Raw genomic sequence first — 61889 nt, forward strand, 5'->3', positions numbered from 1 at the left:
AGGATTTTCAGTGTGCCTTATAGTGTGGAAAATACATTATACAGAAGAAAAGAATATATCGCGATATATATCGTTACTGCACGTGCTTCAAATTACCGTACTTTCTGGACTATAAGCCGCTGCTCTTTTCCTAGGTTTTGAGCCATGAGGCTTATACAAAGGTGCGGCTATTCTGTGGATTTTTCTTCCACCACTAGGGGGACTCTAACCAGAATTAGAATAAAAAACAAGATAGATGAAAAATCAATGCAAAGAAGAATACCCTACTTTTTCTTTAGCAGATAGAACACGCACAACAAATTACCAACTGGTAACCATTTTCAAATCCTCGCCCCTTCATCATGGAAACCACACGAAGAAGTTCGTATGATGCAAGTTTTAAGTTGAAGGCCATCGATCTTGCTATCCAGGAGGGAAACCGCGCTGCTGCACGCAAGCTTAGCGTCAATGAGTCTATGGTGAGACGTTGGAGGCGACAGCGGGAAGAGCTCATGCAATGCTAAAAGTCGAGAAAAGCTTTCAGAGGACATAAAAGCAGGTGGACTGAACTTGAAAATGTCCTGGAGGAATGGGTGAACACACAGAGAGCAGGTGGCCGAGGTGTATCCACTGTACAGATCTGACTGAAAGCCAAAACAATCGCCCGCGAAATGAATATTAAAGATTTCAAAGGTGGGCCGTCATGGTGTTTCAGATTTATGAAACGTAAAAACCTGTCCATCAGGGCACGGACCACTCTCTGTCAGCAACTCCCCCCGGACTATCAGGAAAAAGTAGAAAACTTCCACAAATTCATTGAAAAAAAGATACAAGAAAACTCCATCGGACCAGACGATATAATCTGCCTCTGACTAGGACCGTTAACAAGACAGGTGCATCATCCATGTTGTTGAAAACAACAGGCCATGAGAGGACGCACTTCACCTGCGCTCTGGCATGCACGGCATCCGGACAAAAACTTCCACCAATGGTGATTTTTAAGCGCATAACTATGCCGAAAGAACAACTCCTGAAAGGCATAGTGGTCAAAGTTAACACCAAAGGGTGGATGATAGAAGGTCTAATGAAGGAATGGTTAACGGAGTGCTATGGGAAGCGCCCGGGAGGATTTTTTCACTGGAAAAAAAGCACTGCTTGTTTTGGATAGCATGAGGGCCCACATCACAGATTCTGTGAAAGCAGCGATCAAGAAAACAAACTCCATTCCAGCTGTGATTCCTGGAGGTACAACAAAGTTTTTGCAGCCACTTGACATCAGTGTAAATCGGGCATTTAAAGCTGCACTACGGGTTGAGTGGGAGACTTGGATGACAAGCGGTGAAAAGTCATTCACAAAAACTGGCCGCATGCGAAAAGTATCCTTTTCTGATGTCTGTCAGTGGATTCTAACAGCGTGGAGTGCTGTGAAAGAATCCACCATCACCAATGGGTTCCGAAAGGCTGGACTGCTGCGCGAAGAGAGCGGCGCACCTTCAGAGCCAACTTCACCGGAGGATGACAGTGACACGGAGAGCGAGACTGATGGAGACAGATGTGATGAAGCGCTTCTGAGCCTGTTCAACTCCGACACTGAAGAAGACGACTTCATGGGTTTCAGCGAAGATGATTAAAGTGACTTGTGGTTTCAAATACAGGAAAAATGGAGGTAAATAAATAGCGGTTATTTTCTCTTGGTTCTGTTCCGTTTTAATAAGCAAAGTTGCTGCCGTGTTAAAAGGCATTGTTCGGAAAGAATCTGTTCAGGTACATACTAGAGATGGCACGATACCACTTTTTTATGTCCGATACCGATATCATAAATTTGGATATCTGCCGATACCGATATGAATCCGATATAGTGTTTTTTAATCAACAAAACTGGTTTTTTTTTTTAAATATCTTGCTGCATTTTGTATAAGTTCATACTCAAGCTTAAAACAACAACTACACTAAAGCTATTCTGTTATACCTATATGCAAAAAAAAAAAAATTTCATAGTTCAGCAATACTGATCAATCTAATAAACTTAAACCTACACCATCCTCCCTATTCTGGTATTTTAAAGAGTACTTAGCGTAAATATTAAGCAACCTAACTAATAGGGTTCCAACTCCCAGCAACAACAAAAATAAATAAATAAAAAATAGGGAACCACCCCTCACACTCCACCTCATGATGCTTAATCAACGTAATCAACCTTAATTTGATGCAGCGTGAAAAAAAAATGCACAGAAATCAATTATTTTTCAAGAAATATTAAATAGATTCAACATCTTTCTTCAACAAAATTGCAGACTGCACAGATGGTACCTTCCCAAAGGAAAAAGTACTATAGCTTACTAGGGTATATATATTAGACTTAATAGTCACTATATACCGAAATTGACTTCTATTCATTTTACATCAGATTAAAACTTTGGGTGTAAGATTCGGATAATTATTTATTAAAAGCTAGACATTTTAAATGAGAATAAGAAAGAAAAGTATGTCTTTGTGCCCCCTTTTCCTTGTTAATGCCCTATCGGCCCCCCTGGCTAAACTTTGCTAGATCCGCCCCTGCACAGTTACCAGCGTCAGCTACGTAGAAAAAGATCCTCGAGTAGAAAGTAATAATAAATAAATTCTAACAACAGCTGATCAAGCTTAAACGTGCTGCTGTTGTTCAGCCCCTGGTTTCCTCTTTCTGGTGCAAAGTGGGCCAAAAACAAACCAGAGAGACGGACTCGCGACAGAAAAGCCGATCAGCTGATCATTAAGCAGTTTCATGATTGAAGTAGCAGCCAGAAGAGGCAGTCGCTCCATATATCGTTTGGTAAGCTTAACGCAGGAATGCTTTACAAACATTCAGAGATGGACTTACACACTTGCTTTACTTCTCTCGGGATAACTTTGTCGGAGATGAAATGCTGGGTTGCTAGCGAAGCTCCACATGCTATCCAGACCACCGACAGGTCCCGCATGCCACAGCCGCTCTATCACGTGATGCATACTGCTCCGACGTGCTAACGTTCTGAGGTGAGTTACGGCGTGTTGCAAGTTTTGTGAGGTGCTTTCGTGATATTTAATGGATCGGATTACATTTTTTATTTTTCTCCGATCCAGTAATTTAGGTCAGTATCGGACCGATACCGATACGTAATATCGGATCGGTCCATCTCTAGTACATACATGTACATTTGCAGTGCAAGATTGTTCTGTACATGCAGTAGATATCTATTTTTTCATCATAGATATCTGCGGCTTATAGCCGGGTGCGGCTTGTATATCTTTTTTTTTTTTAATTTTTAAAAATAGAGCGGATGCGGCTTATATACAGGTGCGCTCTATTGTGCAGAAAAAATTAGGGCCAAAAAGAAACAAGCCCTTCAGGCAGACGCTGCCAAATGTGTAAAAATAACTGAAGTGTTTGGCGGTAGCTATGGCATAGCTTCCACAGATTTAGCAACATCAGCAAGTGGTGGAGGCCAGCAGGTGGATAAGGGAAAGGGGAGGCAAGAGGAGGAGAGACCCGAGGCGGCCGCCGGTCATAGTGGCAGAGGAACTGAAGTTATGACCTGCTGTCTATCTGTGTCAGATATAAATAGAGCAGGGCGATATGGCCAAAAATATTTATCACGATATATATTTGAAAATTTGCGATAACGATATAACCGACGATATAATTGATGTGAGACAAAATACAACTCCACAACATTACTAGCGCAAAAAGACAACCTTCCATTTATTTTCACTTAAACAGGAAGCTGGTTTTTATGTACATTAAAGCTTTATAAAAATGTAACAGTGCAAATGCAAATTCCTTGCTGAAAGTTTAACCAAAAGGCATTTCCAGTAGAAATGGGCTGACATATCCTGAGCATAACCATGTATAATATCCACTGAAGTTAAAAAGAGGTGCTTTGCAACATTAAACTGCAGTGTGCAGTACGTATTTTTCGGACCATAAGGTGCACGGGATTATAAGGCACATTAAGCGAAACAAAGCAGTCAGATAAATCAAACTTTATTAAACTCATTCTTCTTGCTTCCTCCACTTCTGTACCATTGATTCATTAATGTTGAATTCTCTGGCAGCTGTTCTATTCCCATGTTGTTGCAGTATAGTAATGACTAACCTTGTATTGTTGATGGATTATCTCAGTTGTTCTCCTGACTGAAGTTTGGTCCGTTTACAGCATCCTGCCATGCGATTGCATTTGTCTCTAACCATGAGGAGCCTTCACGTTAACTTTTATAAGTGGAAAAGTGTTAGTGTTCGTCCTCCAGCTTCACTGTTTATGTTATGCTAACATAGCTGTGTCGCTAGCAATCACGTAGCACATCATTATATACCAACTAGCCCAACTTCAGTAACCCTACAAACGTCACTGCTGTTTAGTTTCCTGTCTTCATTTATGTTGGAAGTGATAGCAGAGCTGTACGTTTGAACTTTTTCAGAAATCTCTCAGTCAGAACATGCTTTATCATGTTTAGGTAACTAGCGAAACTAGCGAGCTAACTTCCGCTAGCTTCCTGCTAACTTCTAACTCCGTTAAATGTAATAAATTTTGTTTTCATGGATGCCTGGATGTTAAACTTCATAGTTACACCTGGTTAAGCAGCAATGCTGATCGTTTTATTAAAGATGAAAGAATTTAGACAGTTTTTAACTCTCAGTGATGCTGCAGTGTTTGTTTGACCTGAAGGATACGGAGTTTAGGACCCAGATTACTCCCAGATTTAAGAGCATTTTAGTCTGACAAATACGATGGCCGCTTGCATGTTCTGCAAAAAAATGTTCTTTGTCGTGTATCTGACGGACAAACACCAAACCAGTTCCACATCACTGAAGTTGCACCATTTTTACAAACCAATTCTGGTTCATTTGTTTCACTCAACAATCGGCCATGTGCGTATGAAAACAAAGGCACTGCGCATGAGCGTTTTACTCATATTCTATCGCGATATTTCATTTTCCTATCGTTGCCTAACATTATACCGGTATTACCGTGAACGGTATAATATGGCCCAGCCCTAGATATACACCAAGTTTAGTTGTAGTTTGTTTTCGTTGTGCTGACTTTTTACAGTCGCTTAGAATAACTGGTACTGCGTACTAGCTAGCATGACGGAGTTTATATACTGCTGGGTGGGTGCTATGAAGTTACTGATAGTAAATTTTATTTTATGCTTAAGGTTAGTTTCTCAAACTCCTCAAAATCTTAACAAATTGTGCCAATCCTTACATGTTGCACCAGGCTGATTTATCATCAAAAGTGGAGAAGTCTGTGACAGAGGAGACAGAAGAGCAGCAGAGAGAGATGGAGCCAGAGAAAAGAGCAGGAGAGAGAGATGGAGAGATGACTTTATGTCATCCATGAGGGATGCATTTGACATATGTTTCACATATTATAGCCCAACAGTTTACTTATAGCAATTTAAATCCGAGCAATCAGTTTTTGGCAAATACCGTAAATCACTTTTTGGCAGACAATCACTTTTTGGCACAACACCGGCTATTGCAGTTAATAATACAACAGCTTCTTGCCATTTTTTGTGTTTCTTTTTATCGCTGTGTAACTGAGTTCAATTGAAAGCCTGCATGCGCTAGTACCTCTTGCCACAAGTTCCCAGAATCCTTTGCGGTTTTACCCCTGAATGACGTCACATTTTTGGTGGGCCGGTCTCTAGTCAAAATGCCTGGGCCGATTTTTTGTCCCAGTCCAGCCCTGACCACGTTGATGTTAAATTGGGGTGTAACGTCATCATAGCGGCTTTGACTGGCAGCTGCAGTCACGGAGAAACTTGCGTATCTCTGTTTGGGAATAGCAGTTAGAGCGTAGGCTCTGAGAGGAGGGCCAGCGTTCATGCTACGAAAATACGATCGACTGTTTTAACCTGACAGCCTGAGGTGTTCTTCAGTAAACTGGACTACCCGACAGAAGGACCTGAGGCCCCGCTGCACTTTTTCGGTAAGTTAAACGTGTTTATAAGCTAATCCGTTACTACCGTCCTTAGCTAGGTCCTGAGACCTAGTCTGCAATTACCGTTACTGTACTTTTATTACAAGTATTATACTGTAAAAGCAACAGGCTGCACTCTGCTTCAGCTCCTATGAAGAGCTGATTATTAAATATGTGTAAACAGCAGCATGTTTTCTTTCTCTTGCCACATCTGTAAAGACAGTAACACCAAATTTTAAAAAAGAAGAAGCTTGTACTTCAGTAACTCCTCATTAATCAGTAACGATGGATTAAACAGTGGAACTGAAAAAATGTAAGACAAGAACTTCAGATCCTGAGTGTGTGGGACAGAGAAGGATCAGCTTTATTTCAGATTTGAGAAATAAACTTTATATTTCAGTTTGTGATGATTCTGTTCTCTTTGACTTAATTTTGACTTATTAACTCAACATTTTGAGAAAAGTAATATGCACATTATTTTTCCTTTCTGTTGGTAAAAGACAAGAATATTGTGGTGAACTGTACTCTTTGTGGAGGTTCTATAACTCTTTCAACATCAAAGACCAAGTTAGTTGAAAAAGAACCTGAAGGTAACGTCGGTGACTCTAGCTCTGCTGAGCTATTCCAGCAAAACAACGAAAGCTTGATTTCACACAGCCTGCTGCACAGTCCATCACCCAGCCACAGCTACACAGGCTGATTGGCAGGTATGTTGTGGAAGACATGAAACCCGTCTCAATGGTTGAGTCCCATGCTTTCAGACAACTAATTAGTCATATACCTGGGCGAGGGAGAGGTGGGAAGGCACCATGCAGAAAGTCATTTTCCAGTTACCTAGACCAAGAATATGCCAACATGGAGTCAGAGCTCAAAAATACACTTGACAAGGTAGACTATATCCCCACATCAGCAGACATGTGGACTGTGCATAATACTTTTTTTTTCTTGGTGTGACCACGCATTGGATAAATGCACAAAACATGAAAAGTGAGAAAGCAGCGCTGGCATGCAGGCGAGTCATAAGTATGACAGTATTGCATCTGAGCTGAACAACATTAATTCATCTCATGGCCTATCATTTAAAATCACATCAACTGTAACGAATAATGGCTCCAATTTTGTCAAGGCTTTTAAAGTGTACCAGCCACCACCTGAGTCGAATGACTCTGAAAATGAGGAGGATGAGGTGACTTCTGTTTCCATTGGGGATGTGCTGCAGAATGGTGCAGATGGTGCAATTTTTTTACCGCCACATCAGAGATGGATATCGCACACAATGAATCTTATCTCTTGCACTGATGTGGAGAAGTGGCTATTGTCTGAAGCTGCAACAAACACGATCTACAGAAGTGCCACCACATAATGTGTAGGGCTGTGGAACAAGGCCAGTCGTTTCACAGTGGCTGCTGAGATTGTGGAAGACATTATTGCAAAGAAGCTACTAGTACCTTGCACAACAATGTGGAACTCGTTCTATTATGCTCTGGAGAGAATTTCAAAGATACCTTTGGTGGAGCTGAACACAATCTCATCCACACTACATTTGAAATGTTTCAATGAGAGGGAGCATCAGTGAGTACAGTGCGGTCATGAAACCACTTACTGTAGCACTGGACATTCTTCAGGGAGAAGACCATTGTTTTTATGGCACACTCCCACCCCCACTGGAATTGCTGATGACCAAGACTCTGGCTATAAAAAATGGTCTGCAAATCCTTGTTGGGCTACCAGATGCAGTTGTCCAGGTAATTGATATTTTCATTTTTTTTTTTTATCTTTAATGAAATGTATTACTCAATTGCTTTTTATATTGTTGTTGACTTGGCTGTCTCTGACCACTACTGTGTGTTTTTTAACATCACCGGTTTTATTCAGCGGGAGACCTCGGTGCGAACTGTGAGGAGGCGCTATCTAACCTCTGAAGTGGCTGCAAATTTTACCAGGGTTTTAGACGAATGCCCCCCTGTGATTTTACCTGCACCCTGCGATTTGATTTTTAATCATTTCAACAGCAAACTGAAGAAAAGCCTTGACTCCGTTGCTCCACTCACCACCAAAAAGATTAACGTAAAACATGCATCACCCTGGAGAAACGAAGAAGTCAAAAAACTCAAAAGAAATTGCAGGGCAGCAGAAAGGAGATGGAGGAAAAATAAAAATACTATCAACCATCAAATATTTTGCGAGCAACTTAAAATGTACAATAATACATTAAGGAACTCAAGAAATTCATACTTCGCCAAAATAATCAGTAATAACAAAAATAATCCCAAGGTCCTCTTTTCCACTATAGATCATTTATTTAACCCTGATTTTAACAGCTCCCAAAGAACCCCCACAGACTCACTCTGTGAGCAGTTTGCAGACCACTTCAGGGGAAAGATCAGCGCCATCAGATCAGATATTTTATCTAATCGCGATATGTTTGTAAACACATCTGAGGGCTCGATTGTACCTGAGGAGACACTGGACAGCTTTGTCCTGGTTAATGCTGAGAACCTTCAGAAAGTTTTCTCCACAGTGAGACCCACCACATGTCTTTTAGATCCAATCCCTTCTTCACTCTTTAAAACACTTTATGGATTTTTTGAGGCTGAGCTTTTATGCATGATGATTGCTCTCTTCAGTTGGGTGTCTTCCCTGCTGCCTTTAAAACGGCGGTGGTGAGGCCCCTTCTGAAGAAGAGCAATTTGGATTGTAATGATTTTAATAACTACAGACCTGTATCCAACTTACCATTTTTAAGTAAAATCTTAGAAAAACTTGTTTTTACTCAGATTAATGACTTTTTGAATGATAGACAGATCCTGGAGATATTCCAGTCTGGATTTAGGGTGAACCACAGCACAGAGACTGCTCTCCTAAAGGTTTTAAATGATCTTAGATGTAACTGGGACGCCCAAAAGCTCTCAGTCCTGGTGCTACTGGATCTAAGCGCAGCCTTTGATACAGTAGACCACGCTATTCTTTTAAACAGACTGAAACACATGGTGGGCCTCTCTGGTGCTGTACATAACTGGTTCACTTCCTATCTCTCTGACAGAACTTTTATGGTGAGTATGGATACATGCTCCTCTAAGATCCATAAAACGACATGTGGTGTGCCTCAAGGGTCGTTTCTAGGCCCTGTACTTTTTAATTTGTATATGCTCCCTCTCGGCAGTGTCATCAGGAGGCATGGAGTGAACTTCCACAGTTACGCTGATGACACGCAGCTGTACATCTCCGTGTCTCCTGATGACACCAGACCAGAGGTGGGACCAAGTCATTGTTTTGTAAGTCTCAAGTCAAGTCTCAAGTAATGTCAGGCAAGTCAGAGTCGAGTCTCAAGTCACTGGTGTAAAAGTCCGAGTCAAGTCACAAGTCTTAAACTTTGAATTTCAAGTCCTTTCGAGTCTTTAAAAAAAAAAATGAAAAAAGAATGTTGCAGTTATGCTAAATGTAAATATTAGACCATGTAATTTTTAAATCTGTGTTTTTCTCAACACATGACAAAATAGTGAACTTAGAAAATATACACAAATTGTGAAATTGCACCTCCAAAACAACTGAATGTGAAACTGCAGAACAGATTTGCTCCACTATCAAAGGACCCTGGATCTATATCGGACAACCATCCATCTAAAAGCAGCGAAATAAGGTCTGAAAATCTGTTGAAAAGTGAAAGGCCACAGGGAAAGCTAAAGGCTAGGCCTGAAACTCTGATTGTGGGTGACTCTGCCGTAAAGGATGTACAAAGGATGTGCGGTAAGAACACTAAAGTCCTCTGCTTTCCTAACGATATGGTCAACAACCTGAAGGAGAGAATTCTTCAAATTGCAGATGAATATCCAACTGTGACAAACATTGTTCTGCATACAGGGTCAAACGATGTGTCCAAACAACAGTCGGAGGTTCTGAAACGGGACTTTACTGGATTATTAAATACTGTAAACTCTCTGAATGCAGCTGTATTCATCAGTGGACCTGTACCGCCGGTCAGAGGAGGAGACGAGAGATTCAGCAGGTTGTTTACACTGAATAAATGGCTTATATCAGCATGTGCTGACCACTCAGTGCACTTTATCGACAACTTTAATATTTTTTGGGAACGCAGGCATCTGTTCAAAGCAAATGGATTTAATTTTAACAAGTCAGGGGTGAAACTGTTCACCTCCAACTTGTTTTATTCCATACGTCATCCATCCGTGCTTGGTGCCAAGGCTGAGATAAACGAGGAGTTATCTCATAAAGAGGAACAAACAGTACTCCAAGAACAGACAAAGCCCAGCAGAAACCTTGAGGAGGAGCTCCATTTGCCCCCACCCGGGAAGAGCCTCAGAAAGGAGAGACATCCATGGCATCTGAGGAAGAGCCTCAGAAAGGAGAGACATCTAAGGCAAGAAGAGGGGTCCCTATTTGCCTCCAACTCTCTCAACAACACCAACGACCAGGACAAGGGACCACGACCTTCCCCAGTCCCCCAAACCCCTGACAGGCCATCACCCTCCTCCCCCTCCCTTTCTCCCTCCTCCCCACACCTGAAATTCACTGAGGAGATGATGGAGCGGGTCAATGCTGGGCTCAGATCTACCCCCCGTCCCAATCCCTTTTTGTCCCCCATAAACCCCCCACCAGAGCGGCCAAAGGTTCGCCATCGAGCCCCACCCTCAACAGAGCAATCGAAGTCACATTGCCCAGCCTCGCCCCCCTTAGTTCCTCTTCATGCCCTGTCTCCGCAGTCTGATGTGTGAAGGGTCCGGGCTGTGAGGATTATGGCAGTGATGACTTTTCCCAGGAGAAGCTGGGACCCTGTTTACTAGAAGGTTTTAAAATTTCTGTACTTTTAGGTGACAGGAGACATGTGGCCTGGTCAAAACACAGAGAGCTGCACTCTAAAAGATCTTTAAACATAGTAAACATACCTTGTGTGCCACAGACTGCTCCCAAACACGAGGGGACAAGTAATACCTCTAAAACACTTAAGTTGGCTTTATTAAACATTAGATCTCTAGCTGGGAAAACATTTTTAATTAATGATTTAATCACTGAGCACAGCCTTGATTTTATGTTTTTAACTGAAACTTGGTTGGACCAAAGTAACAGTGGAGCTGTTCTCATCGAGACGACCCCTCCTAACTACAGTTATATCAGTGAGGTCAGGGCGAGCAGGAGAGGAGGAGGGGTTGCTGTCTTATTTAATGAATCATTTCAATGTAAGCAGCTATCTCCTGGAAGTTTTCAGTCTTTTGAATATGTGGCTTTACAGCTGAAGGCCCCATCCAAAGTTGTGTTTCTTAATGTTTACAGGCCTCCCAAATACTGCACAGACTTTTTTAATGACCTCAGTGAACTGCTGTCTGTGATCTGTGTTGATTTTGACTGTGTAATTATTGCTGGGGATTTTAACATTCATGTGGACAACCCTCAGTACAAAGGGACTAAAGACCTGAGTAACACTCTGGGCAACTTTGGGCTGACTCAGCATGTAACAGAGGCCACACATAATAGAGGACACACTCTTGACCTACTGATCTCCAAAGGCCTGAGCATTTCAAAGGTTACTGTGTCTGATGTGGGCCTGTCTGATCATTACTGTGTTTTCTTTGAAAGTAAAATCTCAGCCCACACAAATATATCAACAACAGTGATCACAAAACGGTGTATAACTGAAGACAGTAGTGCAATTTTTAACCAGGTCTTCCCATTAACACCTGACCTGCCCAGAGGGTCAGTCAATGAGCTCGTCAATAGCTTCAATGCTAACATGTTAAATGTAATGGACACTATTGCTCCCATTAAGGTGAAGGTTATCTCTGGAAGGAAAAAGTCTCCATGGAGAAACTCCACACTGGTGAAAAATGAAAAAAGAGAGTGTAGGAAAGCTGAGCGCAGATGGAGAAAAACAAACCTCCAGGTTCATTATGACATTTATAAAGAGAAACTTCACAATTATAATTTACAACTGAGGAGTGCAAGGAGGTCCTACTTCTCTGACATCATCACTAAAAACAGCCATAATGCTCGGGTCTTATTTTCTACAGTTGACAGGCTAACAAACCCTCCTGTGTCAGTGGCAGCTGAACTTCATTCGACCATGGCCTGCAATGACTTTGCCAAATTCTTCACTGAAAAAATCCAAAAAATTAGACAAGCAATTGGTACATCAACAGCAGATCCAGGATATGTACTGTGTCCACCAAAAAACTGTTTAAACACCATGAAACAGTTTCAACCTATTAACAGCAAAGACCTGGAGGACATCTTAGGTCAACTGAACTCCTCCTCCTGCTGTTTAGATGTCCTGCCAACAAGTTTTTTCAAAAAGGTCTCAAAGACTTTAGAGTCAGACCTGTTGCAGATCGTCAACTTTTCTTTATTATCAGGTGTGTTTCCAGAATCACTAAAAACTGCTGTAATCAAACCTATACTGAAAAAGGACAATCTTGACAAGACACAAATGAACAACTACAGGCCGATCTCAAATCTCCCGTTTTTAAGTAAGATCATTGAAAAAGCAGTTTCTCAACAGCTCAGTTACTTCTTAAAACAGAATAATTGCTACGATGCCTTCCAGTCAGGTTTTAGACAGAACCACAGCACTGAAACCGCTCTGACCAAAGTGTTTAATGACATATGTCTGAATACAGACAGTGGAAAAATGTCAGTCCTAGTTTTACTGGATCTCAGTGCAGCATTTGATACAGTTGACCACAACATATTACTCAAACGACTGGAGAACTGGACAGGTCTTTCAGGAACTGTACTAAACTGGTTCAAAACATACGTAGAAAACAGGAAATACTTTGTATCAATAGGTAACTTCACATCCGAGCAGACAAGTATCACATGTGGAGTTCCCCAAGGTTCCATCTTGGGACCCCCTCTGTTTAACATTTACATGCTCCCACTGGCACAGATTATAAACAACAACAAAATAAACTATCACAGCTATGCAGATGACACACAAATATATATCACAATGTCACCAGGAGACCGAGGCCCTGTACAGGCTCTTGGTAAATGCATTGAGGAAATCAATGACTGGTTGTGCCACAATTTTCTCCAGCTAAACAAAAACAAAACTGAGGTAATAGTCTTTGGCGCCAAAGAAAAACGATTACAGGTCACCAGAGAACTTCAATCTATACATCTAAAAACCACAAACCAGGCGAGAAATTTGGGTGTAGTGATGGATGCAGACCTAAACTTAGAAAAACACATTAAGACAATAACAAAGTCAGCTTACTATCACCTCAAGAATATATCAAGGATAAAAGATCTGATGTCTCAACAGGACCTGGAAAAACTAGTCCATGCATTCATCTTTAGTAGGCTTGATTACTGTAACAGCATCTTTACAGGTCTACCTAAAAAAATCAGTCAGACAACTACAGCTCATTCAGAACTCTGCTGCTCGAGTCCTCACTAAGACCAAAAAAGTGGACCACATCAGTCCAGCTCTGAGGTCCTTACACTGGCTGCCTGTCCGTCAGAGGATAGACTTTAAAGTTCTGATGCTGGCCTATAAAGCTCTGAATGGTTTAGGACCAAAATACATCAATGACCTCCTGACCCAGTATGAACCATCCAGATCCCTCAGGTCATCTGGATCCGGTCTTTTATCAGTTCCCAGAGTCAGAACCAGACACGGAGAAGCTGCATTCAGCTTTTATGCTCCTTATATCTGGAACAAACTCCCAGAAAGCCTCAGATCAGCTGAAACACTCAGTTTATTTAAATCCAGGTTGAAGACTCACCTGTTCTCAGCTGCATTTGAATAAAGCACCAAATCCACACTTTAAGCTTAAATTTCAAAACTTACATTTAACTACTGATTTTATCTACTGTTCTGATTTTATCTGTTTTGATTTTATATACTGTTGTTTGTTTGTTTGTTTGTTAACTAGTTAGTTAGTTTATTTGCTTGTTTTATTCAATTTTAAATCATGCTTTTTATTTGTTCTTGTTTCTAATGTCTCTGTAAAGCACTTTGAATCACCTTGTTGTTGAATTGTGCTATACAAATAAACTTGCCTTGCCTTGCCTTGCCTATAAAATGCAGCTCAATTAAACCTAGCTCCAAGAATAATTTTCACCGACAGTTCTGAGATAAGCTGCATGTTATTCTTGGATGCGCTTGTAGGACCAGCTTTAAAATCGCATGACAAAAATATCATACATATTAAAAAAAACTGCATCACCAACGTAGCCTGGACAACATTTGCTAGTTAGATGAAGTCAGCTATCTCATCGTAGCATATTTATATGCATATTTATAATTATACGGTTCTTGGAGTGAGTGCATACACTCATGAAGTTTAGTAACTTCAGGTCACTGCAACAAGCCCAGGTACAGTTTACCGACGGATGGGTGCAGGACCTTGAAATGCACCGTGTAGAACGAAAGACCATCGTACGTATCATAAGTTTACCAGTCTCACAAATCGTCGTCATAAATACACATTCCTTAACCGTTTATTAATAGGACCTTTGAGCTCAACGGTAATTAATTAGTAGTGGAAATAATTTCTGGTAGCATCACAGAAATGTAGCAGTGACAATAATACTGTATGCTGTAATCGTACTGGGCAATTAGTGATACAAAACAACTGTTTTATCCTGTGAATAAAAGTATATGTTTTTGTCAATGTACCATAATAACAGAGGCGAAACGCAATATTGTGTCAGGACAATTTACTATTTATGCACAATAAATAAAGGAGCATAGCGCGACAATTTCTGTTCAGCGCCAGACTTGCTTGTAACCTATATCACCAATTGTGTTATGAAAATGACGTATTAACTACTAAAAAACACTGACCTTCGTGTAAATGCTTGGAGCAGACTAACCTGTGAGCTGGAGTGTTCTGGGACGTTATATTTGGTCTTTGAATGGCTGCAATCCAGGCCATCCGTCGCGTCTTTGTTACTTCGGAAACATGGCTCGAACAATTTCTCTTCAACGACGTAATCCGATAACAACCGATCTCTTTACCCGTCGGCTTCCCGTGGCTGTCATGCGACCGGCTATTGCAGTTAATAATACAACAGCTTCTTGACATTTTTGTGTTTCTTTTTATCGCTGTGTGAGTGATTTCAATTGAAAGCCTGCGTGCGCTAGTACCTCTTGCCACGAGTTCCCAGAATCCTTTGCGGTTTTACCCCTGAATGACGTCACATTTTCAATCTCTATATAATATGCATGTTAAATTTTATATTTGGGGTGAAATATCAAGTCTTTTCAAGTAAACCGGTTCAAGTCCCAGGTCATTGGTGTAAAAGTCCAAGTCAAGTCACAAGTCTTAGAACATTTTTTCAAGTCAAGTCTAAAGTCATAAAATTAATGACTCGAGTCTGACTCGAGTCCAAGTCATGTGACTCGAGTCCACACCTCTGCACCAGACCAATGGATGCCCTTTTTAACTGTGTCTTAGATATACGATCTTGGATGGCAGAAAACTTTTTACAGCTTAACCAGGACAAAACTGAAGTTTTAATCGTCGGTCCTGAGGCTCAGAGAGAGAAACTCTTGTCTAAATTAGAGGCATTTTCACTATGTCCTTCGCTACAAGTGAAAAACCTGGGTGTTAATTTTGACTCTGAGCTTGGTTTTATCCCACATGTTAAACATGTAACCAAAATTGGATTTTATCATCTAAAAAATATAGCCAGAGTCCGCCCTATTCTCTCTCGGGCCAACACGGAGATGCTGATGCATGCTTTTATTACCAGTCGCATTGATTACTGTAATGCCCTGCTCTCTGGTCTTCCTAAGAAGAATATTTCAACTTTACAACTTTTGCAAAACTCGGCAGCTCGTGTGCTGACGAAGACCAGAGGGCGGGCCCACATTACACCGGTTTTAGAATCGCTGCACTGGCTCCCCGTGTGTTTCAGGATCGATTTTAAAGTTCTTTTATTGGTTTTTAAATGTCTTAATGGTCTTGGGCCTTCTTATCTCTCAGATCTGCTTTTACCATACGAACCCTCGCGGACCCTGAGGTCCTCTGGTACTGGCCTTTTGATTGTCCCTAAAGTCAGGACACATACTCACGGAGAGGCAGCTTTTCAGTGGTATGGTCCTCGTCTGTGGAACAGCCTGCCGGAGGAGCTCAGGGCCGCAGAGAACGTACATGTTTTTAAGAACAGGCTCAAGACCCACCTTTTTAATTTAGCTTTCACCTAACGTTTATTTATTTTATGCTTATTTATTCTATCCTGTTATTCTATTATTAATTTAGACTTTACCTAATATTTATTGATTTTATTCTTATTCATTTTTTAATCTTCTTACTCTATTTATATTTATATTGTATCCTGTTCTTATTTATTTTATCATTTTACCCTGTATATATCCTATTGTGTCATATCTCCAGTGTTTCCTTGGAGGGTGCTCTCTGCACCGGGGCTGTGATCGACCGTGGCTGCTGGGTTTCTGGGGGTCCTCTCAGCCTGGCTGGGGGGCTCCTTGGCCTCCCTCCTGCTGTGTGCCCAGCCTGGAGGCTGCGGTCTGTGACCGGCTCCCGGTGCAGACGGCTCCCTGTTATAGTGTTTCCTCACTTGGCTCATGCGAGCCCAGCCCAATTTTTACTCTTTAAGTGTGCGCGTGTGTGTGTATGTGTGTGTGTGTGGGGGGGGGGAATATGTGTATTCACATCATTTATGTTAATGAGAGTGTGGGGAGTGAGTTGGAGGGTGGGGTGGGCTGCTTTTAACTATGTAAAGCACTTTGTGCTACATTTTTTTTGTATGAAAAGTGCTTTATAAATAAAGATTGATTGATTGTGCTATGCTGTTGTGTCACATGCAAGTGAATGCTGTTACAGTTTGAGATTCTTAATCCCAATAACAAAATAAATAAAATAAATAAATACAACATAGTAAAATGCACACTATTTACAAATTAAAATACTTGCTGTGTCATTATTACAGGCAGTCAAAACAAGGTTTGCACATGTCCTTGGAAGTGAAGATGCTTTGCTGACTGCTGTTACACTACCAAAATTCAAGCTTCATTGGTTACATGACCAGGCGCGGACGGACCTCACAAAGGCCGTCCGCGCCTTTGTGAGGCGCTCTACCAGCACATCTGCTGGTAGAGTGTCGAAATTTTTCCCCGAGCAAGATCAGCTACAACCATGTTCCAGTGCCACCAAGACAACACAGCACCCGAGTTGTTCTCCTTTGAAGAGAATTAGGACATATATGCCACTGCTGAAGCTGAGGTAGCCGAGTACCTCAAATCAGAAGCAACAGGGTTGGACTCTCTGAAGCATTTCCCGATGATAAAGAAACTCTCTCTTAAACTTAATGCAGCCACTCCTTCAAGTGCCCCAGTTGAAAATACTTTTTATTTTATTTATATATTATTTATTTTATTTCTCTTTGTCAGGCTGAGGCTGTAGCCCTCTGGGAGGCACTACAGGAGCCTCTGGACTAGACCACCAGGTACCGGAACAGCTTCTTCCCTACAGCTGTCAGATTTCTGAACTCTGCCTCCTGATATCTGACCCACATTAAACTCACAGACTTAACATACACACACCCACAACCACCTATAACTGAACACACAATGGACAAAAACAAACAAATGGACAACTGTACCCTCATACACACAATAATAACATGGACTGAACCACTGCTCACGACCACTAGCACAAATTATCCACATATCTCACTGGTCTAAACTGCACCACTGTAGATGCTGTATAGACAATCATTCTGTACAATACGACAATAACAATTCCACAACTGTTTACAACTGTTTATAACTTGCATAGTTCATATTTCTGTATAGTTTTCATATTTATATCCTGTTCATAGCTTGTACACTCACTACAGCCTGTACATACTTATAGTTATAGCATATTCATAACATACCTTCATACGTGTACATTGCAACATACCAATAATAGACCCATATATTGTACCCACATGCCTATATCAGACCCATTTTTGTGATATATCTATATTATTGCTAATATATATTTTGTAATAATCTCTATTATGGCTAAAGCACTTTCTAAATGGATGCAAACTGCATTTCGTCACCTTGTATTTGTGACATGTGCAATGACAATAAAATTGAATTCTATTCTGTTCTATTCTAAAATACTTTAAGTTTACTCGTCATTACTGAACATGAGGTCTCCAGTTGGTGCAGTTCAGCAGTTAAGTTTACAAAGAATGGACAAACCTCACTGTGTTTATGTTGAACCATTTTTGCACTATTCTGATACCTACAGCTCCTAAATGGTCTGAGGCACAGTTTAATGTTGGCACTGCTAAAAGTATACTTTCTACTCATTTCAGTGGCAAAAATGAATATATCTTTCAAAAGTTTCAACACACTGTAAGTTGTCTTTTGTGATCCAATGCTTCTTCCTAGTAATACTACGTACAATGATTAGATTTATAACACTGCTGCACCAGCCCCAAAATGATGTGTTTGCATTTGTAGAGGGTTGAAATAGATTAAAACAGACAGATAAAAAAGTGACACATAAAAAAAAACATTGTTAATTTCTAATTTAGTTTCTATCATTTCATCATTAACTTGCACTCACACTACGACACTGCCATTTTAACCATTTTTGGTTCAGGCCATTAGGGGGCAGAGTGCACTTGTGGCAGGTTAGTGCTAACATGTAAGCAAGCTAGAAGACTGGCATCCTTGCTGGGTATCCAGTTAGGGAAACAACACATTAATAAGAGAATTATGGGTAAAACCAAAGTTACTTTCCCTAGTAACTAGTTGCTTTGAAAGTAACGAGTAACTTGAAGCAACTGAGTTACTTTTGATAGAAGTAACTAGTAATGTAACTAAGTTACTAATTTAAAGTAACTTACCCAACACTGGTCATAAGGGCAGTTCTTCAAGAGCCATGTATTCAATGAGGTGGTAGTTATTGTGAAAAGTTTGAGAACCACTGCTATAGACTATAGTGTACACTGTACACCCTACTTACTGGTTTTTGATGTGTCAGTCTGCATCTTTCAATTGTGCGTTTCCGTAACAGCTCCGCACCACCCAGGCGGCAAAAAATTTGAGTGCAGTCCAGTCTTAGGAGCACCTAACATACTGCACAGGACCCTCAAGCTTCCAGGCATGTGGTAGACAACCCAAGCTTAAAGGATAAACCACCCGCAGTGGCGAGAGGAAACATGACATGTATGATTGTTATTTATGTGTAATATATCTGTACCTTCATGTCTTTCCTTGACTCTTTCACTTTACAGGTACATGAAAAAATTGTAAATTGAGAGTTATTTGTTTGTGTATGGTTTGTGTGTATTTTAATGCCTCATCTTCTGCCATTAAAACTCTGTATACATAAAATATAAAAATTAAGTTTTCTGTAATACCTTAATAGAGTTTTGATTTCCATTTTAATTTTTTTCCCTGTTATTCTCATGTTTGTGTCTAATCATTCTAGTAATGACAAGTCAGTAAGGGCATAACAAAGTTTTAGTTGCTGTTTAGTACTTATGAAATTTTGGATCCCTATCATGTTATAGGTGGGTCCATGGTCTTAATTCAACATCAGTATATACAGTACAGGGAGTGCAGAATTATTAGGCAAGTTGTATTTTTGAGGAATAATTTTATTACTGAACAACAACCATGTTCTCAATGAACCCAACAAACTCATTAATATATCAAAGCTGAATGTTTTTGGAAGTAGTTTTTAGTTTGTTTTTAGTTTTAGCTATTTTAGGGGGATATCTGTGTGTCCAGGTGACTATTACTGTGCATAATTATTAGGCAACTTAACAAAAAACAAATATATACCCATTTCAATTATTTATTTTTACCAGTGAAACCAATATAACATCTCCACATTCACAAATATACATTTCTGACATTCAAAAACAAAAAAAACAAAACAAATCAGCGACCAATATAGCCACCTTTCTTTGCAAGGACACTCAAAAGCCTGCCATCCATGGATTCTGTCAGTGTTTTGATCTGTTCACCATCAACATTGCGTGCAGCAGCAACCACAGCCTCCCAGACACTGTTCAGAGAGGTGTACTGTTTTCCCTCCTTGTAAATCTCACATTTGATGATGGACCACAGGTTCTCAATGGGGTTCAGATCAGGTGAACAAGGTGGCCATGTCATTAGTTTTTCTTCTTTTATACCCTTTCTTGCCAGCCACGCTGTGGAGTACTTGGACGCGTGTGATGGAGCATTGTCCTGCATGAAAATCATGTTTTTCTTGAAGGATGCAGACTTCTTCCTGTACCACTACTTGAAGAAGGTGTCTTCCAGAAACTGGCAGTAGGACTGGGAGTTGAGCTTGACTCCACCCTCAACCCGAAAAGGCCCCACAAGCTCATCTTTGATGGTACCAGCCCAAACCAGTACTCCACCTCCACCTTGCTGGCGTCTGACTCGGACTGGAGCTCTCTGCCCTTTACCAATCCAGCCATGGGCCCATCCATCTGGCCCATCAAGACTCACTCTCATTTCATCAGTCCATAAAACCTTAGAAAAATCAGTCTTGAGATATTTCTTGGCCCAGTCTTGACGTTTCAGCTTGTGTGTCTTGTTCAGTGGTGGTCGTCTTTCAGCCTTTCTTACCTTGGCCATGTCTCTGAGTATTGCACACCTTGTGCTTTTGGGCACTCCAGTAATGTTGCAGCTCTGAAATATGGCCAAACTGGTGGCAAGTGGCATCTTGGCAGCTGCACACTTGACTTTTCTCAGTTCATGGGCAGTTATTTTGCGCCTTGGTTTTTCCACACACTTCTTGCGACCCTGTTGACTATTTTGAATGAAACGCTTGATTGTTCGATGATCACGCTTCAGAAGCTTTGCAATTTTGAGACTGCTGCATCCCTCTGCAAGATATCTCACTATTTTTGACTTTTCTGGGCCTGTCAAGTCCTCCTTTTGACCCATTTTACCAAAGGAAAGGACGTTGCCTAATAATTATGCACACCTGATATAGGGTGTTGATGTCATTAGACCACACCCCTTCTCATTACAGAGATGCACATCACCTAATATGCTTAATTGGTAGTAGGCTTTCGAGCCTATACAGCTTGGAGTAAGACAACATACATGAAGAGGATGATGTGGACAAAATACTCATTTGCCTAATAATTCTGCACTCCCTGTACGTTTTGAGCGCCTGTCATCTCCTCTTTCAGCCTGTTCTCACTCCCGAGGCATAACATCCTGATGATTTGTCCTAAGGAACGCGGAAGGTGACCTTCAGCGTTCTTATGGTACGCGCCGGGTTATGGGTGAAATACAGTAGAATGATGGTCTCGCGGTAAAACACGTTCCAGCCATGTATTCCAGCCCTAACCCTAACCTTATCCTTAACCAGCACTTCAATGATGTTAAATAGCATTTTCCAAAGTGATCTGAGGAAAATGAACGAACATGTGTGGATTGATTTCAAACGGTTCTCATGCTTCCTCATGTATCCGATCTCATCATTCAGGAACGTTTTGGGTGCCCGGAAGCGTAACATGTTGACGATTTGTCACCTAGCATAAAACATTACGCCTCGGATGTGAGAATGGGTTGCCTCTCCATCTTGTCTTTCTGCCACTTTCCCCCACTGTTGACCTTGTCTCTGGCTATGTCTACACTAGCACGGATAAATTTTAAAACAGCGTATACGCCAGACCACGCTCTGCGTCAACACTATCGTTTTCAGAGTTGTTCATCCACATTGATACGGCCGAAAATGCTTGTGTTCCAGTACTGCACATGTGTGAAACTCGAGACAATTTGACCTGCGTCATTTCTGCCTGCCGATTATTTACTCTGAAACATCACGGCAGAATTTTGAGGAAAAGCACCAAGTTTTTTAAAAATGGACTAACAATGAGGTGGAGTTGTTGCTGCGAGTAACACAAAAGTACAAAGTTGCAGAAGCGAGTGAGAATTAAAGAATTTGAACAAAAGCTATCTGGAGTATGTACAGATAGTAATCTGTAATAGGGCTGTCAAAATTGAGAGCAAACAAAACAACTGCTGTATAATGCCCTTCACTATCTGCATCACATGACAAAATTGTGTCTCCGGGCTTGCTGTCCACACTGCGACACGAAAACAGCGTTTTCAAAATGCTGCGTTTTCCCTTGACCAAAAACACCATCTCAGTGTGGACGGAAGGCCAAAATAGAGAGAAAAAGATGCTAATACATTTTCAAACGAAAACTTATTAGTGTGGACATGGCCTTTGTCTTCATGTTTAGTTTCTGTTCACAGTGAACATTCATTTTGTTTTCCTGCAATGAGGTTGTAGTTAATGTTCTCACCTGATTACTGTAATTACTTACTTAATACGTCTTTAATATATCCTGCGGTTTTACCATTCTCTACTTAGCCCTAAATGCTATTATCTTCTTCTCAGTCCCCCCACAACACTCTGCATTGGGTTTTTGTCTCTCTGACCCTTGCATTTAAGCTTAACCTTGACTGGATTTCATCGGCATGTCTTGAGTTTGACACATGCTTTATATTGTCATTTTAAAGAAGCAAAAGGCAAATCTCAAAGTGTTAAGCGCTTGTACAGCACCAGATGCTTCTCCACTGCTCTCATCAGCATAGAAACCACACACATATAATGTAATTTCAAAAGTTCTATCCAGTAAATGAGTATAATGTTTTTTACTATGTGGCCCTTTTTCTAAAAGATTGCTCTTTCCTCATAATACAACAACCACATAGTGTAAAAATTACTTTAAATAATACACGGATTTCTAATACCAAAACCTTTCTTTCTAAATATTTATTATATGTAGTATTTCCAAATATTACAACATGTGCCAAGTTTTGGAATTTATCAGCAATACATTTTTACATATGCATACTTTTGTCTTTTGGCATTGCCACCAGGTTCACTGTGTATTTAGAAAAGATATGAAAAGTTTGAAATATGACAAAAATAAACAGATTTGAAAGTCAAAAATAAGACTGCAGTCATGTTTCACAGACACTGTATATTACATGTCAAGTAATTTTGAGCTGTCTGACCATGTAACACTTAAAACTTCTACACCAGTGTGGACAAAAATAAGAAAAGATTTAAACATACCACGAGTTCTTTAATCCATTCACATTGATATCTTTAATGTAGGCGCCACACTGGTGAGTTGCTACAAATGTAAATGTCAGTGCAGCTCATGCTGTTGGGCTAACATCCATGCTCTTTCTCCTCCAAACTTGAGCTGGAAGTGTGGTGGCTGTCGATGTTGCTGGAAATATCTGGGGACATCGAGGACAGCAGGGGATCACTGGGGGAAATTGGCCCTAGGGTGTTGTCCCTTACCAGCTCCTTCATTTTACACGCACTAGAGCTGCCGTAAGGGCCAGGTTCCCCCGCATCTGCTGGTATATGGTCAAAGGTGATGGTGCCGTTGTTGAGGTCTAATGTGGTTGGAGGGGACATGTCAGGGGCAGAACTATGCTGGTAGAGCTCTGATGGGCAGTCACCAAGGACGGGCTCCTGCTTAATGGCACGAGCCATTAGCTCTGACGTACAGACAGTTGGGGATGACACCACTGTAAGACCATGAGCACGGGCTTGGATTTCCAACTCCTAGATAGAGATAGAAACGGTGGAAATGTTGCAATGTTTTAACACTGGAACAAAAAGTACATCTACGCTAATCAACTTCAAAATCATGTTTTGTGCAAATTTGCTAAGCCAGCATAAGACCTGGAACATAGAGCAAAGAAGAAAATCCAACTAAAGGCATCTTTTGAAACTCACTAATGGTTGTGCTGCATCTTGTTTGTAAAGTGCAAAACAATTGGTGAAAAGTGGGAGGATGCAAATACACTGCCTGGCCAAAAAGTCGCCACCTGGACTTAACTAAGCAAATAGGTATGAGCCTCCTATTGGACAATTACTGCATGGGCGATTATCGTTCAGCTGGCAACAAGTTATTTAACCCCAACTGGGCTCAGTGCTCAGGGTAAGAAGAGAGGCAGATGAAGTGATGGAGAGACAGTAACTGCCTGTGTATATGTACGTGTGTAAAAACTTCAAGTAGTCAGATTAACAGCAACAGTATTTTGTCTATATCCGCCATTGTAGAAATAATCACATATAAACAATAACGTGGCGCACAGCATCACGTCAAAAAAGGGGCACACCTTTGACGTTGCATCTCCGTTTTCCTCGTCCACACGTAAATGCAAAAACTGAGTTTTCAAAAGTCTCCACCCTGGCAGGAATTTTAAAAAAATCTCAGTTTTCAGTGATCGAAAACACTGTTTACGTGTGGATGAAAGGTGCAAATGCATAGAAAAATCTGCGTTTTCAAAAATACCCATGTACATGTGGACGTCGCCATAGACTGGCCACCACAGAGTCCAGACCCCATTGAGAATCTGGATGGAAATAAATCTTGTGACATTGCAGAAACACCCCCGTTCTCTGCTGCCTGTTGGAGCAGGGGGGCTAGGAGGAGGAGTTGGCCGTCCGATTAGGGTCTGGAATGTGGGGCCTGCTGCTGCCGAGTCGGGGCAGTCTGCTTCTCTCCACCCCAGGGAAGAGGGTAACACTACCTGGGTCTGGGTACCTAGACCTGGGGCTTAGAGTACACTTGGGGAGTGTGATTGTGTGTACAGCGTCTCTTTATGTCTGTCTCCACGTTGGGTGAGTGTTGAGTAATTGCATATGAGAGCATGAGGGTGGGAATGGATGTTTGTATCTGTGTGTGCCTGTATGTCTGTGTCTATATGTCAGGTTGGGTATCAGACGCCACCCCTCTAGGGACATCTAAGGCCCTCCAAGGTATGGAGGCCTATCTCCTCCGTGCTGCACAATGATGTTTAATATTTAGTATTTTCTGTTACATTCCCATAGATCATCGTGATGTTGTTTATTATATTGCGCTTTTTTTCCTTCTGATTGTTCTCTCTTTTTTCTTTCTCAACAGGTGATCCAGGTGATTGATACATGTATTTTTTGTCTGCTTATTTTGTTGGTTTTTGTTGTTTGCCCTTTATTACCTTTCCTCTTCTCTGCTGTTTTTCTTTCCCTCTTTCTTTCTCCGCTTTCTTTTCCCCAGTTAAGTCTGTCCCGTATTTAGCAAAGTGAAAATAAAATAAAATAAACAATAAAAGGTGAACCAAATAGACCAATACGGCAAGGCTGGGATGGTCCATTTGGTAAAGTAAATCCGTTGGGCATCTTTCTTTGCCTTTAGACACTAATTCTGATGGCAAAAGAGGCAAGAGGAAAAAAAAAGACATTGCAGAAACTTATCGAAACAATGCCAGAGCGAATGCATGCCGTAAAGGCAGTCCAACAAAATGTTAGAGTGTGTGACCCTTTTATTTTGGTGGCAACTTTTTTTTTTGGTCAGGCAGTGTATGACCCCAAATTACTCAAAATTGGCTGAAACATCTGTTGAATAGAACAATTTTTTTCCAGATAAAACATTCTCTGGTTTTGCACACAGGTTCTTTTGCCACCCTTCATGCTATAGCTGCCAAGCTATACTGGCTGCTGGCTGGACAGGATAATTCCCTTATATATAAGAATGTCAAACACAAGTAGCTTTCTACATATTACCTGTAATTGATGCATTAAAAGAACAAGCATTTGTTAATTTTGTGTTAAATACTGTACATCTGGGATCAAGTAGATTTTTGCTGTACTAATTTTGTGGTTTTACGTAAAAAAAAAAAAAAAAAACAAAACATGACCATAATAATTTAAAAAAACCTACATAACGTCTGCAAAGCCTTAGAGTGACCCACCTGTATACGCAACATGAGATGCCGATTTGCGTGCTCCAGCTTCCTCTGTCTGCACTCAAGCTCCTTGGCTCTCTGCTGCTCGCGCTGTAATTTCCGAATATAGTCCACCGAGGCTTTCAGAATAGTGCCCTTATTCCAGCGCATGTCTCTGGGGTATACATGAGACAAATATCTACAGTCAGACTCAGCTGACCAGAACACCTCAGGGTTCTTTACATCCTGCTGAGCAAAACGGCAATTGCATTTTAAAGAGACTTTGACACATTAGGATGTTGAAACACGGTTAATGCATGAATCACTACAGTAGGCAGACAAGTAGATGGCTGGGCACATGCATCCATTAGCTTAAATACATGCAAAAACACTTACGGATCATTTGACTTGGGTATTAAGGTTCCCAGCTCTTTAATGCGATCATTGATGTTGAATCTCCGTCTTCGTTCAACTAGAATGCAAAGTAAGGACATGAACTGTGAACACGGATTATATAATATAGATTATATATATATATTATAGATTTACGAAAAAACTAGCAGTAGAAAATTAAGTATAAAAATAAAAAAACTATTTGCTTTTTAGGATATTTAGGCGATTGTGTAAACCACTACACAATGAAGCTACTAAAATTAAACATAAAAAATTGAAATTCAGTAATATTTTGATTGCCTTACTTAAGTTGTGGTTGTCCTTCTTCTGTCTCTCTTTTGCCAGAGCACGAACTTCAGCCTCTGTGAAGCAAAAGAAGGCTGAATAGCAATACTTTAGACAAAAGCATTTGATTACAATGTGATTTAATCCAGAGTAAATGATTTCATTTTATAGGTTTGTATTTCACATGCTTTGAGGTTTGTTTAGCATATTTGAAACCTGTTAATCACAAACAATACAAAAAATAACAATCTGAAGGCTAGAACTGGAAAAAAGCTTAAAGTTTGCATCTCAGATTTTGCAATATACAGTAGTATAATGTGTGCAATTTAAAAATACACAAAACACTCAACATACAGTTTCTGAAAGTGAAGTTTTACAGTTTACAAAACATTATGTCTTTTTTTTCTCTTCATTTTGCTTTGCTTACCTACTGGAAAGCTCTCTGGCCTTTGATAGCTTTCATATTGGCCACAGGATCCAGGCTTGTCCAGTACTTGCTTCATGCCAGGAGCTGGAGTAATTATTTGGCACATGATTGACTTAACAGTATTTTGTGCACTTCTAAATTGCACACAATATTGACATCAGCCTAAAGTAACCTATGTATTTAGATGTAAAAGCGTCTGAGTGGACTGGGATTACATCATACAAAACAAGGTTATGCATGTATTTTATCAGCAGTAAATTTTTAGACACAGAAAGGTCACAGAAAAGTGTACTAAACTGAGTGTCCACAAATATACCAGTAGTAAACAACATGTAGTAAAGCCTTATACTTTTTCTAATCCAAACGCTCATAAATTGAGTGTTAGTTTACCAGTGAATTCCCTTTTAATGTTGGGTGGACAACTGTTGATGGCGAGGCCTGGTAGTTGGAGACTTTGGTTGGTGTATACATCCAATAAATTTCCTGACACAGGTAGCTGTTGGTGTTAAAAACCTGTCATTATAGTGTCCTCTTGAAAAGAGCAACTGTCATATATTTTATTTAAACTCAAAGAAGGTGTCAACATTACACACTTTGGTATTTATTGTAGTATTTATTTTATCTTAAAATAAATTACCTGGTTGTTCATTTGGAGTCCTGGATCCATCAATCCAAGAACATCGTCGTTGTAGCTTGACTCCAAGCTAATAATATCATCAATGACATCATCCATCTGTATAACACAAAGGCACAATTCATGAACTCCTCACTCTCTGTCGAGACATCTGCATGTAAGGATACTGAATGTCCTCGAAGTGAGCAGGTGTACCTCTTTCTCACAGTTGGTGCTGAGGGTGAGCAAAGCCATGGGACTATTGGGTGCACTGCTGCCAGGACCGGGTGGCATACTGTGTTCGGGGGGCTGGCTGCCAGCTTTACCACCCAGGGTGGTTGACAGATACTGCCTCACCTGCTGCCGCTGAGCCTGCTGGATGTGGTATTTGGTGGGACTTTCCAGGTGGGTCTGGACCTAAGTGGCAAAGTCGTAAACATTACACCACATTAGTTTTGGATTTATTTTTTGACTAAGCTCGTGTGATACAGTTAAGGGTAAGGAGAAAAATACACTGGCACGTAGAGAAAAAAATAGATTTAAAAATGAATGTTTTCATTATAATAATTCATCTGTCCCGGTGTGGTAAAAGCACAAATTAAAAATGCAAGAACTTAAATGTTCAAATGTTTCCAGCTTCAAAGTGCAACTTACAAATCCAAATTAATCACACTATACTACTCTGTTACATTAAAAGTTCCCCTGAAAACAGCCTTTTAAAAACCAAATAATCTAACGTGCTTGCTTTGCAACATTACGGTGATAAGATGTTGAAATGTCCAAACAACATTTCTTTTACATTTTTTTTCATCAAGCTCTTTTTTTCCTAAAAGAGCACTATATAACATTTCAGCACCTGTCCAACTCGTGCAGCAATTTAAATACGACTGTGTGTAAAACAGCTTCCCTGTCTTCATTTAACCAAAGACTTGTGAACTGGGTACACATAATGAAGTATTTAGAACTCAACCCTAATCCTCAACCTTAAGTCCTGTTTTCAAGCGCAGCAAAGATATTTTGACTCTTTTAGTGTAAAAATCGCATCTACTCTTTTTTTTTCTTTTCATATATTTTCAAATATGTCAGCCCATCTCACCTGATAGTGGCTGTATTCAAGCATCTCCAGCATGGTTTTTAGGTATTTCAGAAGTTGAAAATAATGCACATACAGTACAATCCCTTTGTCTTGTTAGCTTACACTGTGGTCCACAGATAGCTTGTGCAAATCTGACAGCAGTCACTGGTCCTGCTTAATTTATCTGATATTTAAGGCTCATTAGTTATGCAAGTTAAGAAATGGAGGAGGACACCAAGACTCATCCTCCCACTCCTGTGTTGTTCCAGATTAGCTATGAATTTATGTCTTTATACAGCCCATTTGACGTCACAACCTGCAGCTCACAAAGGAGTCTTTCTACTGGTTGGCCAGTAGTCTGCAAACCGAAGCTTGCTTAAGGCCAACTAACATTTAATCTTTAGTTCTGCTCATCCAGTATAAAACATTATTTGTTCTGAACACCCAAAACACAATTGACACCATTGTTTCACTACGATCTAGCCATACGAAAACTCAAACGTATGCTGTTTTCCCTAGCCCCATCCATTTAAAACATTTTTTAGAGGTTAATTACATTTGATCATCAGCAGGTAAAAGTTAAAGTCACATTGATATCATGTATATATCTAAGGTGAATGTCTTGGTTTAGCAGCAAAATATTTTTTCATTCCTGTTTTTCCTATCTGGCTACAGTTTTGTGCTGCCTAGGTCAATTATCTTTGTATTTAGGAGAATTAACTTGGAACTGAGCAAAAGTGAACAGGGATTTGTTGCTTTTCAAATCTTTTATTGAACACGCTTCATTTTTGTGAATTGGTTGTCACCAAGTTCAGTCAATGTCGCACTGCATTGAGCCCAGAGGGTGTGCTGAATGACTTGGAAAAAATGTTTTGGCCAGATATGCATGAAGCGTAACGCTGGTGGAAGTCGCGTTGTTTTCTTTCAACTGAAAAATTTACACAGATGGTCCTGATATGAATAAATCTTTTGAACAAAAAAACAACAAGTTGGCTTGTCTTATATAAAGAACCGAGAAGTAGTGACCCCTTATTGGCCCTTAACAAGCATAAAAGATGGAACATGGAGATAATAATACTGAAAGCTGGGAACCAGTGCTATTTTACCCAGCCTTACCAGAAATGGAACTATCAGGAACCATAGATAAGAAACAAAGATGGGGAAACAGCAGAAAGGCATTACCCAGGGTCGAGAATAGTTGCAATGCTTGTCCAACAGGTGGTATAGAGCCACATGTTACACACATATATCAATATTTATTATATGAGTATATTAGGTAAACCGTAGGTGCTGTGTTTATCCAAAAGATTGATGATTAACTTGTGTTACATGTAAAATAATATCTGGGAGCAACAAGGGAACAATGGTGTAAAAAAATAAAACATTGCATTTTTATGCTGGCTGTGCTTTTGTCCTTTAAGCATGAAATACATAAACTGGATGCTTCAAATAAATATGTCTTGCGGCCAAGCTGCAACCCCTGGAACTGGAAAATGAATTCAATGTGGAAGTGACACAAACTGCAGCTCCTCTAGTGGCCTGTGTGGCTGACTTCAAAAGCGAGTCAGCGCGCACAAACGTACATGTTAATTGGCTTTTTAATGCCAGGAACAAAAACAAAATTGCTCTTTATGACTATTTTCCTTTCACCTTAATAACGGGCACCATTTGACCTTCAATTTGACCTTCTTCTGTCAAGAGCGTCCCACAGCGCTACAATAATGTCGAAGTCCAGGGATCAAATCACCTTGTTGGTGCAAACGTATTATTTTAGTTATGTAAAACTGTGTTGTTGTTGGCATTTTTCACAGATTCAACTGGAAAAAATGGGAACAAATTATGTTTGCAGTTTTTTCTTGTGATACAATATTTGAAATTTTAAAACTGTCACGGCTAACAGAGTGAGCCGTGTGGAGAAATAAATGAGGACCCAAGAGCAGGCACTCGCTGAGATGCGAAGGAGGTTTATTGTAGAATAAAACACAAGGAGAGGATGGCAAAACAGAACTAAAGATAATCTATACTGGGTTAAACTAAACGGAAAACCTGAACACAAAGGAAGGTGGGCGAAGGCACATGAAGGTAGACAGCAGGGAGAACACGCACAGGTGGGGAACACAGCTGGAAGTAATTGACAAGACGAGATAGGGCAAGAAAAACTGAATATACTCACATCAGACAAGGACCTTCACAATAAAACAGGAAACAAGAAACAAGGACACAGACTTAACCCTGAACTAAACCTACACTAAACACGAGGGCACAAGACACAAAACCTGAGAACAAAACTAACTAGAATAAACTGAAACAAAGGATTATAATATTCAAAATGAGATAACTAAAGAATCAGAACATAAACCATAATTCAGATAAATACCAAAATACAAGAAACTGAAAATGCTGGAAAAATGACCCAAAACCGTGACAAAAAAACACCCAAACAAACAAAACACTACATTTTCGGAAATATTTGTGGGTGCTTTCTTTTTTGTTTGGTTGTTGTTTTGTACTACTTGAACGCTAAAGTGGCCGTCACATGAGATGACCGTGCCAGCAGTGGCCCATGGGTCATTTAAGTTATAGATGCTTCCACTAGGCAGTATCATTCGAAGGCAAAGCATAGATTTTCATTGCTATGCAGATGATACCTAGCTTTCATATCTATGAAGCCAGGTGACACACGCCCATTAGGAATGTCTTAAAGAAATAAAGATCTTGATGGTCTCCTATTTCCTGCTTCTAAATTCAGATAAAACTGAGGTTATTGTACTACTAGCCTACTAGCCTGATACAATATATTATTAACTCTCCTAAAACCTCCCTGAAAATCATTCAGGGTCGATTCAAAATGCTGACAGGAAATAGAATGAGAGAACACAATTCTCCCATATAGGTTTCTTTACATCAGCTCCTTAAACCAAGATTTGGAAATCTCAGCCCAAGGTCTCAAGCCGCATTTTATCGTAAAGACCCCATAGTAGCATATCACACCAACAGAGCACTTTGCTTTCAGACTGCTTGTTTACTTTTGGTTCCTAGAATGAATCTGCTTTTAAGATCAGGCTTAAAACATTCCTTTTTGATAAATCAAATGACCCTGAAACCTCCCTTAGTTACGCTGCAATAGGTCTAGGCTGCAATAGGTCTAGGCTGCTTCCCATGATGCAACATGTATACACCATCTGCATTTAATCATTAGTTATTATTATTAATCTCTGGCTCGTATTCACAGTGTGGCGTTTGTTCTTTTTCCTTATCCTCAACCCAAATTATTATTGAACATTTTTAATGTCAATGTTGCCAATGTTCACGAAAACAGACTAACCATTTTCACTGTACTGCTACTATTTACAGTTTTTGCAGTTTTAATGAGAAACTTCATCACCACATTTATTACGTTACATTTTATTTTTTAAGAAGGGCAAATAAAGCCCACGTTCACAGACACCTGTCTTTTCTGTTTGTAATAGTTAGGGTTGAGGACATTTCACTCATGATGACAAGCAACATTAGACTAGCTGTGCATGTTCTTGTACCACCGACATGGTGTCAAATTTTCAGGCCATACTTCACAGAGGGGTAACATTGATGTCACGCCAAATTATTTTCCATTTTGGGCTCTGCAGATTAACCATTAAATAAAGTTCCACAGTGCTACCAGTAATTAAATTACTCATTTGAAAGCAGATTCAATGTTTTTGCTAAAAAAAAAAACTGCAGCATCAATTATTTACACTATTTCACATTGCATTTTGTGATTGTCAATAATATTTTATGTCTGCTTTTACAAGCAGAAAACAACTGCAAAGCGAGAGGTACTCTGCACTGAAAGCTCTTTGTGTGCTTCTTTTTTCATGATGAAAAATAGTACACTATCTCTATAATCTCACATTTATTCAGAGATCCTCTCGATGACGCTTTTTTGACGAGGGAGCTCTTTAATGCCTATATGAGCTACTGCATCTCGTGTACCGCTGATAGAACACGGAGCGTCACGCCTTTGCCTGAATTAGTGGAAACTCAGTAAAAGCTTGAGAGGTGAGCACAAACAGAGGAGGAGCCCCCTGGCTCGACAGAGGTTTATACAATGAAACAGAGAAAGCATTCTTTGCAAACTCATAGTAGAACGTTTCTTTGTCTCTTCTTCACAGCTTGGCCTTTTCCTTCAGCAAAACCTTTGGGTCCAGAGGGAACTATTAACAAGGGATGTATTTCATCTATCCCTACAGCAAGACGAGCTCTCACTTTATTCACAGACTCTTTGTGAGACAGAGGTTTATTACCTTCTCAAGGAAAGCACATGGGTTCGTGCTTTAAACTAATGCCTTTAGGACCAATAACATTTCGAGATAGTCGTCACTCTTTGACCCCTGAAAAGAAATACATCCATTCATATCACTCCACCAGCCCCACTCCACTGTTTCCAACTTCCTTGGCAACCAGCCACACTCAAAGCATTCAGTCAAAAGGAAGATGCTAATTGTGTGAGCTAACATTTAAGAATATGGCTACAGTAGCGGTCCTGACTACTTAAGATCTTTCCTATCTTAGGCAATGCGAGTCAGTAGCAGAAGTACAGTAGACAGATTGAAAAGTCAAGCATTAAATAAATTATTTTAGAGTTCATATCTTGAGTTTGAGAGAACAATATTAGTGCAGTAAAATTTTCTCTGATTCAGCCATGTGCACACTGAATTTGATCATGGTAGCAGCAAATCGTTTTGTGATATCAGCTCTCAGTGATATTATTGCAAAGTGGCAGCATTTAGGAACTACAACAAGTCAGTGACAAAGTGGCAGACCACGTAAAGGCACCAAAGCTCTGTAGACTCAGTAACTGCAGAGTCCAGCCTTTCACGGATTTATATGTAAAACTACAGAGCCCCATAGTTTACAATAAACACACGCACACGAAAAGATTTGATTTCTCTGGTCCCTAGTCAAGCTAAGCCTGACTGAAAGTAGTATTAGACATATCCAGGACATACACATTTCAGTCCTATCAAAGCACTACACGACTAGTAATGGGGGTCAACAAAACTATATAAAACATATAAACAAAAACGGAGGACCACAAAAGTTAAAATGAGGTCCATAAACAACAAAAAGTCATCTGTAAATTCTTTTTTTCTTTTCTTTTCCAAGTAAACCCACAAAAACAGCACTAGTCATGCTTATATTTTGGATCATTTTGACAAATTTTTTTTTATTGTGTTAATTTAAAAGACAAAAATTAATAACGCCTTATAATGAATTTAAAAATACTATACTAGCAAAAAATACTAACATTTTCTTCTGTGTAATTTTCAGTAGTAGAATAATCGATCTTCAACATAATATCATTTTTGTAAATATAAAGTTTTTGTATTTATGGAAGGAATTCACATAAATACAAACACAAATATGAAAGTTTGTGTTTAAGGTGACAAATTTCCCAAAACATATTTTCCTGACAAATGTAAGACATAAGCTGTGAATATCTTTAGTACAGGTATTAGTACCTTGACTTTTTCTGATAATTCAGTAGAGAAAATGTCAGTGCCCATAAATGATGCACTGCAGGATTTTAGCGTGTTCAGTTAACAAACAATTAAATCTGATATATTAATGCATGGTACCGTCAAATTTGTTATTATTTTTTTTCATGTCCTCTAGCCTGATATTTACACCATGTTCCCTTTTCCTCCGTTTCCCTTTTCCTTCTCTCACAGTGCAGAATTAAATCAAGTTGTGGCCACAGTACTTCAGAGTGTAATTACTGCTCCACAAGGGGAGAACTACAAGCGCAAGGAACATCAGACTACCAGCACAGATCATCTAATCTCTGGACGTTCACAAAGAAAAATCTATTGTGACATACAGAACACATGATGTGACTTGTTTGTAGTTGATTCTTCACTTCACTCTGCAGTGCTGGACTCAATCTTAGGGTTCCTCCACCTGCCAAAACCTATTTGAACTACTCATAACACCGTGAGACATAAAGAAGCAGACAGAACATATCTGTTAAAAAGGTAACTTTCACCTCAACTTACATTTCCCATTTTTTGTTGGTGAATAACTGTTCTTAGCTTAAATTTCAAAGTTACCAAAATGACATGCTGCTAAGCAAAACAATGCTTATTTTGATTTAAATGTCAATGTGGCCATTCATATCAATGAAGAATATCTAAAAATGACATTTTTATTAGTCATAAAATAACTTTTACAACATCTGAACAGACCCTAGTAGAATTATTAAGATGGATTTTTCACATTTCTGCAGTGCATAGTATTGTGTGTATTAAATAACTTTTCTAATAATAATAATTTCGCTTATTATTATTAGATAATAAGCAGAATTATAAGTCACTGAGTGGGCATCAATTCTTATCTGAGAGAGACCGAGACAGACAGAGTCTGTGGCATCCTTGTCAAATGAAGCTGAACTCCCCACTCTATCTCTGAGGGAGAGGCCATTCGGACAAAGCTCATTTTCGCCGCTTGAATCTGCGTTCTCGTACTTTCAGGCACTACCCAAAGCTTGTGATCAGAGGCTCCAGTGCGAGCTGGACGCCACCACTCGATGAAGCCAACAGAACCATATAATCAGCGAAAAGCAGAGATGAAATTCTGAGACCGCCCAAGGTGAAGCCTTCCACCACTTGGTTACGCCTAGAAATTTTGTCCAAAGAATTATGAACAGACTCGGTGACAAAGGGGGCAGCCATGGCAGACTCCAACTCCCACTGGGAACAAGTCCAACTTATTGCCGGCTATGCAGATCCACCTCTTGCAATGGTTGTATAAGGATCGAATCGCTTGTAGCAACAGGCCAGACAAATACGTGACCCGGGACATTCATTGCCACAGAGGACAAAATTGGGTTTCTTTCAGTGCTTTTTAATATCAATAAGGACCAAAATCTGGAAGAAACTTCTTGAATAGAGGCTTTATTACATTCCTCACTTGCCATAGTTCACTCATGTTGACATGATTTATGATACCGGGACACCAAAATACCAACATATTTGGCAACATAAGTAGATCACAAGAATATGACAGAATACACTTTCCTGGAAAATGGGAAGTGCTTTTCCACTTTGCTTTAGCTGTTTATTCATTTGCACTGTGAAGACATTGAGGATTCCAATGAAAGCTTCATTCCTCCACATATTTATGTGTTTAATTTCTCATAAGACAGCAAGCTTCCATCTGACAATGAGCCATCTCATTCAATTGTCCTGTTACTTTTACTATGTATGATGGTAATAAATGAACATTTAATGTAATGTGTTGGGTCTGTCTAGCACAGGATAAATGAACATTTAATGTAATGCTTTTGTTAAACCCCTTGAATTAACGCTGACAATCAGCCCTTTAATCAGATTTTACCCTGGGTTAAATTCAAATGGTGCTTTAATCAGGAGAAATCAAGGAAAAACAAAACTATTAAAAAACACTGTATTTGTCTTTGAAGTTCACACAAAGATATAGCATTTAACAAGACAAAGCAGTCACATATTTTTACACAACCGTGACCACTGTTATTCCAGAAAACCCCGAACACAGAACACAATCTGCTTTCTACTGAAGAAATGGCCCCCATTAAAACTTTTAATGTTTTAGTATAGGTCGCTGATGTAGATACAGTTATGAATTCCTTTGCGTACATTGCAACAGAATACATAATAAACATAATAAATAAAATGTTACTGCGAAGCCTCTTTTTGAGAAAATTGTTTCTTTTTCAAGAAGGCAGCAAAAACTCTCATATCCAAAGTGGTCGTAAGAAGGATTTTGAGTTGAACAACCACACTATGTTGTTTTGACATGGCCTGAAGGAGTCAGTTTGCTCTCTTGCCCAATGCCCTCACTAGCACTTCTCTTTAGCAAAGGCAGCTACAGCAGAGACAGGCCAATTCATTAGGAGGAGCAGCTTGGGACAAAGACGTGTTCTTTTTTCTTTCCCTAAGGCTAACGGGTAACATTAGAAAGAATGTAACATCCTCTTCCAAGAATGAGACACACAGTCCAGTCAGTGTGGGATTAGAAACATGCACTTGCTTAAGTTACAAACAACAGTGCTTAATTTAGCAGCTACATAAACACGCTGTCTGGCTGTCATGTCTGATGTGGGAGCTTTGCACTAGACTAAGCTTTGAGTTTTAAAATTGAAATTTTAACCAAGCAGCGTACATTTCCATCTTGCCATAATGAGAAGGGTCACGCACTTACTCAGTGCCAGCATTTACAGATGAAATGCAGTATTAAAAATATACAAATGCTATATTTTGGGTTTGAAAATTCTTGTCATGGATTTTGAGACTTGTTGAGACATGTCCTACTCTTGGTAAACGTTATCTCGAAGGATCGAAATTGAGAACAGAGCTTTAGGTATACTCTGAAAAATGTAACAAACAAAAGACTCTCTCTTAGGTCGTTTACAGCTCAGTCTGAGCCAAACCCAAAAATCAAATAGTACAAAGATCTCGCATTATTCAGCTTATGTGCCTGAAGTTTGAGGAAAAGGTCAGTGTAAACCACAAAGGGCTGCACGCGGACTTGAATCTGATGGTTTTTTTATTTAGGGCTACGCAGTGCCATCAAATGACTTTGGAAAATCACTGTTGAATAAATTCAATTTTTATGCATGAAGATTTATGAATTTTTAAATTAGTTTACATGTTATTTTAAAAATCTAATATAAAACAGATCATATAAAATAATCTTTTGCAAATAAAATCATACTACCAGTAAACATCCTACTAGAAATAAGAATAATGAAAACATAAATACAAGCTCAGAGTTTAGCACTGAACATTATATTATATAAGCAAAAAAGGTAATAACTGCCACAGGAAAACATGAAAAATGTGACTCACCTGACAGTTTATTAGGAACAACTAGTATAGCATTGGACTGCCTTTTCTGTACAGAATTAATTCTTCGTGGTAGAATAAACAAGGTTCCATCACTCCCTAAAGGTGCTCTGTTGGACTGATATCTGTGGATGGCATTTAAGTAAAGTGAACTTATGGTTATGTTCAAGAAACAAGTTTGAGATAGTTGGAGATTTGTGGCATGGTGTGTACGTGCAAAGGGATGGCCGGCAACAATACTCCTGTAGGATGGGAATGATGTGCATTCAGAGATGCTGCAGAGATGCTATTCTGCGTGCCTTGATTATGGTTATTGTTGCTTTCCAATTGGATTGAAGCAGTCTGCAATTATAGCATCAATAAGGGATTTTCACCATTGTCTAAACCCTAGACATCGTTGTGTGGGAAAATCCCAGTAAACTAACCCGTGGGTTCAACAACCATTCCACATGCACTGAGTTTGTCCCACATGATTGGTTTAGATATTTGCATTAACAAACAGTTAAGCCAGGGAAACCAAACAAAGTCAGGTAGTACTGGTCACAGTACCAGGTAGCAAGGAATTGCCAAAAAACTGTAGTTCCTCTAATAGCCTAAACTTAAGAAAAAATTGTGCAGGGGTTACATATTCATACAACTCGCCCATTTAACTTGGCATGTGGCAACTTTGAGTGGCGATTACCATCTGACTCAGAAAGTAATCTCCAGCAGTTTCAGGTTAAGACCACTTCCTATTTGTACCAGTGTTCCACAGGAATCTATTCTTGGACCTCTTTTATTCACTTTCTATATAACCAATATTATCTTTACCCAACCCAATATCACAGTGTAACATGCCAGTCAACCCTAGCTTGTGCCACTATTGTTTATATACATGCTTCCACATCCACCTTGAAGGCTTGTGTATTACGATTTATCACAGGAGATTTTTTTCTTACTCATCATTGTATCATACATAAAGAAGCGGTATGATGCTCCCTGGGAAACTGAAGAGAGCAGCATTTTATGATATTTGTTTACACGGCTCTGCTGAAAAGATTTCCTGCTTCCCTCAGCTTCTTTATGGAATTTAAGCACGCTACTTAGGATGTCACATTACGACCATAGATACTTTGATGCTCATAAATGGACTGAACTACAAAAAATTATGAAGCTGCATTTTCTGATTTCACTGGAACATTTCCACAGATAATATTTTGTGTGATCATGTATAATGTGTCCTTTTATTATGCAGCTGTCTCAGTTTTTGTATAGCCTTTGTGTACACTGGTCTCACCTGAAATATAGAGCTCAATCTCAAAGAGACTACCTGTTAATAATAACCTTCTTAATATGGTCAGTTCAAAATAACTGATCTCTTTTTATGTTCATAGTTTTTATGTTCATTTTTGAATAAAATGACAGAAAACACAAGTCTTAAGCATAATGAGCTAGATAAATAAATAAATAAAATTATTATTAATCATTAATCCTTCAAACGATACCATGCAGAATCCTACCACTAACCCAGAAAATAATGGCTTTTGAGCAACTTTGATAGGAGAGAAGCCCGGTGGGACGTCATGTGCGACAGAGCTGTAGAAACAGGTGTAATGCCTTTAAACAAGTTAACTGACACCCTCGGTCCTCTTGCTTCTCATCTTTCTCACACTGTAAGGAATCTCGGAGTGTTTTTAGATAGCTCCTTTAAATTAGAGAAGCAAGTGTCCACAGTTGTGAAAACAAGTTTTTATCAGTTATGTGAAATTGCCAAAGCTAAGCCTTATCTTCCTCCAAGAGACCTAGAAACACTTATTCATGCCTTCATCACCTCTAGACTGGACTACTGCAATTCTCTCTATTTGGGTCTCCAACACTCATCTCTCCATCGCTTGCAGTTAGTCCAAAATGCCGCTGCACGTCTTTTAACAGGTGTTAGATTGTATGAACACATCTCTCCAGTTTTAGCAAATTTACATTGGCTCCCTGTAAAATATTGTATTGATTTTAAGATTCTTTTACTTACTTTTAAAGTTTTAAATAATATGGTGCCTAGTTATTTAAACGAACTCAACATTTATGACCCCGAAAGAGCACTGAGATCATCTAGCCAGATGCTCTTAGCACAACCAAGGTCTCGATTGAAGCATAGAGGAGATCGGGCCTTCGCAGTAACAGCACCCAGACTCTGGAATAATCTGTCAGAGGAGATTCGTACTTCAGTCTATTCAGTCTTTTAAATTGCGTCTTAAAACTCACTTTTTTACTGGCTGTTAATTCGAGTTCAGTATGAGTACCATCAGGCCTGTTTTATGCTTCTATTGTTAATTCACTGTCTTCTTATTTATCTTTATTTGTTTCTCTATTGTTTTCTCTTGTTTTTAACAGATTGTGAAGCACTTTGTTCAACTCTGTTGTTTTTAAATGTGCTATACAAATAAATTTTGAATTGAATTGAATTTGAAATTCCGCCTTCACACATAATAAGGGAATTTTATTCAAGCACAGCTGAAGCAGACAAGACAAAGTTCTGAAACTTAGAAGGTGGACTGGCAGGCAAACTTTAAATAGCTGCTGATGGAGCTTTTTCATGTCCGTATGTTGTTCCATGCAAAGTAAAACAGACGTTTTGTAACAGCTCTGATATGATCTTAGAAGCCACCGTGTACACACAGCACAACCCCAAGAGGAACAGTTCCAGCTCATAGGCACAAATTAAGGAAGCTTTCCTATCAGTGGTGCACCATGGAATCAAAAAGCAGTTATTATTACACACTAAGATGTTAAACTGCAAAAAAATCACCTTTAAAATGTTTCTCTAACAAGTTTTCAAACTGAGTGAGATTTGGTTTTTAGATGACCTAAATATAATTTTATAAGCAGTGCTGTCAGTCTTAAGTAGTCTGAATTTTAGCTGGTTCTTAAAGCTTGAGAGCAGCGTAAATATCCCAAACATGATATAGATCAAGTGTTTCTTATCTTACGTTTTACCAACAAGTCGAAATGATCTAAACTATTAAAGAAACATTTCACTAAACAATCCATCCTGATATGCCATTGCAGGAAGTCTGGTTACTCAAGTAAGACGTTAGAGTTTTGTGTTGCTACAGGTACTTCCCAAGGATAACATAATAAATGGGCTTTATTTAATTCATCCCACAATTTAGCAAACACTTGGTTGAAGCAGTAGCTCAAAAAATGACAACATTTCTGTAGGGTTACGAGTAGAAACAACATTATCAATTCCAATAGGGGTCCACAACATGCATCAAAAAAATGAAATGGAAAAGGTTAAGGATGTGGGACTACATTATTCTATTTGTTAAAAAAACGTGTAAACATTATCTCAACTCAAGTTATTTTTTATTAATATTATAGTTGGTCTTTTTTCCTATAGGGTCTTTTCTCCAGCCATTAGGTCTGACAAAAAAGAGGCATTTGCATAAATTAAAGTTTTGGTTTTGTTTTAACAACAACATGTCTTCGCTTCATGTTTCGGTGTTTTATGACCCAAATTTCTCTGCAGCTCAAAGCTGTCTCCTTGGTTATGAAACTGTCAAGCATCAAACCCCATATCGTCATCAATTACCAGCCATCTGCACCAAAATTTTGGCCATAACTCAGTCAAATCCAAAAACAAAGTCATATGCAGTTCTGTGAAACCCAATTCTTAACACTGCTGAGTGAGTGCCTTTGTCTCAATCCCTGAACTATTTTACACTCCATTCTCACAGGGGTCAGAGAAAGCTTGACTAATTAAGGGCCCCCCCATCCCCTTTTGGACTTCAACTGAGCTTTATGTTTTCACTTTCATGCTCCAGCAGCTCTGCCTGGTACTTCTAAGCTAATTTTGCACTGAATACATGTCTTAAGGGGGGTCTCTCTGATAATCCAGACAGACAAGGTTCAAACTGTCAGGAAGTGTTTGCCCACATGGCATTTCTGTCTGGGTTGTGTGAAAGTTATGAAGTATAAGAAAAAGATCCTCCAAAAGAATTCCATAAATAATCTGCTTTATTACAGTAATGTTGTGTTTTTCCATGTACCAAGTAACATTATGGCAGGCTTAAACACAATGATATATCAAAGGTGCAACACATCAGCAAAAAGACTGTGAGCAGCAGGAATGAACCCAGTGAAACAGAGCGATGGTAAAGTCATTTTACTTTAACTCAAATACACATCAAATCTATAGAGCCAATCCATCAGCTACACACCAACTATAGTCAAAATTTTCTTTAACAGCTCCTTACTCACTTAAAATGCAGAATGTAAATACTCATACTTTCTCTTCATCTCAAACCTGGAAAAATAACTATATTTGAAGACCTCTTATTTCAGGAAACTAATATTTATAACTAGCGCAGACTGAAAAATGTGTACACTCACACTTTCAGGGTCTATCCGGTCATTCCAGGACTCAGATGAATGAAAATATGTCAGTGTAGTGGAGCAAATAGGATTAAATGCGTTTAATGCCAAATGTCTGGAAACAGGAATTCTGTCAAGAGATAATCCCCTGTATGGAATTAACACAGTCCCCTCTTAAAAAACTGTATTTGTTCATAGTCCATAATAGAGTTGAAATTGTGATTTAAAGAAGAACAAAATCCTTAAGCAGTTTTTGGAAACAAGGATCAACTGGAGAATACCCATTACTGATCATCAGTGACTCAAGCAGGTTTTCCAGAGTCTTGGAAGCCTTACCTTCAGGTCCTTTATGGATGACTGGCTCACAGCAGAAGGGCCAGGTGGAGGCGTCAGGTTGTGGACAGACCTGTGTTGGGCGCCGTGGTGAAAAGGGTGACCGGACTTCTTCTTCCTCGCTTCCCCACACTCTCGAACCTGGTAAGGGGAAAACACTGGCATCTCTTGGAGTTGGACCTGTGACATCACGGCCGGTAGAGGGGGGGAATCCTGGCAGCGCTTGTAGAGGCCATGCTGGTCCAGAGGAGCACTGAAAACACCGGCCCACCCAAGGGCAAAAAACGGAGGGAGGAGTTAAATAAGCCAGGCTAAACAAAACGCTGGTGTGTATGTACTTGGCCAATGGCATTTTTTCCTGAGCCATCCTGAGTCACTGAGCTATATGAGGTATTGTAGTAGAGCACAATGTAATGATTGAGCAAGAGGGAAGCCAGAGATTCTTTTACTGAGAATATGTTATTGTTCTACGAATGAGGGTGAATGATGCATTTATGCTTCATGGACTGTTATACACTATAAGAGGGTGGGTAATTATCTATACAACCCTGAACACGGATGTAATCTAACTGATTAAGTATCCTAAAATAATACAGAAAGCATTACTGTAACGTCCATTTTCTTTTGTAACTCTGCTTTTGGTTTGTAAAAATATCAGGATTTGAGAAATAGCACCTAATGAACATCATGGTGTAACTTTGGTGTAGTGCTACACTGGGCTTTGCAGCTATTCAAATAAACAGTGCTATCTTTAGCACTATAAAAAAAAGTGCCAATGCTAAAAACATTTAGACCAAACTATTAAATTACCAGGCAATAAATGTTCCACAAAGCTAAGGGATTTGTGCTATAATTCCTGGTTATGAGTTCACTGCATTATCTAACCTCTACCATGTTACTCATAGTAACTGACCAATGGACCAAAGGTCATTCAATGGAAAATCAGTAATTGGTTCCAACTTGACCCCTGAAAATGGAAAACGTTTTTTCATACAGTAACCCTAACATTTTTAATGAATTATATAAATCAATATGTAAGTCAAAACAAAGTTTGTCAGGGGTCTGTGGCCCAGCATTTATGTGTTTGGACTCTATTATATAAAGGGTTTCCTTTATGCATACATTTCGATGCCAGGAAAAGTACATTTCTAAGCTGAGCTGCTAAGCTGATCAACTGTAGTTTTTCATTCTGATCTTTACCTCAATGTCAATAACAATGGCCAGATAAGATTGGTAATATCACTGGGTCTGCTTGGGTTTCTATCTAAACTCTGCCAAGTCTGACAATGATTTCAAGGAAATCTAATGCTGACTATGAACTGTCAGACTCCAAATAACCAATCAGCTTTGAGGTGTGAGGCAGTGCCTTAGGCCTTTGGAAAACCTTTAATAAGCATCGCAGATTTACTCATGTGCAAAATCTCAGACTGTCCACTGAGAGTTCATCCATTCGAATCCATGTACATATTTCAGCAGACAGCAGCTGCACATCCCAAACTGAACTGGGTCTGGCATTGCACACGCTGTCAGGATGAGGCATTCCCTCAGAAAATGATCCTTTTGATAAAACCACTTCAAATCCTCTCAGCCTGCGCAGCTGTGTGATAATCGCACTAATTAGCCTGGCATGTCAAATCTAGCCTCTGGTCGACAGCTATTGCTTTTACATCACCAGTGAAAGAGCTTCAGAAGAAACTCTTGTTTTTTCTTTTTTATGCAACCTATTTCACAGAAATTTATATCTTGTTTCATTAAAAGTGATTCTTTGGGGTCTTGCTTATGAAAAATAAGTTCCAGTTCATTAAGTCGTTTTATAATGTTCAGTGTTTGTGTGTCGGATATTGATTTTCCACAGAAAAATACCTTCCATTTGGCCTTTTAGAAGACAGCAGTTTTCATGCACTTGCTATGGTTTAAATCATACTTGTGTTATAACCATATTTTAAAAAGCTGAGTCATGCTTAATTTAGTCTGCAGTTCATTTGTTAAGGTTCAGTGAGACTGGCTGTATTCTCATTGTTGCCTTGCTGAAAATATCAATAAAAAAATCTATTAAAAATCAAAATAATTTGGATTATTTTTCTAATTTCACAAGAAGCTGAGTTACTGCGAAACAATCCAACTTTGTCCTTAAAACACTGTTCACTACAGACAAAAAAATGATTTACCCTGTCAGGGTTTAGGACATATGTACTTATGAGTCAAAAAAAGCAAACACGCAAAGTGAAATATTTTTATACGCACAGATTTTATATCCATATTATGCTCATGAGCTATTGTTTTAAAGTGTAAAATAGTGAGGTATACATTTAATTTCTTTATATTTTGTTTGGAAAATGGGAAAGTCTTCTTGAAGGATATACAAAGCTCTTCTTTGGATGTTGGCTGCCTTTTGTTCTGGTCTCTATCAAGATGAGCCTACACTACATAATGTTGGGGTGCAGGCTCTGGGGAGGCAGTTTGATGACTTCATTGCATGTTTTTTATTCACCTATGCTTTGACTTTTTTGGCAGCATGTTTGTGATCATTGTTATCTCTGAAGAACAAAGCCAGTCCCAATCAGACTGTTTCCAGATGATGTTATATGGTGGATCAAAATGTGAGTTTCTGAGCTCATAATTCCATCAATTTTGAAAAATCTCCATCTGTGAAACAGAGCCTCCACCATGTTTCACAGATGGCTTTAGACACCCACTGTTGTACGTCTTTCCTGGCCTCCTCCGTTGGATTCACCGCTCTATAAGACCTCTTGCCAATGACTTTAAATATGTAAATATGGCTACCTTTGTGAGCAGCCCTTCTCAAGAGACCATTTCTGATGAAACTCCTGCTTCAGAAAATGGATGGATCAACTGAACGGCCTGATATATTTGTGTCAGGAATTTGCTGGATTTTTTTTCCATTTTCTGAAGGACCTGATTCTCAGATACTCTTCATCTGCTGTAGATATTTCAAGGCCTCGCCTAGTTTCCTCAAATGTTTTAAGGACACACGTTGTAAGATGCCAAGTTTTCAGCTTCTTTGGGAATCATCTTGCTGGTGCAAGTACAATTTTATATCTGTCTGTTAAACTGTGTTATCTTTGGCTTTTTCCATAGATACAACAAAAGAAATGAGAAAAAAATCACATGCTTTTGCAATAGACAGTAACAGTAAGTAAGTAAAAGTGGCTAAAAAATGTCAGGTCTCAGTTCTCGGGGAAAAAGTCAGGTATCAGACAAAAAAATGTCAGGTCTCAGGAAAAAAATGTCAGGTCTCAGGAAAAAAATGTCAGGTCTCAGGAAAAAAATGTCAGGTCTCAGTTCTCGGGGAAAAAGTCAGGTCTCAGTTCTCGGGGAAAAAGTCAGGTCTCAGACAAAAAAAAAAGTCAGGTCTCAGACAAAAAAAAAAGTCAGGTCTCAGACAAAAAAAAAAGTCAGGTCTCAGACAAAAAAAAAAGTCAGGTCTCAGACAAAAAAAAAAGTCAGGTCTCAGACAAAAAAAAAAAGTCAGGTCTCAGACAAAAAAAATGTCAGGTCTCAGACAAAAAAAATGTCAGGTCTCAGACAAAAAAAATGTCAGGTCTCAGACAAAAAAATGTCAGGTCTCAGTTCTCAGGAAAAAAGTCGTCAGGTCTCCGAAAAAAAATGTCAGGTCTCAGTTCTCAGGAAAAAAGTCGTCAGGTATCAGACAAAAAAAATGTCAGGTCTCAGTTCTCAGACAAAAAAATGTCAGGTCTCAGTTCTCGGGAAAAAAAGTCAGGTATCAGACAAAAAAAATGTCAGGTCTCAGTTCTCAGGAAAAAAGTTGTCAGGTCTCAGAACACGAGCTATCAGCCAGAGAGAAAATCTTCCTGCAGGTGGCGCTGTTGTCATGTGCCAGACGAATTGATTTCCAAATACGTCATCAACGTGTGTGACAGTGGAAGAACATAAGGTCATTGACCTCACCGGAATTCTACCACAGTTCATGCTCCGAACGACACAACGGCTGTGTCCCAATTAAGAGACCGCATGCTTGGAGTACGCATTTTGAGACCTATTACATCACCGCCACGCGACTATGGCTGTCACAATTCGAAGTGGGGTTAGGGGTCCCGTATGTCCCACAATTCATATGGATGTGGATAATTTTGCCGAGAAATACGGCAGACGGCAGAAGCGGGGCGACCGAAGACTAAACTTTCAAAAGTAAGTACTGAATATTATGTCACTTATTTATGTGCAAATGTTTAATAACGAAGAACACTGAAACATTACTGTTGGCCACATGTCGGCAAAGTTACAAATATTAGCGATGTTTGTACTAACTTGATTTTAAAGCCTTTACTGTAAAATATATGCAGTTCAATAGTTGTCCTTAATCTGACAGAGAATGTGATGATTTTATGGATAATTAAGTTCAGTCATATATCCACAAACAACAAGCTGAAAGTCAGTGATGCTGCTCGGTTTGCAGTCCTGAATATCACGGCACAAGCAGGATTCACTGCACTGTTAATGTTAGCTATGTTATATTGCTGCCTCTGTCCGGTGGTGTCGAGCCAAACGGACTTTAACGTGTGTTTGAACGAGCTGACGGTTCACTCGTTAAGCTGAAAGAAAGATGCTTTAATCACAGGAGTCACACATGTGTCCACTGTACCATCTGGGAACTCTTCTTGTTTAGCACTCGTAATAACACAAACACTAAATCCTCCTTCTCTGGTGCCGTTTTGTAGCAGTGTGTACACCTGAGACTGTCACCTGTCTGTCCTGCACTCTCTCTCTTTTTCTTTCTCTCTGATTGTGTAATAAAGGTATGAACATGTATTAATAAGTTACACTTGTGTTTGAATCCTGCAGCTTATCACACATTTGATTTCCATGTGTGACAACTGCAAGTGTCCAGAGTGAGGACAGACTGAGGGACCCACTGCTGCACATCATCTGTGAGGCTTTGCAGCCCTGATCATCCACCAGGACAAACTCAGCAGTGTGTGAGGAAGAGGAGGAGTGTAGCAAAAAAATACACTTCTTTGATATTCAATTCAATTTTATTTATATAGCACCAAATCACAACAACAGTCACCTCAAGGCGCTTTATATTGTAAGGTAGAACCTACAATAATACATACAGAGGTGTATGTATGAAAGAGGTGAACAGTAGTTACTAAATAAGTTGTACTGTATTGTCATTTATTTTTAATGCTTGATTAAAAAAAGTATTTTTGGAAGAGTCATAGAAACCAGCCAAAGTCGGATACTCCTTTCATCTTCGTCAGATGACATATTCCAGCAAATCTATAAACAACAACAAAAAACAACATATCGGGATCACAAAATATCTTGACAGTAGCAACAGAAAAAGAGAAATAAAGAAAACAGCGACAGAAAGGATGCAGGCTCCTCGTAAGCTTTCAGCTTGTCCATTCGCTGAAACGTATATAAAACAATTACTAACCAGTTTAAATTTAGATCGCGTTTCAACACCACTGTCGCTAGCTAGAAGGAATTAGTCAGACAAAAATAGTGCTGACTTATTTTATCGTACAAAATTAGCTTTCCTTCTCTGATATGCGTTATGTAACTTTCACAACCTAACCGCAACTTAATATAACACAACTGTCCAACAAGTATGGACAAAAGGGAGAGCAAATTAAACTTACGTTGTGTCGTTAGGAGCATGAACTGTGGTAGAATTCCGGTGAGGTCAATAGACCCTGTGCACGAGAAACTGCACAGGGTCTTCTTGGTTTGAGACCGGATGTAGGGTTGCTTTACTTTGCAGTCAATCGCTACTGCGAAGATATACTCCAAAATCAGGTCTAAAACTCGAAAATGGAAAGATTGCGTTAAGTTACAAAGAGCAGCAGGTGGGAACACTCACTACTGTTGTGTCATAAAAAATCTAATGATCAATTTTGACGTTTAAAGAGTTTAGATCGATCAGTTGTTTACATCACTCAACACAAGCAGAACTGCATTACTGCAGCAGAAGACACATCGTCCACATTCAGAAGCACATCTCTGTATAGTGACTGGTCTTATGATTTAAACAGGCAAATGTTCAGCATTCACACTGCAGGTGAAGAATAGTCAAACCAGATGTTTCCCCCATTATGTCGAGATCAGCTAGTCAAGCACACACCTACACAGCATGTTAACAAACCGTGAAAAAAAAGCCACACAAAAAATGAATGATTGCTGGTAAGGGTTTCTATACTTTAGTATTTACGAAGGGTATGTTGTGACTTACCTTCAAAATTACAGTGGTCCCTCGCTATAACGCGGTTCACCTTTCACCTCGCTGTTTCGCAGATTTTTTTAGTGCAAGTTTGCATGCTTTTTTTTTTTTTACATCACATTGTGTCCTGCGTCCTGATCGCTGCAGACGATCTCCTCCGTGACGTCTCTCCTGTACAGTACAGAATCGCTGCATCGATCGCTAGCAATGTGACTCTGAAGTGCAGTACTGTATGTCCACGATGTCCACGAAACGTTTTGCACCGTCAAAAAAATAAAATTGGCTACTTGATTTCACCTATCGCTGGTTATTTTTAGAACATAACACCCGCGATAAACGAGGGACAGCTGAGAAATATAACATTTGAATCCCTTTTCTCTTTTGCTCTGAGGCTCGGGGGAAAAAATATTGTCAAGTCGATGAACATCATTTACAGATATATTAGGTAAATGCCCGAGACATCTATAGAAATGTAAATCGCCGCTTGATTCATTCATTTGCTTAACTTGTTTTGGACCGTAAACAGGGCACGAATAGGACACCGGAAACAAAGCTCCCCACAGGAGTTTCTGCACGGGAAGTAGCATATGCTAACGTGCACATAGTTTGTTTTTTTTTTTGCACATAGTCTATTATGACTTTTCGTTCTTTCACTGTCACACGTTGATGACGTATTTGGAAATCAATTCGGCTGGCACATGACAACAGCGCCACCTGTAGGAAGATTCTCTCCGTCTGATAGCTCGTGTTCTGAGACCTGACGACTTTTTTCCTGAGAACTGAGACCTGACATTTTTTTGTCTGATACCCAACGACTTTTTTTCCTGATACCTGACGATTTTTTTTGCCTGAGACCTGATGACTTTTTTCCTGAGACCTGACGATGTCCTAAAATGTACACCGTACGGGGTCTGGTTGAGCATTTGGAGCCTCAATACGTGCTTCCAAACCAGCACTTAATCTCCGAGAACGTTATCCCAGAGAAGTAAAGCAAGTGTGTAAGTTCATCTCTGAATTTTTGTAAAGCATTCCCAGGCTATGCTTAACAACCGATATATGGATTGACTGCCTCTCATTCTCTCTCCCCCTCCTGCTGCTACTTCAATCATGAAACTGATCAATGATCAGCTGATCAGCGTTTCTGTCGCGACTCCCGTCTCTCTTGTTTGTTTAGCGCCCACTTTGCGCCAGAAAGAGGAAACCAGCGGATAAACAACAGTAGCACATTTAAGCTGTTGTTAGAATTTATTTAATATTACTTTCTACACCAGGATCCTTTTCTATTTAGCTGACAGCTGGTAACTGTGCAGGGGCGGATCTAGCAAAGTTTTGCCAGGGGGGCAGGTAGGGCATTAACAGGGGAAGGGAGGGCACAAAACCATGCTTTTCTTTCAAATTGTCATGTCTAGCTTTTAATAAATAATTATCTGAATCTTACAACCAAAGTTTTTATCTGATGTAAAATGTATCAAAATCCATTACTGTATATAGTAACTATTAAGTCTAATATACCCTAAGCCAGTAGTTCCCAAACTACCGTACGCGTACCCTCGGGGGTACGCAAGTGGCTGTAGGGGGTACGCGTGGGTTGGGGTTGGAGTGGGGATCAAAAGTTTTAAAAGCCGAAATTTGCGCTAATGCAGTTTTTTTTGCCTGTCAAATACATGACTATATACCACCCTCTGGTGTTCAGCAAAAAAATAGCTCTGACAAAATACATGGGCGTGATTTGCCCAAATGACTGACACCTAACAGTTGAAGTTGCCTCCAAGCATTCAGTGCAGCGCGAAAATGGACAAGTGGTTAACAAGAAAAAAAGGCCCTACCACAGAGACACCGGCCACAACAACCAATAAGCTCATATCTGAAGATGCATTTTCCAGTGACCGCACAGGTGATTGTTCAACAACAATGTGTTCGTCAGATTTGGATGCTAGCAGTGCTAGCAGGGATGTATCTGTGGTTACTAGCCAAGTGGCTAGCATAGCTGGAGCCAGCCATGTGGAAAGTGATGAAGTGTCTGATGCGGAGCGTCAAAGTGGGAGAAAGCATGACAGCACGGACTGTAACACAACCTCATCAAAGAAGCGCAAATATGATGACAATTATATTTCGCTGGGGTTTACGTGTATAAATATTGGTGGATTTCCCCGGCCACAGTGTGTTATTTGTGCAAAAGTATTGTCTCAGAACTCAATGAAACCTTCACTTTTGCGCAGACATTTAGAGACAAATCATCCCCATTTGAAAAATAAACCAAGGGAATATTTTGAGCGACAGCTAAAATCACTTTCAACAAGTAAAACCTGCATTCAGGTGCCAGATCTTATGAATAAAAACAGACTACAAGCATCTTACATGGTCAGTTACAGAGTGGCTAAAAACAACAAACCCCACACTATTGTGGAGGACCTCATTCTCCCTGCTGCTTTAGATATGGTAGGGACAATGTTGGGGGAAAAGGCAAAAAAGACGATACAGTCCATTCCATCATCAAACAATACTGTCTTACGGCGCATCAATGCAATGTCAGAAAATGTTTTACAGCAGCTACTTCTGCGCATACGCCACAGTGAATGTTATGCAATACAGCTAGATGAGTCCACGGATGTGGCTGGCCTGGCGCATCTTCTCGTATATGTGCGCTACATTCATGAAGGAACCATCAAGGAGGACATGCTGTTCTGTAAACCGCTGGAACAAAGGACAACTGCCGCAGATATTTTTCAAAAGCTGGACACATTCATGAACACACATGGACTCGTGTGGGACAGATCTGTTGGCATCTGTACTGATGGCGCACGGGCCATGACTGGGAGACACGGAGGTGTGGTTTCGCGTGTGCAAGCAGTCGCGCCAGATGCCTCCTGGGTACACTGCAGCATCCACCGAGAGGCTCTTGCTGCAAAGGGAATACCTGTCCGTTTGAAACATGTTTTGGACACGAGTGTAAAAATGGTTAACTTTGTGAAAGCCAGGCCGCTGAACTCCCGCTTATTTGCTGCGTTGTGCAATGAGATGGGCAGCGAGCATGAGACATTATTACTCCACACAGAGGTTCGCTGGCTATCTAGAGGGAAAGTGCTGACCCGTTTCTTTGAGTTGAGGGATGAACTTAAAGTTTTCTTCAGTAACCATCCCTTTGAGCTGTCTGAACATTTGCATGATGAAGAGTACCTTACCTGCCTGGCTTATCTGTGTGATATATTTTCTCGTCTGAACGAGCTCAGTCTCGGATTACAAGGCGTTTCTGCAACTATATTCAATGTTCAAGATAAAGTTGAGGCCATGATAAAGAAGTTAAACCTTTGGAAGAACTGCTTGGATACAAACAACACTGAAGTCTTTCCTGTGCTGCATGATTTTCTGTGCTCTAATGATCTCACACTATCTAAAAGTGTAAAGCGCGAATGTAACGTGCACCTTGAGGAGCTGGCGGTGCAGTTACGCCGATACTTCCCAGAGACGGACGGCTCAAATGATTGGATACGTCACCCGTTCACCGCCGTGCCTACTTCGTTATCACCGTCTGACCAGGAGAGCCTAATTGAAATCGCCACAGATGGATCTCTAAAAGTTGAACACGCTCAAAAGAACCTGGCGGATTTCTGGATAGGGCTGCGCACTGAACAGCCCGCGCTGGCTAAGCGCGCTGTCAAGACTCTGATGCCTTTCGCCACCACATACTTATGCGAAAAGGGATTTTCTGCTTTAACAAACATGAAAACAAAATACAGAGCAAGACTTTGTGTGGAAAACGATTTAAGACTCAGCCTTTCCCAAATTGAGCCAAACATTGAAGAGCTGTGTGCCTCTGCTCAAGCACATCCATCACATTAAATAAAGTTCTGTTTAATGAAAGTTCATGGCCTTTATGCTCTCGACAAAAAAGTGAATTCTAATAAATCCTTTGATACACTGCTAGTATTAAGTAGTAAAGTTTGTTATTAAAACTCTGTCATTACTAAAAAATATTGATAAATTCATTTGGTGGTGAGAAATAATCGACTGTGCAGTATTTATCTTTATGCATGCGATATTGCAATGTATTTATAGACACTAATTAAGAGTCGTTCGTAGTAGGGGGTATGCGGCTGAGGGTGACATGTCTCAAGGGGTACGTGGCTGGAAAAAGTTTGGGAAGCACTGTACTAATCCATCAATGAATACAACTACAACCATGTGATGGCATGCCACACATGGTAAGCTTCACACCTCACCACCCGTTGATTCACTTTAGTTTAATTTACAGTCACTACTTTAAAATATTCTACTTATTGTTCAATATTGTTTCTTTATTAAATGTATTTATTTTTCCATCACACCTTCCAATGTTTATATGGCGTGCACACATTAACCTTGCAAGGTCAAAGTTCTGTTTTATGTTATATTAATACATCTTTCTTTGTTTGAGTTACCTGGGGGTTGGCTTCTCCTCCTGTCTGGCAAAGGTGTGGCAAAGGGCTGGGAGACCTGAAGTACCACTGACAGCTTAATTGGATTGCACCACATGCTTCATTGCCTGGGGGGTGTTTCATGTTTGTCTAATTGTTTTGTATTAGTTGGTTATATGGCAGCCATCTTGTTTCCCCCGTGTGTGTCATTTGGTTTAGCTAAACCAGTATTTAAGGTCACCTGTGTGTCATTTCAGCAGGTCAGTTTGTCATATGTTTGTTTGAGGTTTTGTTAATTATTATCTTGAGTTTAGTTTATTGAGTTGACCTCTTTTATTGGTCTGCCTGTTTAAGTTTTGGCTTTGTTAAATATATTTTCAGATTTTTGGGTCAATAAAACCCATTTTTTGAATTAAAACCACCTGTGTCCTTTATGCTTTACTGCTTAGTCCCTGACAAACCACAATGTATTTTTTTCAAAGATATGAAATGCTAAAGGATGAGGATATTAAAACACTGTTTAAGTGTAGACAGGCCAAAAAAAGACTATTGGAAACAAACATGTAGACACCCACATTCTCACCCACTGATAAGATGCACAAGTGGATCTTATCAGTCACTCAATATCCTACGTGTTTTGTCATAATTAAGGAAACAACGATCTTCTTCCCATTTACAAAAACATGCTGATGCACAGTGTACATGGATAGTCATGTGATGTGCATTCATGTGTCATAGTTTGAGGTTTCTGTTTAGTTCCTACTTTATTTTGGAATCTCTGATTTTATTGAATGTTGGTTAGTTTGCTTCCATCTTTTAGCTTTATTCACACTGTTACACCATATACTGTTGGAAAATTGTCTTTCAGTGTTCCACATCAAACTTTTCTAAGTTTTTGTTTCCATTTTCTTGCTCAGGTATGAGTTTTTGCATTTTACTTAGTTTCCTTATGTTCCTAGTTGAGTTTTTTGGACTGTTTTGCTTTACTTGCCCCTCTGCCACAGTGACTGACCTTCTTGGTGCAAATGTTTCAGACTTCACTCTATAGGTGTGTTGTGTTTGGGTTGTTCTCCTTATTGCAGTATGGAACAAGATGACAGAAAAACAGCTAAAATAAATCTCCCCGAAAATGTTTTGTTAAACATGTTTTGGAACAGCAGAGTTTTGATAAAACTTTAAGGACACATTTTATACATATTTTCACCAGTCATAATGATCCCAGAAAGTGAATATGGCCACTGTGTAACAATACTTAAGCTTAACTGGTTTAAAAAAAGAGAAATGCCATTAGTCATGTTTTGCTTCTCCATTGTGGTTAGTTTGTTCCTTACATCTGCATGTGTTTGTCACTTTTAAATACAGAACCAACTATCTGTCATAACTAAACCTTTAAGAAATGTGACTTGTAATTGCATATATGCATAAACATGCCCTAGCAGATTATCATTTATCTTATTATAATTGCACACCTGTGTTTCCTAAATTGATTGAACACATATTTAGTGCCACCGTGGAAATTTGACTAAACAATAATGAACTGATGCATCACAAATATAAATAAATGGATCATGTCTACAGCAAAATTAGTCCCACAGAGTTGTTTGTGAAATTAAGATCTCAAAGTCTCCAAAAACCTTTTGCCTTTTGATTTTGTATAACCACAAGCCATTTCTCTACAATCGGCATTTAAGAAAAAGATTTACATGCATGTGCAGCACAGACACACAGCTGATGTGTTGCCAGTTGTTGGTATGAAGTTCCAATTTAGTTAATGATAAACAAGCTTCAGTTAAATGTAGAAAAAATGGGCACGTGAAACATAATATTAAGGGAAACATAGCTGAATTTTATTCTAAACCCAAGAGGCGCATCGACCCAAAATAAAAGAAGATATATTTACAGAGAATCAAGGACGCTTCTTACCTTTTTATTTTCATGACAGTGACTCCAGGATTCACCCTTTACCACTGCTTCAGATTGAGAAATTAGATCCTTTCCTTTTTCTTTTCTTTTTTTAAAGAGCTCTAAAATGTAAGAAGTGACACAACGCTGTCTCACTCATGAGCTGGCCTAAAGACGAGTGACAGATGTCTCCACTTCCGTGATTTAATTGAACATATTGATTTAGGGAAGGAGAATGAGCAATTTTGGAATTTTGCAATAGTACTGTTATCAGGCAACATTTTTTCCATTCAGAGCTGTGATGGTGAACAGTTTTGCACCCCATTTACATCAAGAATGCAGAGGCTGCATAAAATGACAGAATTCAGTAGATCTTATCATTCTGACAATTTAATATGAAAGTAGGTAACAGAAAATGTTGAAACAGAAATTTTGCACGTTTAAAAGGGTCCTTTTTGATGAGCTGGTCCAAGGACCAAGAGTAAAATAAAATTTTATTTATTACAGTAGAAATCAAAAAAGAATAAGAAATAAAACCAGACTAGGTACACTAAGATAAGATAACCTTTATTAGTCCCACACGTGGGAAATTTGTTTTTAAGTATAAGTCAGTAACCCCTTTTTATACGGCACCTTTGAGACACAAGTGTAAAATCAATAAGAAAATTAAGGACTTGCTGCTGATTTTTTTGTTTTTGTTTATTTGTTTGTTTGTTTCTGATGGTTTTCTTTGGTTTTATAGTCACACACGTGCTGTAAAGTACTGATTATTTGGTAAGTTTAGTTTGGAATTTGACCTTTAGTTCTGTGATTTGAGTGTGTTGCTGTTGTAAGAGACTCAAAGCAAGCTGAGCATACCCAGGGTATCTTCCTGCTATCTTGATTCACTAACCCTAACACTGCCAATCAGGATACGGGGTCATACGAAGCCGGTCGGCAGCTTGTTGAGTTCACACAGGCTTTTCTGATCTGGGTATGAGTACACTCACATTAAAGGTGTGAAACTGGCAGCATGTGACAAATTACACTGATTATTTATTATTGAATGGCTGACTTTACAAATGTTCTAATATTAGGAAAAGGTTACTGTTACGTTCTAAGTCTAGGAATGTCTTGAACGCAACAAAACATTGGCCCACCACACTCCACCCAAAACAAGAACCCAAACAATAGTATCTTTTAAAATGCTAAGCAGCCATTTATTTGCTTCAGCAGTGAGCAGTGCCAAAAATAACAAAAAACTCCCTAATGGTCCCTACGCTTCCCTACAAAAAAATGAAAACCAAACAAAAGACAATTCTCTTACCTAACTCACTACATGAAAAACAGGAGAAAACTTAATCAACAAAAATGGCTTCTCACGCCTACTAGGCTGCTGCAGTGAACAATATATACAAGGTGGGGGGGGGGGGGGGGGGGGGGGGGGGAATACTCAATTGCTACTTTACAAATCTATTTACAGCTATATACAAAACCACAATACCAACACCACAATGATCACGACCCATGACAAACTGAAACACAGGGCTTAAATACATAGAGGGAGCAATCAGGGAATGGACAACAGGAGGGAAACACAGCTGGGGCAAATCAGAACTGACGAGACAGGGAAGCGTAAACTGAACACACTGAGATAAGACAGACCTTCAAAGTAAAACAGGAAACACATAACAGTCACGCCTAACACAAAACACTGACAACATTGGATCATAACATTACACACATAATAGAATGCAAGCAACACAGCTGCTGCAGATGTGTGACAGGAAAAGCACTGTACAGTAGTTTAGTGTTAAACATGCTGAGAAACTGCTGAAGAGCGATTTGATAATGAGGAGGCGATACGTAAGAAGTGCTCATCAGTGCACAGGCGTTTTAGGAGCAAATTAAAAATTTAAGTGAAGATCATTATGTCTGTCCTTTACTGTATTTTATATTGATATATACATTGTTTTCATATTTGCTTGCTTATTGATCACTAGTCTTTAAGCAGTGTGTGTTTCTCTGCACTGTGTTATGTAGCAGGATAGCTTATGTAGGTCTTCCTACCATACAGTGTGCAGCACTTGTGCCAAAGGCAAATTGACCATGTTACGTTATGCTATCGCTTCATAAAAATCTGCTGTATCGTTACAAACAGCTTTTCAGTTCTGTGGTGATGGTAGCTCTGAACCACCAAGCGAACCATGACATTTTCTCCACGGGGGTCAGTGTCCTCATTTCCTTCATTATCAATAGAAAGTCTTGTCTCTAGCTTGACATCATGTTGTGTGCTCCAACAGTGAACTAAAACTAATGAAAACCAAAGGTGGGAAAAAATGTTGTGTTCTTAGAAATCTAATTTATTCGAAGTATGTCTTTTGGTGCTTTATTACAAGTAAGAAGTATAATTAGATTTCTGACTCTCACTCACATGTGTTAAATGACAGACGCATATGGAACACAATGATATGGCAGGAGGCTATCCTTAGTCTTCCTGTGGAAGCCCAAATTTTCCGAGGTTGTAAACGCTGCAGCGCAGCCGCTGAGAAACAGGAAGCATGAGTTGTGATTCAGCCATTTCCATGTTGTAACTTGGATCTAAAATTGGTGCTTTCCTTCCCTGACTGTTTCATCACCTTCTTGCACTTGGATGATCTGACTGTTGAGTACCTTCACAGAAGATTTTACAACCCAGCATTTGTCTTAATCTGTGTGAGTACAACAATTATCTAGTGAGTTTTTGGAGGCCTGGTATCCTGTGGAGAAAATAACTTGAAATGATTTATGGTTTAGTTTTTGGGATCAATTGTCAGAAGAAAAAAAAACACATCTGGTGCAAACAAAATCCTGCTGTTTTGCCCTTTAGCACATTAAGTTAGCCACAGACTGTAAATATGGTTTGTCAGATGTGTTTTGCTTCTTGCCCCGCCACCCCCCATGCGTAACTGAGTTAAGCATACAAATGAATTTTACTTGTTGGTGTGTGAGGATGCAACTTGTTACAAGCTTAGTTGTGTGCACACAAAAGGACAATTCAAAGCTACATCTTGTGTTCTTCCCCAATGATAATGGGTTATTCACAGGATCTATTGCAGAATAGCACAGATAATGCTTCCTTTTCCTAGCCCATCAGTGTGTGGTCTCGTAACACACAATGCCACAAGCAAGCACTGTGCTGTAATTCCTTAGGTAGCGCAGAAGTGTCTTCTAAATTTCAAGTCGAATAGAGAAGAATACAGTAAAATGCATCTTTCATTTGTCAGACAGACCCTTCTTTGTCCTCTTTATCTTTAGTTCCTGTGTTAGGATTCCCTAAAGGTTCGGTCACGTTTCAGCAGCAGTTTATGGGAATGTCATGACTCCAAGTACACTCCAAATATCTAATCATTCCATGTGTCAAAGTGAAACAGCAAATAAATTAGAGTGTAAGCTGTACTGTTTGTACTAAAGTGGAAGTACAGTGTATCTGAAGCATGTAATGAGAGTAGAGCTAGAAATTTGATTGATAAAGGGATTTTCTTCTTCTTTTGGTAAAGTAACAAGGTGGTATTAAGAGTTGAAGATGCTAAGATGTTCTTTGGGGGTTACCTGGATGAACCTGGATGGATGAAGATTAGAAATGAGCATATCACAGGGACAGTTCAGGCTGGACACAAAGTTAGAGTAGTGAGGAACAGATGGTTTTGCCCAAGTGCAGAGGAGCAATGGTGAATATATTCGGCAAAGGATGTTGAATATGGAGCTTCCAGGCTGGAGGAAAAGAAAAAGAGCATAGCCGAGATTCATGGATGTGGTAAAGGAGGACATGCAGAGGGTTGGTGTAATAGAGGATAAGGATAGGATGAGATGGGGGTGGCTGTGGTGACCAGAGATGGGTAACGCGTTACTGTAATCTGATTACTTTTTTCAGCTAACGAGTAAAGTAAGGGATTACTATTGCATAAATGGTAATTAGATTACCGTTACTTTCCCGTAGGAACGCTGCGTTACTGCGTTACTAAAACCGTGATTTTTTTTGCGAGAATGTCTCATGGCAGTGACGTAAGCGAGTGCGACGTTCGTGACAACAGCTGTGTGCAGATCAACAATGGATCACATATCGAGTGTGGGAGAGAGTATGAGCGTGCAGTGTTTAAAGCGTGGAAGTACTGACCTTACTTTAAGTTTGATTCCATAAAAAGTGACAAAAACATTAGCGTCCATTGTGCGTGGGAAGAAAACTTCTTTTTAAAGCGAAAAAACCCCTAAACTTCCAAGCAAACACCGACGTAATGGGAAACTCACAGAGAAACTCGCGGATTCTTCCACTGACCGCTGCGGCACACCTGCACCAGGGCAAACCTCCGCCTACCGCAGTCCTGCTTTACAGGTGAAAATAGAGCAACAGGACCGCTAGTCTTTGACTTTCTTTATTTTCTGCTGTGTTTTACTTGCATCTATTTGAAAGAGTGAGTGTAAACACACACAAAAAAAATATTTTATGTGCTGGAATGTGCAGAAAATAAGTTTAAATGTTAAACAAACTTCTTCCAGTCAGTGAATGGTGCATATAATTAAATTTTTGCTGGATGCATAAAGTTAAAAGATTAAAACTAATAAAACAAGTTTTAAAAAGAGACTTTTCCCTTTGATTACATTTTGTATGATGGATTATGCAGAAAAAGTAGAATTGGGCTGAAAGATCTATCACTTTATTACCTATTCAGGTTGTAAATTGTGTTTTTAAAAAGTAACTAAGTAACTAATTAATTACTTTTGAAAATAAGTAATCAGTAAAGTAATGGGATTACTTTTTTGGGGAAGTAATCAGTAATTAGTTACTGATTACTTTTTTCAAGTAACTTGACCAACACTGGTGGTGACCCCCAAAGTGAACAGCCAAAGGAAGAAGAGTGATGTTTTATTAATTAATTAATTATTTACCCATAATTACCATGGTATCAGTTTGAGTTTGTTACCATGGTATCAGTACTCTTACAGGATCACAGTGCAATAGGCTAATTTAACAAATATTTATACCTTGACCAACTACCCAACTGACACCTTTCTTAGTGTTGACTTTTAAGTGTAAGGTAAGACTCGACACTGGGGAAACAAAAGCCCATGACCTTGATGAAGACCAATCGGTGTCTTAGGAACTTCCTGCCAAGAAGGTTGCAGCTGTAGGTGTGTTTTACATGACCGTTGTCACTGCATTTTCTTGCAATGACAGGAACAATATCATGAATACATAACAAGCCAAACTAAATGCTCGCTGGGTTTCAAAGCACATCACATTTTGGCTGTTTTCCCTCCTTGAAGTTGTTGAACTCCTGTAGTCCATTATTTGTAATGCTGCAATCAGTCAGTAAAGCAAAAGAAGGTACCAGTATATATTAGCCAAGAACAAATATATATGTTATCTTTTGCCACTTACTAAATACTCAAAAATAGTATGATGAGGAGCAAAAGAGTTAAACAGTTACGGTATTTTTTTTTTAAATGAGGATTTCTTTGTTGTAACCAATCCACGAAGCCATCAGCTGGTCTGCTGACTTGGTGTCTGGGGCCACGGGCAGTTTCTCAGGGCTTTCCATTTACGCAGTGGTTTTTAAGGCCAAGACATTCAGTAACACCCGCTGGTAAATGTTCACGAATGCAGATATATTTGGAAAAACCAATAAAAAGTGAAATTGTTGTTAAGTGATAGCTTCTGCTTTTATAGACTTTGGACGGATTTATGTTGCCATTGTTGGAGGAGCCGTCAGACTCAGTGCTTCTTTACACTGTCTAAAGTCTTTGTGTTTCTCTGGTGAGAATCTATAATAAATATAAATTCTTACGATATTATTTCTTGATTTTTTCCCCCCAAGTTTTTATTGCAAAATATTTTACAGTTTCATTGTACTGTGAGCATCAATATAGTTTGATATTTTAAGAAAAAACTGAATACACCACACGACTCCGTAGCTTTTGCATCATGAATTTGAAGTAATCATTTTCTGTTTGACTTTTAAAGTCTCACATTATTGTGAAGGAATAATCCCAAGCATGAAAGATATCAGCAATGATCTTGGGGAAGTAAGTTGCAGGCCATCAAACTGGGATGAGTTATGAGGTCATTTGAAGTCCATCATTCCACCGTGAGAAAGATTATCCTCAAGTGGGTCATTGCTGCCAATCTTCCCAGGAGCTGACTTCTCAGCAATCACCTGCTTCTCCAATCACCTGCAGAGTATTTTAAAGCAACTCTTTATCTCCACTCACCTTGATTACTGCGGCTGTTTCCCTTTTGTTGTATTTCTTCATTTCTTTTACAACATGTTGAGAATACTTTAGAAAGGCTGAACCTCTTTAGGCTGTAACACTTCACCATGATTTATATGTTTAAGAACAGTGAGACAGTACATCGATCTCATGTTGCATTAGAAAAAAATGTTCTGCTTTTTGGCATCTTTCAAATAAGCACTGAATTTTAGAACAAATATAAGTTACATTTTGACATGTGATAGCTGAAAAACCTAAAACAGATATGTGGGACATACATTTATAAGCATTCAGGTGCCACTATACAAGCATAGAGCATAATAGCAGTTTTTACTTTTCATTTTTCTTCATTACCCACTGGCATGTTTTCTTTTTACTGTGTGAAAGGTTGTTGTGTAAGACCGCTGTTGGTATGTCACATAGCTGACTGCAGTGCACATTATCTTGTAGTCAGGAGATAATGTTAAAGGCTGTGTGAGGTTACTCAACTGGTACAGAAGTACTAGAATAAAGCAGCTCTGTGTCAGTGAGTAGGTCAAACAAACAGTTTCAGGTCAATTTTCACTAGAGGGCGACAAAGCCAAAAAAAAGCCGAACAACTTCACTCCTTTTGACCTGGAATGTTGTTTAGTGTCTAGGTTACGTTGTCTTAATATTGTATCTGAATACTATGACCTCTTGGGATTTGGACCTAAAAAAGACTTTGTTTTCAATTAATTGATTAATTGTTTCAAAAGAGAGTAGCAGCAAACAGAGGAAAAAGTGAGAAAATAAACAGAATTGTGTGCTTATTCATTTAATTACATCAACATTTACCCCCATACCTTCAGAAACGCAGGCTAGTTGAATGTTGATAATAAGCTTCTTTGCATAATGGAACTTTTATCGGCGTTTGTTGATGGCACAAGGAACTGCGTTCACACACAGCGATTTTTGGAAGTGTTCCCAAGCCCATGCAGTGATTTGCATGACTGGATCATGCGTGTTTTTCATAAAGTGTCACCTGAGAACTCAAAGATCCCCAATGTTGATTTTTGGTATTGCACAAAGAGATTTCTCAAGATTAACAGGGAGAGTTGTTGGAATATTATGTACTTCTGCTGATAAGGCATTTTGATTTTATTTAAGTTTTACATTGAGGAACATTATTCTGAAATTGCTCCACAATTTGTTTTGCAGTTTTTTTCTTTGCAGATTTGTGAATCT

General features: G+C 39.4%; 1 protein-coding gene across 2 annotated transcripts; it reads right to left on the reverse strand.

Annotated features, from left to right (window-relative positions):
- Nucleotides 1-22460: 22460 nt before the first annotated feature.
- Nucleotides 22461-54609, reverse strand: mitfa (melanocyte inducing transcription factor a). 2 transcript variants are annotated; one of them, XM_080892096.1, is made up of 10 exons: nucleotides 54477-54609; nucleotides 41958-42207; nucleotides 27552-27752; nucleotides 27360-27455; nucleotides 27113-27218; nucleotides 26723-26806; nucleotides 26316-26372; nucleotides 26014-26089; nucleotides 25645-25792; nucleotides 22461-23470 (listed from the first exon to the last, which is right to left on the reverse strand). In XM_080892096.1, exons 1-10 carry the CDS (start codon nucleotides 54488-54490, stop codon nucleotides 23066-23068), a joined length of 1437 nt encoding a protein of 478 aa, XP_080748222.1. In that variant the 5' UTR covers nucleotides 54491-54609; the 3' UTR covers nucleotides 22461-23065. The 2 variants fall into 2 exon arrangements, with proteins under 2 accessions (XP_080748222.1, XP_080748223.1); XM_080892097.1 differs by lacking the exons at nucleotides 41958-42207; nucleotides 54477-54609 and adding an exon at nucleotides 28432-28567.
- Nucleotides 54610-61889: the final 7280 nt, after the last annotated feature.

Source organism: Rhamphochromis sp. 'chilingali', assembly GCF_963969265.1.
Source record: "Rhamphochromis sp. 'chilingali' genome assembly, chromosome: 9".
In the NCBI taxonomy this organism is placed as follows: Eukaryota; Metazoa; Chordata; class Actinopteri; order Cichliformes; family Cichlidae; genus Rhamphochromis; species Rhamphochromis sp. 'chilingali'.

Excerpts from the sequence above, each read along its gene's own strand:
- mitfa (XM_080892096.1), bottom strand. Across the intron at positions 25,793-26,013 it reads ATACCCAAGTCAAATGATCC|AGACATGCGCTGGAATAAGG; the intron begins GTAAGTGTTTTT and ends TGTATACCCCAG. Across the intron at positions 23,471-25,644 it reads ATCTCATGTTGCGTATACAG|GAGTTGGAAATCCAAGCCCG; the intron begins GTGGGTCACTCT and ends ATCTCTATCTAG.